Source organism: Mus caroli, chromosome 5 (genome assembly GCF_900094665.2).
Source record: "Mus caroli chromosome 5, CAROLI_EIJ_v1.1, whole genome shotgun sequence".
Taxonomy (NCBI): domain Eukaryota; kingdom Metazoa; phylum Chordata; class Mammalia; order Rodentia; family Muridae; genus Mus; species Mus caroli.
Genome location: NC_034574.1, coordinates 2414178 through 2483051, shown reverse-complemented (window position 1 = coordinate 2483051; position 68874 = coordinate 2414178). Strand labels below are relative to the sequence as shown.

At 39.4% G+C, this 68874-nt stretch overlaps 2 protein-coding genes and 1 pseudogene across 3 annotated transcripts in view; all 3 read left to right on the top strand.

The window, feature by feature from the left end:
* Cfap69 (cilia and flagella associated protein 69) overlaps positions 1-15823 on the top strand; it is a 71567-nt gene extending 55744 nt beyond the window's left edge. Inside the window, exons 16-23 of one of the 2 annotated variants that reach the window (XM_021163223.1) lie at positions 1757-1838; positions 6275-6467; positions 8352-8489; positions 9184-9260; positions 10789-10986; positions 12538-12624; positions 13058-13162; positions 13701-15823. In XM_021163223.1, the coding sequence (XP_021018882.1) occupies positions 1757-1838; positions 6275-6467; positions 8352-8489; positions 9184-9260; positions 10789-10986; positions 12538-12624; positions 13058-13162; positions 13701-13871 (1051 nt within the window). In that variant the 3' untranslated portion in view covers positions 13872-15823. The remainder of the gene's footprint in view (positions 1-1756; positions 1839-6274; positions 6468-8351; positions 8490-9183; positions 9261-10788; positions 10987-12537; positions 12625-13057; positions 13163-13700) is intronic. The other variant, XM_021163224.2, reaches the window with a different exon arrangement.
* Positions 15824-16442: 619 nt separating this feature from the next.
* On the top strand, positions 16443-16576 carry LOC115031251 (annotated as a pseudogene).
* A 21887-nt stretch (positions 16577-38463) lies between these two features.
* On the top strand, positions 38464-61422 carry Gtpbp10 (GTP binding protein 10). Its single transcript, XM_021162600.2, has 10 exons — positions 38464-38567; positions 40604-40797; positions 41813-41904; positions 42586-42730; positions 49588-49661; positions 51140-51192; positions 53802-53909; positions 54614-54691; positions 55572-55695; positions 58476-61422. Exons 1-10 carry the CDS (start codon positions 38535-38537, stop codon positions 58694-58696), a joined length of 1122 nt encoding a protein of 373 aa, XP_021018259.1. The 5' UTR covers positions 38464-38534; the 3' UTR covers positions 58697-61422.
* The last annotated feature ends 7452 nt before the right edge of the window (positions 61423-68874 follow it).

The window sequence follows — 68874 nt, the reverse complement described above, 5'->3', positions numbered from 1 at the left end:
TCCCGCGTGATTGGACTGGAGCAGAAGCTGTGTTCCACTCACCAGCAGTCTCAACATCCTGTGGCGGGGGTCGTGGGTAGCTGGCAGGTGTCAGCCGACCCTGCGCTCTAGCTACCCCGGTAATTTTGACTTAAATATATGAGGATATTTGGTAACATAATTATTTTTCCTTGTTCCTTTTTCTTCTTAGCTTTTATTGATGATTTAGATGCATTAAGTGTTGTCAGAATTCTCCAGAAAAACAAAATTAATATGTGCTATAGAGAGAGAAATATTTATTGTAGGAATTGACACTGTTTAAAGGTTAAAAAGTTGTAAGCTTGAAAAAAACAAAGCAAGCTAAGCCTCTATCTTGGCTCCTTTTCTAATTTTAATGACACAATGGCCTGACAAAAGTCACTTGGAGGAGACAGGGTTTATTGTCACTCATACTTCCTGGCTCCAGTCCACCAGTGGAGAGGTCGAGCTGTCGGAGTCTGAAGCAGCTGGTCACCTTACATCCACAGTTCAGAGCAGAGAGTGAGCAAATGCTTGTGCTCAGCTTGTTTTCTCCATTCCTGGATAAGGACAGGGTGACATAAATAGCCCAGGGAATGATGCCACCCACAGTGTAATCAGATAGTGTAATCATTATAATCACCCACAGAATTGCCCAAGCCAACTGGTCTCTTGCTTTGAAAAGGAAACCATTTTTAACCAAAGAACAGAGGGAGCTGAGCCTAGCAGGTTTTAAGGTTTGGAAAAGCAGTAATTGTTACTAGTGATTATCATCTTCATCCTTACTATTTATTGTCAATAGCTTTGTCCTCTTACTAAGGAAACTCCTGAGAAAAACAGTCAAAGTAGCCCTGGAAGCAGTCCCAGTCCCTCACTCCGTGCAGTCCACATGGACTTGAAGAGGAGGCACTGGAGCAAACGTCAAGTGCAAGCGAGAATGTAATCAAGAATCATCAGATAATTCGGCTGCACCAAACCATGAACGAGACAGTAAACAGATAAATACAGCAACTAGAACCAAACCATGAACGAGATAGTAAACAGATAAATACAGCAACTAGAACAAACCATGAACGAGACAGTAAACAGATAAATACAGCAGCTAGAACCAAACCATGAACGAGATAGTAAACAGATAAATACAGCAGCTAGAACCAAACCATGAACGAGACAGTAAACAGATAAATACAGCAACTAGAGAGCTTCAAGAATCATCAGTGAGAAGTCCCTGTAACTCCACTTGCAAGGCGCCTGCCACCAACCTCTAGTATTCTCAGGGGTTTGTGTGTGTGTGTATGTGTGTGTATGTGTGTGTGCGTGCACATACACATGCATGCACATACACATGCATGCACATGTGTGTGCATACACACACAGAGACACACACATAAACTCTTGAAAAAATTACAATTGAATCACATTTATAGAGCTTCTTCAGAGTTTCTATTTTTATTTTTTTTATTTTTTTTTTTTTATTTTTTTTTTTTTGTTTTTTCGAGACAGGGTTTCTCTTTGTAGACCAGGCTGGCCTCGAACTCAGAAATCCGCCTGCCTCTGCCTCCCAAGTGCTGGGATTAATGGCGTGCGCCACCACGCCCGGCCAGAGTTTCTATTTTTAAAGTAAAACAAATTAACTACTTGGTTTAGAGGAATAAAGTAAAAGAATTGCCTAACTGTGATGCTGTGGTAGGAAGGAGGATCTACAAGTTAATTCCAATAACAAATGTTTGTTGACTGACTGGCTTTCTTTTAATTGAAGGTGCTGCATTTTGGGATGTTATGATTCTGAAGATTATTTTCTTGAAAAGGAAGGGATTTTTCTCCTTTTGGATATACTGGCAGTAAGTAATATCCACTTACTCTAACACGAATTAGTACTCTAGCACAAAACATAAATGCATCCATGCTAACCTTTCCCAAACCAAGTACCAAAAAACAGGGTTTTTGAATAAACATGCCTCAAACTATGTTCAGATTTAGTGATGGGTTTTTGTTTGTTTATTTGTTTGGGGTTTGGGTTGTTTTGCTTTGTTTTGAGTCATGGTCTCTCTATGTGGTCCAGGCTATCCTGAAACTCACTATATAAATCAGCTGGCTTGGAACTCACAGAGATCTTCCTACCTCTAACTTCTGAGTGTTGGAATTCAAGGTGTGCACCATGCCCAGCCAGATATATTATTTTGAATAAAATTCCTCCCAGAGATTTCCAAAACACTGGCATATTAAGGGTTCTGATCATTCCTCCAGCTAATGAGTCAGTTTACATAGGTCAATGTTCCTACACACAGGTAAGCTGATATTTTTCCTTTTACTCTGTCTACCTGTGAAGAAATAGTTTATGACAAGCTACACTGTCATAAACTACTCCATCAAATCTCTATCATTCAATCAAAAATTTTCAGCTTTCCCCCAACATTAAATTTATGGATAACAGTAGAAAAAGATGACGGTTTAAGGAAGTGTCTGCAGTCCAGAAGTAATATGAGGACATAGAGTATGTCAGGCGTGAGCTAGGAGCCACCCACCTGGCAGCTGTGGAGAGCTGATGTCAGGTTCACTGACCTGAATTAGGGCTGTAATCAGTATTATAACAGAGGGAAGTCATAATTTATTTTCAATGAAATCTGGAAGTCTCATGCAGAGTCATAGCCACGTCAATATCACTTCCACACTTATTTTATTAACAGAGTAATTAACCCATTTTGATTTGATAAACGTAGCAAAATTATCAGTCTTATCATGTCCTTGCAAGAAAATTTGTACATTACTATATTCATAATGTTTTCATCTTTAAAACCAGATAACAATAGCATCTGTCTCATCCCGGTGTGAGGAGGCTAAATGAGTGATAATCCTGTGTCTGAGCACTCAGTGAATATGTACATGAACATGCTGTGCATGTGTTAATATGAACTCATTGACCTGTTATTCCTACATACATGCTTGTAATGTGCTTGCTATGATTAGGTCACTAAGTTGTACACAGTGTGGATTTAGTCAATAAATGTTAAAAATGTCGTTGCATCAATTTCAACCATTAACATTTGTTTCTTTCTCCTGGAAGTAAAGTAAAAAAACAACAAAAACCACTCATTTAAGGTTCTGTTTCAAAACAGCTCTGCTAAAAGGTTAAATATTATGGAGTATTTACTGTGTATCTCTCTCTCTCTCTCTCTCTCTCTCTCTCTCTCTCTCTCTCTCTTTCTCTCTCAGGGTTTCTCTGTGTAGCCCTAGCTGTTCTGGAACTCGCTTTGTAGAAGATCAGGCTGGCCTTAAACTCACAGAGATCCACCTGCCTCTGCATTCTGAGTACAAGGATTAAAAGCATGCACCACCTCACCTGGTTCTGTTCCTTATAAAGGACATTTGTATTAGTCATGTTTTGCTAGAGCAGTGATTCTCAACTTTCCTAATGCTGTGACTCTTTAATGTTCCTCATGTTATGATGACTACCAAACATAAAATTATTCTCATATAACTGTAATTTTGCTATTGTTATGAATCATAATGTAAATATCTGTGTTTTCTGGTGAACTTAGGCAGCCCATGTGAGTCATTCAACACCCCCACAAGGGATCATGACCCACAAGTTGAGAACCACTGCTCTATAGAAACAACTTTTAGAATGAATCTATATATTTGTATCCATATCCATATATATAGAGAGACATATATAGACATAAATATGTAAATACAGATATAAAGGATTTGTTAGAATAGCCTACAGGCTGGTCCACTAGTCTATCAATGTCTACCTACATGTGGAAGGTCCAAGAATCCAACATTTGTTCAGTCCATGAGCCTTGATGTATCAGCTGGTCTTCAGTATCCACCAGAATCCTGAAGATGTAGGCTTTAATGCTAGTGAATGGACTTGTTAGCAGGAGCAAGCAGGCAAAGAGAGAAAGCTTCCTTCTTCCATGTCGCTTATATAGGCTTCCAGCAGAAGATGTGGTCTTGTTGGAGTAGATAGGGCCTTGTAGAGAAAGTGTATTCCTGTGGAGTGGGCTTTGAGGTCAGATATGCTCAAGTCTGGCCAGTGTGAAACAGCTGCCTGTGGACCAAGATGTACAACTCTTAGCTCTTCTATCACTATGTCTGCCATCACACTGCCATGCTTTCCACAATGATGATAATGGACTGAATCTCTAAAACTGTAAGCCAGCCCCATTTAAATGTTGTCTTTGTAAGAGTTGTTGCCTTGGTCATGGTGTCTTTTCACAGCAATAAAACCCTAAGACACCTTCCCAGAATTCATAAGTAACCAATAGTTTATCATGGAAGGGTAGGGCCCCACAGGTATGTCTCTGGTCTATGATTGGTTGTTGACAAGCTCAGTTTTGTACAGATCCGGTGCAGGTAAACATAGCTACTGTGAGGTCAAGCAGTTTGCAATGGCTGTATCATGTTCTGAAGATAGTATTTTGAAGCCCTTCTTTCCTGTGTTCCACATCTTATAACTTCTTTGCTTTCTTTTCCTTAATGTTCCTGAGCCATAGGGGGAATGATATAAATATCTAGCGCAGAGATGAGCATATAACCATACTTAGCAGTTGGAACAGCTGTGAACATCTGCATTTAGCACTGTTGATTACCAACAGAAGAGTCTTGATTCAAGAGTGACGAGCATTCGCCTAGAGATAGAAAGACCAATGCTTAGGATTTACTTTGACACCGAGGCACTTTAACTAAACCATAATGATAACTAACTTCTAAGGCCTATGATTTCCTCAGCCATGGATCGTTAACCAGGTTCACATGTGGAGAGTGCCTCAAATCCAGTCTGACCGTGGTTGGTTAACCGTAAAAGTTGTACCACTGCTGCGCTGGTATTTAGATCTTGCCCGGCAGGTTAGCACTGTAGTCTGTAGGGTTTAGAGCTGGGTAAGACTACTGATGTTTTTCTCCCCAGCGTCCTGCGTAGCAGCTTCTGGCACTATAAAAGCAAGTCAGCAGTGTGGAAGGTTCTCACTCAGTTCTAGCATGATTTCTCTACATCTTGCAACCAAGGTATATTGTAGAATTTTGTCATCTGGTTCTGGTGAGCAACCAAAAAGAATTTCAGGAGTTTGTGTTGTTTTGAGGATCGCTGGGGCCTCACTAGCCAACAACTCATGAGGAGTTCGACACCTGGCACTTGGACTTTTAATAAACAGTGGCTTTTAGGGTCAGTGTTATCCAGCCATTCAGATATCTTCATCCTAACTTTTTAAAAAACATAGTTTTAATGTTTTGGTATATTTATTTTATGTGTATGTGTTTTGCCCAGATGTCTGTGTGTGCAATGTGTAGTCCTAGTACCCACAAAGCTCTGAAGCATCCACTCTATCCCTTAGAACTGGAGCTTTGGATGCTGTGAGGTACCACGTGGATACTGGAACTCAAACCTGGATCATATGCAAGAACAATTGTTCTCAACCACTGGTTGTTCTAGCCAGCCTCTTAACATGGTTTTGCTCGGCTTACAAAGCCACAGGATTTCATATGCCTATTTCATACATACTTCGTTTTGGTTAGCCATCCTCTCTGCCCCTTCATCATGCCTCTTTACTACCCACTATCCTTTGTACCTCCAGCATCCCCTGTCTCTTTCATATCACCTGTATTGTATAAGCCTTCCTCTCTTATATAAGGCACCCTATTCCTGACTGGAGCTTTTTTAGTTTACTGACTTCTACAGGTCCTAGTTAAATGTACAAATCTAAAGCTTCAAAGTTAGGATTAGATGGGATTTTCTACATCTAAATGTTCTATTTTGGTTTTAAAATGTATATGCTTGGTGATAAGAGAAATTTTCTTGAATTCTTAAAAGGTCCTAATAGCACAGTTACTGATAAAATCTAAATTTACACATAATTTTTTTCATATTTGACTGTTAACAGTTATATCAGTCATTCTCTTGATAACAAAGAACGTACCTAATAATCTTTTCAAACCTTAACAAAGGATGTAGATGAAGAAGATCCTGTACTCACAGGATCCTGATGACCATGCTCCGTTTTACATAAATGTGGATATTCTCTCATTTTTGAAAACTTCTCCTTCCATTTCTACCAAATGAATACATATTTATTTTGAAGTATGTTTATCACTACTTAAGAACGGTATCCAGTCTCTTTATTGTTTTAGTATTGATTCATGCTCATGAATGCTTGCGAATGACTTACTGGACATTGTTATAGTCAGACTGCTCAGAAGGCACTGGCTGATAATCCAAGGGTCTCTTTCATTTTCAGTATTCATTAACATTTTTGTCATTTTCTATTTCCTTGCAAAGTTGAACCAAAAAAAATTCTGTAATCTGATTCTTGGAATAATGGTTGAATTTTGTGATAATCCCAAAACTTCTGCTCATGTCAATGCTTGGCGTGGGAAGAAAGACCTGACTGCTGCCAGTCTTTTAATTAAACTGTGGAGAAAAGAGGAAAAAGAGCTAGGAGTAAAACGTGACAAGAATGGCAAGATTGTTGGTAAGTGTGGTCACAAGTTTGGGTAGAAACAGCTCAGAGATTTATCAAGAGCGTCAAAGCAGACAGGAATGTGGGGGTGATTACCCATTTTATGAGGTTCTTCCAACAAGATGCTAAAGACTTCTTATCATAAATTGTGAGTGCTTGGGGGTACAAGGAAGTAGTTCAGTTAGTAAAGTGCTTGCAGGACTGTAACTCTTCCCCAGAACAACAAGACAAGACACAACAAAACAAAACTAAACAAACTGAGTCTCCTCCATAGAGCTAGGACTGGGCTTGGCCTTACCTCCCCCTCCCCCACTCCCCACCCAGCCCCAGGGTAGAACCAAGTATCCCAGTGACAATTAAAATCCCGGTCTCAAAAAACAAAAGAAGCAAACAAGAAAAAAAAGTGGATAGTACCTGGGGAACAACGATACTGGTTGTCCTCTGGCCACTGCCCTCCTTCTCTAATAAAATAAGTTATGAATAATTAGAAGAAAATGTAATAAATTAGTGGTGGTTTCAGGTTTAATAGACTATTTTAAAATGTGCCATTTACCTTTATTCTTTAGCTCAGAAGTTGATACTTCCTAAATAAGTTTATTTGGACATCTTGCTTTTATAACTAGGTTCACTTATGATGCTTCACTTAGCAATAGAATTTGATAAATAGCATTTCTCAACAAACCTTACAGTACTGTGCACTGGTGGTTCTATAATTTTCGTCTTACACAAAAGGGGTTTCTTTTTAGTAAAAATAAGTCCAGTTTTCATCAGTCTTAGCTGCCATGTTCTATAGAGGTTGATGGTATCAGAATGAATAATGGAATTGTAGAGCCTGTGATACTGTGTTATGTCTTCTTTCACATTCAAATTGTGTTTTGGCAAAACTGTTAGTCATATCTATATTGAATAAAAATACTACACTTTGGATTATTTCTGTCTCTAATTTCATTTTTGCTATCTTGAGTTTTAAATTAAAACATCATGAGATAGTTTTTCTCTTTATGGCATAATTTATAGAAACCAATCAAGATTATCACTACTGATCTGACATTATCCCATCTCTAGATCTTTATATTTATCAAGGTTTCTGCATTAAATTTCACCTTTAGCCAAGGCTGAAAAGAAAACTCCGCAGTTAAGAACGCTTGCTACTTATTCAGAGGAGCTGAGTTTGAATCTCAGCACCCAGGTCAGATAGATCACACCTGCCTATACCTCAAGCTTCTGGAAGCCAGCACCCTCTTCTGGCCTCTGCTGGCATCTCCCCCCCCCCCCCGACATGATGCATACACACAGAGAGAAATACACACATAAATAAAATAAGCCTATAAAAAGAATTAAAATTATAGCTGTGGGGGGGGTTTGTTGTTGTTGTTATTGTTTTTTGTTTTTTTGTTTTTATAGATAGGATTCCTTATGTAGTCCCTGTTGTCCTGGAACTCTCTGTGTAGACCAGGCTGGCCTCAAACTCCCAGAATTTCTCTTATTTCTACATCCTGAGTGCTGGGATTAAAGGCATGTGCCGTTATGCCCTACATAGCTGTATTTTTTTTTTTAAAAATCTACTATAAATAAGAAAAATGAAAGCCATAGTTTTGCCACAGAATGGGAAACACTTTCAAAATAGTAGCCATGAGCTGGCTGTCAGTGTGGCAGAGTCCATGAGCTGGCTGGCAGTGTGGCAGGGAGCTCAGTGGCAGAGTGTCTGCTTATCAGGCCTGAGATGGGTCCCAGAACGCTATAAAAGAACAAATAGCAGTGCACTAAATGTTTGTTTTAATTTTTAAGCATATATTTGTATTTGATCCATTTTATATAGAGAATAAAATCTTAAATATTCACTGTGGTCTTTATCTTTTCTTCTCTTCCTTCTGTTTCATAATACCCAATGATCAGATACAAAGAGACCTCTATTTACTAGTTTTCAAGAAGAACAAAAGGCCATGCCCCTTCCTGCTAACTGCCCATCTATTGCAGTTATGGATGTTGCTGAAAATATCAGAGCAAAAATTTATGCTGTGTTGGATAAACTAGGTAAGAAAGCCCTGATATTCACAAGAGTTTGTATGTGACAAGCATTGCTGCACTTGCTTTTGCTACAGAGTCCCCTTGACACACATGAATAAAGTCTCTTTGTATGATAAATGCATGTCCCCTCATGATCTCAGTGCCCAGGTCATAACAGCAATCAAAGGTTAGAACTTTGAAATGTGGAGCCCCAAGAGAAGTTCGTTTAGCTTTTCAGGCAATTTCAGTGTCTAGCAGGATGGCATGCAGTTCATTAAGATGTTAGTGTTCTGGATTAGCTCACATTTTTGTTTATTTATTTACATCCCAAGTGCTGCCCCATTCCCTCCTCACTGAGATCCTCCCTTCATCCCCTGTCCCCTTCTCCTCTGAGAGCATAGAGGCCCTCTGGGTGTCCCATCATCCGGGCACATATAGTCTCTGCCAAATTAGGCACATCCTTTCCCATGGAGGCCAAAATATCTCCATTTTTAAACTCTTTGCTTCCTCTTAAGGGAGAGGTTCTCATCTGCTCTTTAGTTTCTGATAGTAAAATCTCTTGACCACAGTCCAAAGCAAATGAGTTGTCTACTGATGACCCTGTAAGGACAACCTGGCAGAAGGTTTTCTTGTAGGAGTCTGTGTTCGAATTTCTTTTTATGGTGATTCTTGAAATGATTTTCTTCTGTTAAACTAATTCTCTCTGTACAAACTTTGATAGATTTTGAAAACTTACCAGGCTTATCTGCTGAAGATTTTGTCACCCTCTGTATAATACATAGATACTTTGATTTTAAAGTAAGTACCATTTTAATAAATCAAAATCTATTCTTTTAAAAATAAGTTGGAAAATAAAAGATGTGCCCATAACCAGAACATACTCATACTCTAGTATTCCCTTTCAGTTTCATATTGATTACGTAGACATACGACTCCTTAGGTTTCTTTCATGAGAAAAGATTTTATGCAACTGCGATAGAGCCACAAGTCATACAGCAGCATGGTTGTACATATAAACTGACATTGGCTCTGACTGCAGAGGGGGGGGGGGGGGGGACCCGCACACGAGAAAACCAAAGTCCCACCAGGGACCAGGGAGGTGGGCAGGAAATCCCATCCTAGCTAAGGAGCTACTGGCAATTGACAGCTGCTAGGAGAGGGCTAGAGTGTTTTCTGTAGGGTTGTCCCCCTGATAGGTTATTTATACTCAGGTAGATGGTCCTACACCCATATGCATACTGACTGTACTAAGTGAGCTCTGTGGGTGGCTGCTTGTTCTAAAAGAGAGCACATGAAATTGAGATGGAATTGTGGGGTGGCAGGAGAGGAACTGGAGAAGAGGGACTGGGAGTGGACTGGATAAATTCAGTATATGCATTATGAACTTCTCAGTTGGTCTAATTGCTAGCTTATAGGAGAAGATGAATATTACAGACAGAGTCATTCTGAAGCCTAACGGTTTTAGAAACAGAATCTTTACCGTTTGGGAAGCACTAGAGCTAGAGTGAAGCAGGTTGTTGCTGAGTATAGTGTTAATGCTTTCCAAAGTAGTCTTTCTCACTTCCTTATGTCGTCAGGCGCACTTCACCTGTGACTAAGCTGCTCAGTGCTGCTAAGTGCACTTAGTAAAGAAAGTGAAGTCTCGGGAAAATCCTCTGAAGTAAACATTTTATTTACGTTAATATTTGGATATTGTGAATGAATAAGTCTTTTTTTTTTCAAAGAAAAAAATCAATCCTATCTTAAATCCCTATCTTAAACTGTTTCTCTAGTTCTCAGTGTACTCTAGTACCGTCCTTTCAGAATGTGAGATGGAGATTTCAGCATGATGAAACTGTGGAGTTAAAAACTTGAGATTCAAGGAGGGGGAACCGAGAGGAGGGCATGACTGGAATGTAAATAAATAAAATAATTACTATATATATAAAAAAAAAACCTTGAGATTCAGTTGTATGCCTTTGCTAATAGGTGAAGACCAGGATCCCGTTTCTAGGGGGTCCCATGTCCCAGACTCTCAGAATGGCCCTCTCTTTGTTCAGCATGGCCTAGTCTTCATTAGGGGGCTGTAGGTATGAAAAGCATGACTATTTCAGAAATATTGTGAATGTAGTAGTGACTACAGCTATGAAAGGGAAAGAACTATTAACCAGAGTCCTCACATGTAGCTGGTGCCCATATCCTTCTCAGAATGTCTAACGTACTCCCAAGGAGTCAGGAACTGCTTCAGCACTGACAGACGACCACCATACAGGGAGTTATGTAAGAAGCTTTCTTGCACTCACTGCGGCTTAGTCTAACTTCCTCAACTTAAACTTTGCCATTGCAGATTGGAGAAATATGGAATGAAGTATCTGAAGAAATAAAGCTGGAGAAGTTAAGACTAGTCACAGCAGATGAAAGATCTTTGCACTCCATTATAGCAGCAACAGAAAATATTGGAAAGATGGTTGCGTCCTTGCAAAGTGAGATGATTGAAAACCAAGCCCTTCAGGATGTGCAGAATGAACAAAGAGTGTATGCAAAGGTAAGCATACGCTGTCAATGTCAGTGTTTAAACTAGACTAGATAACATTATCCATAAAGCACATTTGTCCTATTTGTAAATAGATCAACATTGAATAGGTTTTTTTCCTCTGTCATTTTTAAAGCCTTTGTGCAATTTAAAAGAAACTGAAGCTTGGGGTTTAAAATTCAGTTATTATTACCAGTGTTGCTTTGGGCATTATAATTTAATTTTTGTGGTTTTTTTCTCTGTGTGTACATGTGGTCTATGCATGTTTATACATTTATGTGCATGGAGGTGTGAACATAATTTGGGACTGAGAAATCTGCACAGGTGAGAAACTATGGCATAATTTGTCCATGTTTTACTGGTCAAGAGGAATTTAAACAGTGTTATCCATAGACAGAGATGTCACCACTTTGTCCCAGTTCTCTGTAACTACAGCACTGTAGTTTCTTGACGTGATTTCCAATGTCTATTGTCCAATCTTTCCGCATAGAATATGGAATGTTTGACTCCACAGCTTAGGATCTGTGTCCATTCTCCTGTGAATGCCACCCCCAGCTAATTGATTTCAAATGCTTTCATGGATAAGTTTTTATGACATGGGTAGTGCTGTAAGCCAATTGATGCTCAGAACCAGGAAGAAATCATGGAGCTTTTGCTGCCTCATGGCCATTAGCTCTTTTGAACCCAAGAACCATTGTCATTTAATTATATATTTATTGTCATACCTCTGTCCCCACTTTTAAAACAGTTAATTACATATTTTTATGTGTCCCTAAGAATATTACATTTATAATAGCATTATATGTTTGTATTTATATGATACACACACGCACACACACACAAACAATGGTGTGTATCCTCTGATTCTACATTTGGTGAGAAGCCTGTTAAGAAATAGAGCTGTTGTATACTCACCTTTCTAGACCACAGTATCATGCCAAATTTAGTGGTCTCACAAAACTGCTACCTTCCTGCAGTCATAGATTAAGTTGTTTTACCAGTATAAGTTTGCCTAAACTTGTGATCAGTGGCCAGCAGAGTCTCTATTCTCACCTGGGATTTCTGTCTTTAAATCCTGCATTTAGTTTTCTCCAGACCATAAAGTCTTTACAAACAGGAACTATATAGAGCATTCCTTTTTGGTGAGAATGATTGGTATTAAACTGTTTTGAGTAGTTTGCCTTACATTATATGGAAAGTAGTCCAAACTTGAACTACAAAATGTATAACTCTTTAAATTTTATGATTTTTTTTGAAACAAGGTTTCTATGTGGCACTGGTTATTCCAAAACTCACTTTGTAGAGCAGGCTAGCCTAGAAGTGAAATATTTCTGCCTACCTGGGCTTCCAGAGTGCTCAGATTAAAGGCTTCTAGCAGCATGCCCAACGACATTTTATTTGTTTTGTTTGTTTTTAATTCTGTTATACATTCTAATTTCTTTTCAGCCAGACTCAAATTATCCTTTAGCAAAAGGGAGGCACTTCCTTTTAAAATACAGACTTCTGTGCCCTTTGCTGTGTTTCATGGGAACTGAAACTCTTAATTTTTCATATTTCTTTCAGATCCAAGCTACACATAAGCAGAGAGAGCAGGCTACCAAGTCATGGGAAAACTTCTTGGCTAGGACATCAAATGCTAAAACATTAAAGGTAAGATTTTCAAAGCGCTCCCAATACACAGCCAGCCAGTCCTAAGGACAGAGGCCTTTTGAAGAATGGATATTTATTTCTACTTTTCTGCTCATGTTCCGTAAGATATCACTACTGTCAGAGACTTTTGCCTCTGAGACTGTCAACTGAAAGCACATTTTACAAATGAAAAAGTGCTGCTTTGCATTCCATTTTACTTAACCCTAGGAAGCCAGGATTGTGTTCCCGAACAATTTGAAGATGAAGGCTAGGAGTAAGCCAGGGAGAACTGTGCCCTTCCCTCCATTCTGAACCATCTTATTGAAGGATTTCATTTCTCTAGGTGGCAGAGTGAGGAACGGGAGAACAGATGAGCCTACCTTCTCTGCAAGGACCATCGACTGTGCTTTACTGGCAACTAATATTATTTTCTTGCTAATTTAAATTTTTTCAGAAAGCAAAGAAGCTTCAAGAAAAGGCTATAGAATCCTCCAGATATACTGAACGACCACAGAATGCAACTTTCCACCAAACGGTTATTAAAGGTCTTAACACAACGGTAAGGTCATTTTTCTACATCTCTTTCTTAATAGATACAAAGTGCGGGTGGCCAAAATGTTATCTCTCTGGGAATTTTTGCCTCATATATTTTGCTTTGTGTTGTTCAAATTTCTCATCATAAGGCATATATCTCTCCAAGATATGTTTTCCCCTCCCTTATCCCCACCTCCGGTGCTAGATTAGAATAGACTCAGCCCCACAGGCTTCTTGAGTTGCCACCAGCTATGGTCAGTGCTTCATCTCTTGCATCTTCCTCATAGGATGAGTGCAGCTCTCCTTGCCTGGAAGCAGACCAGGGCCACATACCAGTTTTCTCAGTGATCTCCACTGGACAGAGTTTGTCCCTGGCTACAAAACTAATGAACAGTAGAAGAATTCAAGCCCACAATCCTGGTGCTGGAGTCCTTCTTTCTCTTTGTCACACTGTCTCTTTTGCTTTGTGTCTTTTACAAATCTAACCATAGGATATATGAGTTTTTCTGTTATCAAAAGGTTTTGTGTGAATACCTGTAGATATTTGTCTTTTCCTTTTCCAGGTGCCTTCGGGTCGGGTGGTGACAGTGCAAAGCACACCTACCCGGCTACTGGGAGGACCTCTGGCTGACACAGACATCGCTCTGAGAAAACTGCCTATTCGAGGAGGGGCCTTGCAGCGGGTGAAAGTGAAGCCACCACTGAATGATCCTAAAAAGAGCATCCCTACATGATGTGTTCCACGGCTCCTGAAATAAATTTTACCTGCAACGTCTTTACTAAATGTATATTTATATACAAATGTAAGGCAAAAATTTAGAATAAATATTTTAGTAAAATACTATAAAATTAAAGTTAGGATAATACATTTTATTTTTATTGAAAACACCACTGTCTTTGAAAAAAATTATTGATCCTTATCTGAAACAGTAAATTTCTTTAACAATTAGGAGTTTTGGCTGTACATCAGTTACTCCAAATAGTCTACCCTAAGGGACATTTCTGTGGGCTTTGTATCTCCTTATTCATGTGGGCATGAATAATTTAGACTGTGAGAACTGTTGAGTCAAAAGGCTGAAGCTGAGTTAGGAGGCATCTCCTTCCAGCAACCCTAGCTTATATTTATCCATTGGAAAAGTAGAGATGTATTTTTCTCAATAATTGTGTAGTTCCCTCTATGTGTTGGAACCCTTGATTGGCCATGGCCACATGTCCACTCTGGAGCACCTTACCTCAGAGTCATCCAGATCTGAGTACTCCTTGCTCTTGGAGCCACAAACAGCCCAACATCATCTAAAATAACTAAATGGAGCCAAGAATCAAGGTGCTATCATCAGAAGGATATACGAATACCAGAAGCAATAAATAAGTTGGTGAATATATACTATTATTAAGGGCAAGTGCCAGTCACAAGCTAAAAGTAAAAATCAGATACACATAGTTTTACTCTAAATATATAAATTTTCAAAGTGCAGCTGGAGAGATGGCTTAGTGTTTAAGAGCACTGGCTGCTCTTCCAGAGGTACCCAAGTTTAATTCCCAGCACCAACATGACAGTTCACAACCATCTATAACTCCAGTCCCAAAGGATGTGATCTCTCTTCTGGTCCCCACAGGCACCAGGCACTCACATGGTGCACAGACCTATGTGCAGGCAAAACTCCCATAGACATAGAACAGATAAATAAAAATTTAAATTAAGTAAATAAAAATTTGAAGCTAATTCTAATGCTATTTCTCCAATGACAAAGGGACAAGTAGTGTGTGGGGGAGCAGACAGAAGAATGCAACATGTTCATATAAACAGCACCAAATAATGTCACATTAAAATCTCATAACACCCAGAATCCTTTGCTGTGCCCATAGCTAAGAGCAATGAGTCTTTATAGCTCTTAGAGACTATGAACTTTGTCAGACTCTTGGTTCCCTGAAGGCAAGGGAGAGTACATGTCTAATTCATGATTATGACCAGCACCTCAGTAATGAAGTTAGTGATGAAGGATTTGTCTCTGGCAGCCTTTCCTTTGACATCTTCAAATACAGCAATGCAGTGACCTCAAAGGGAAGAATCAGTCCACAAGTGATGCTAAGCAAGGACAGCATGTTAAAGTGGTTCAAATGAATGTACTTCAAAGTAGTTATGGGCTTTTCTCAGGCTATAAGGCATAACCTGTACTATGGTATAAATATAAACGTTACAGAAAATCCATATGATTAGGTTGAGTATCAGTCTTACACATAGGCCCAGTGTCCTGTCTCCAGATTGATTTAGACTGACCCCCATCAGTGTCATCTGATGTCTACATATTATTCTATCCAGTAGGAAGAGAGAACACAAAATAAGACAGGTCATTTTCTCACAGATATTTACACCATGAAGAAGTATACGCTGCTTACTGCAGAAACTATACACATGGTAGACAGATCTCTAACACGTTTCTCAAGCACAGCTCCAGCCATCACACAGTGAGCCAGGAAGTTCACGACTGATAGCCTCACAAACTGCACTGCTTTTCTTTCTATTTCCTATAACTGCTTCTCTTGAATCCAAGTGGATATGATGTCAAGGTTGCCCTGCCTGAGCAACGGACAGTCTACTCTTCTGTGAGTTACCAGAGACAAATTTTTAAAGTTTTAAGACTGAAGTATGTACTAATCAAATAAAACTTGTATTTTGAAATCAGAACTAGCTGGTTTTATTACTCCATATCCTTAAGATTTCTAGAAACTCACCAGGTAAAAATTAAGTGAACTCAACACAAACTCACATCTATGAACCGGATTTTGAGTCTGCTGTAGTACAGTTACAGAAATGATGGCAATTATTGACAGTGTATGCCGAAAGCATTAGGTGCATCTTTCTACTTTTTTTCATTTATTTATTCACTTTATATCCCCAACACAGCCCCCTCCTCTTCTCCCCCAGTCCCACCGTCCCTCCCCATTGCCCCTTCCCTTCTCCTCAGAGAAGGGGAGCCCCTTCCAACTTTCCCCTGCATGATTCCAGCCTGAGATTGCTCCAGTGCAGACTGAGAGGTCCCAGCTGACCTCTCTTCCTTGTGCTGTGTAATAATAAATAATACATGATAATTAATAAATGAGTTTCCATCCATCCTAGGGAACACATCCCACACAACCCTAGCTTGTCTGTCTGACTGTCCTTCCCTCATTCCCACATCTCAGGTTTCCAGCCAAGCAATATATGGCATGGCAATTTACTGAGAGAAATTTTAACATATCTAAAGCATTAAAAAGATGCTTACAATGAACTATCCTAAAGCAATGCTCATTTTAGAAAATGTCCTATTGCTTCTCAGCCTTTTGGCTAAGATCAAGTGTAGAAAATGTCCTTAATTTTTAATAAAAAAATGTAATTGTGTGTGTGTGTGTGTGTGCGTGTGTGTGTGTGCGCGCGCGCGCGTATGTGTGTGTAAACAGGGGCAAGAGGATAATTTGTAGGATTCTCTTCTTCAACCACACAGGACCAGGAGCTAAAACCTTGGCTGCCAGGCTTGGTGGCAAGCACTTTTACCCACTGAATTAATTACTTCTCCTGCTCAAATGCTCTTAACTGTGTAGTAGAATATAATTTAGGAGAATGAAGAGCCCATTTGTAATCAGTTTAGGTCCAAGGCTAACCACTAATTTTAATTAAAGCTGAAATGTTTATCATTGACAAAACACAATCTTTACAGTTACTGTGGGTGATTAATGACAACCGTTCAGACAAATTTTAGGCCAAAATTATATAGTCTTGCTTTATGGCACTGAACTATTGAACTGTAATAATTTGTGACAGGTTATGAAAATCATTAAACTGTTTCCTAAGGAAAACCATGCTACCTCTTGAGCCTCTTGAAAAGAATGTTGGTCATCTCACTAATGCCAGCTGCCTTCCAGAGCTTAGGAGGCTCCTCCCTTAAAAGGCAAAATATTTTCAACCTAAAAGTCTATTAGACCTACAGTCTCATTCTGTTTGCCACTTATGCAAAATGTAGTTACACAAAATAACACTTGTCAATTAATATTTGTAAAAGTAAGAGGTTCATTTAACACTGAAGGTTTTTAGCCCACAGTTCATGTAACGCCATTAAATTTATGTATATAAAACCTTTACTAAAGCCCTAGTATTACTTTATGAGGATTTCAGAGTGGCCCAAACTCAGACCTTAATTCAAGGTTTATTCTTAGGTCAAGTCAAGCCATCAGACACATTTATTCAGTATTATTTTTTGCTGGGTTTAGGGGGGCTTGGGAGGTGAGACAGGCTTTCTTTGTGTAGGCCTGGCTGTTCTGGAATTATTTCTATAAACCAGGTTGGTCTCAAACTCACAGAGATACCCGGGCCTCTGCCTCTCAAGGGCTGGAATGAAAGGTGTGTGCCACCACCACATGGTTATTTTTGCTGTTTATAAGTTTGCTTGTATTTGTGTACAGAAAAGAATATATCATCATCATCAAAATACTTGAAAAAATTATGTGTCTCATGATAGCCATAGGGAAATCTATTGGGCAGATTTCTATTGGTTCTTTGTCTTGGAAAAGTATGGGGATTCAAAAATATAAAAACTGGTTTGGTTTTTCTTGTGAAGACAAGAATCTTCAAACTGCTCTTGAGTCCCTCTTCACCTTGAAAATTAGAGACTCATCAATTTTCAGGTCTCCATCAGAGGTGTAGACTGGGGTGGGAAGAGGCTGAGTGAGGTTGGGCATCTTCCTCTACCACTCTCCATTTTATTTTGTGAGACAAGGTGTCTGTCTTACCTTGAACTCACCAGTTCTGTCCGACTGGCGGTCCAGGAAGCCCCAGAGATCCTCCTGTCCTCCCCTGTCCCAGGAGGACAGGGCTTACAGACATGTGCTCCTCTGCATCAGTATCTGGCCTGAGGCTCTTGTGCTTGTACCCCAAGCAGTTTATAAATTTGAGCCATCTCCCAAGCCCTAGAAGACCTGCTGACTGCATACAATCAAAATTACTAATCTAAACCATAACTGTGTTTTAGTAGTTTCCTGGAATCACTTCCCACCATTCCATTTCCTCATGTGTCGTTCTTTTATTTGGTACAATTCTTTAAAGCTCCATACTGTTTGTGGAATATGGTGTGAGTTGTAACTCATATAAAAATGACTAAGTCTAAAATTGGACTGACAATACCTAGGCAAAAATTATATCACGCTGTACTTTGCTAAATTGTAGATTCTTTGTGTGTGTTGGTCATTTTTAATGTAGATAATAAAAAATATAACATAGGGGTTAGAGAGATGGCTCAGAGGTTAAGAGCACTGGCTGCTCTCCAAGAGAACTTAGGTTCAATCTTTGGCACCCACACAATAACTCTAAACCATCTGCAATCCCTGTGCTAAGGTGTTCAAACTGCCCCTTTAGCCACATACCCACATTAAACACACACACACATGAATGCGCACACAAACATACACACATAAACAGACACACAAGGACACACACATACACGAACATTACATCAAGATAAATATCACTTGTAGATAGTGGCATTACTTGGGGCACAGTTTTAAATATTATGGTACCAGATACTTAATAAAATTAATTACTTCACTGACTAGTAAATATTTGAAGTACTATTTTAAAAACAAAGATAACTTGGCAAAATGCTTTCTGAATAATAAACTAATAACATTGTCTAAATATTTTCAAATAATTCAATCACTACCAATAAGGTAATTATATATCGAAGAAAGAAAACCACCAGATTAAGAAACTGGAAATCATCATTTTATTTATAGCAGGAAATATTTGACTTGGCAAATACCAACAGGATTCTGCTCACAGTTGCCATCTTGCTTGAGGTATTTGTGTTTTTCTTCTTAAATGTTTTATAATCAATTTTTATAGTATTGGGAAAAATCAATACAAGATTCCATTCTTCTATGCAACCCATTGAAAATGCTTTGTTTAAAAAGCTACCACAAGCTTGATATTTAAGTCTTACAATATTAATAGATACAAAGGTGTATGGCTTTCTTATGAACTACACATGGGGTAACAGTAAGATGACTTTAATGATCTAGCAATGTATATTCTAAGGTTACCGATAATGAAGCACTCATGATTTCTACATGATGTAAAAATAAAAAAGTACATTTTAAAAAACTAAATATGATAATTTGGTAGTTTATTTGACAAACCTGAAATAATTGAACTAAGTGGGGAATTTTTAATAAAACAACATCACTACTTGCGTAGATACACCTTCAGATCACGTGCTGCCATTTTCTGTGGAAAATTATACTTGGAAGATAGCACCTGTCTTCTGCCCATCCCATGAGACCTTGAAAGCAAGCAGTCTATATACATGTCCCAGAAGTCCTGGGCTATGTTTAAGAAGACACTGTAATGCCCAGGCCGCTGAGATTTTTGCAAAAATAACATGAAATTCCAGAATGCATCCACATTGTGCTCTATCTTGATTTCCTTGAGGTCTATCAGCGTCAGAGAGCAAGTGTTCCAACACTGGGGATCTATGCCCTCTGTGATGCCAGGGCTGATGCTGGCAAGCACTCCCTTTTGAAATTCCAAGTCAGCATCAGTGAGACTGAACAGCAGAACGCAGCCCAGGGGAAGGTAGAACCACCTCCTTAGAGCAGAGCCCATCCTGTACAGAGAAAGGGAGATTTTAAAAAAAAGAAAAGTATTCAATTTAAAATTAAAGCCATGTTTTATGGTATAGTCGAATATGTGTTTGTTGGTTTGCCATTGAGCTGCTGGCTCTCGGACTATCCTTTAAAAGGATGTTATGTTTCCAATTTGCCAACCAGCTGTCTCTGGGATTCACTGGAATCTACTGTATGTAAAGATGTGACTTTCATTTCATCAGGCTTTTACAGCTGCAAGAAACCTCAAAAACGTGTACCTACTTTCTTTCTAAACAGGTTAGAACACTTCTCAGTGGTGTGACTCCTGTCTCTCTGTCCAAAAGGATTAAAGTGCACCCCATTCTGCATGGAGCTGATAGGTTCTGTCAATTTTTAATTTAATTAGTAGAAATCTATTTACCCTGATGGCACTGGCTGTCTCAGGTATTTTTTTTTTTTACACTGAAAAAAATTATTTGGTAAGCACTCATGTTTGGTGGATCTTGGCTTTTCTAAGGTTGTTTGGGATTAGTTTAGCAATGAAGATGTATCCATAAAAATGTAAGAAAACGGGGGGGGGTACAAACTAGTATGAGACGATTCGAGCTCAATTATGGTTAGCACATACTATCATGTTCTCATGCCTTCTCTGCAAAGTTTCTCTGACAGTTCGTTCCTCAGCGAATCGACCTAGAACATGGCTAAAAAACAAGGACTAAATAGCCAATAGATTGACATAGCTGTTCATCCAGACTGGTACCCTAAATGTTCTTGTACATACCACCTGCTTGCTAGCCAGCGCAAACAAAATGGGACGAAGAATCCGGTACCCAGAAAGCAAGATTCATCTCCTGTTTACTACTGCCTTTCTCCTCCTCATAAAAATAATTTCTTTTTAAGGAAAAAAAGAAATTTAATATTCACATCGTTTTATATGGTCAGGCTTCGTGCAGATTGCACGCAGAGTGAGCTGACAGTGGCAGGAGACAGGAGTTCTAAAAGGGTGTGAGGGGTTGGCGCCAAGACTTTCTTTCCCCTCAATTGGTTAGTTTCAGGACCAACGCCCTTTCCATCCACTGCTGCTGAGAAGCAGAAGAGTAACCCCTCCCGGAACCCCGGAACCGGGAACCTGGCTTGCGCCGCCTAGTACATACCCAAAAGCGCCTCTGGCTGGAAGACAGGAGGTGTCCGGCAAGGCTCGTGGCGTCCCACTTCAGGAAGCAGAAGGAAAGTGAAGAAGAAGAAGACCCGGGATGAAAGGGTTGGAAGCAGGGACCCTTTGTGCTACGCTGGTGATTCTGTTCCGGGCGCGGCTCTGGAGATAGCTGAGCAGGACCTCGCTCCTTTTCTAGGAACAGAGCAAGCCCGTAGAGTGGGTGGCCACGCCCCCTCGGGGGTTCCCCCGGACCGCTGCTCCTCCTGCCCCTGCCTACCCAGGCTTGACTTCATCATGATCACCACTGTCTTTCTTCCTGGCTCCCTCTTTCTGTTCTCTGAGATCCTCCGTGTTGGCAGTAGGCAGTCATCAGCCCCAAGCTATCTTCTCCCTCTGACTCGCGCCTGTGTCCACAGGAAAATTCTCTTAAGCCTGGAGACCTATTTAACGTCCATTTATCCCAGCACAGAGGTAGAGGCAGGCGGATTTCTGAGTTCGAGGCCAGCCTGGTCTACAAAGTGAGTTCCAGGACAGCCAGAGCTACACAGAGAAACCCTGTCTCGAAAAAAAAAAAAAAATTAACACTAACCATTGACAAACTCAAGTCTGACCTCGCCTCTACCTCAATGCACAATTTAATTCTGGGAACCGTTTTCTGTAACCTTCAGTAGAAGGAAGATTTCAGAAAGTACGTTATGGCCGTGATATTACTGCCTATGGTTCCAGCCTTGGAGCATCATTACAATAACCATGGGACTTATACCTGTTTCCTGTGCTCGAACTCCAGGGCAGTGGTCAGATGGACTGGATGGGAAGTTAATCCAAAGCCCCAATTTAGCTCTTCCTCGTTTTAGGAAGGTCTTCTTTCCTTACAGCTTCTTGATCTAGGATGGAGATTCATTCATTGTCGTTTCCACTAAACTAAAACCAGACTTCTCCAGCATGTAAATGCTACAAATAGTTCCTTCCTGTCCTTCATCATACGAGTGGAGTTTTATGGTTAGCTACAATATCTCATATCTTAACCTTAAATGCTTAAATGCTTCCAGCATCCCATCTGCCTCCAATACCAAGCTCCTACATAAACAGCTGAGAAAACAGGAAGACTTGTTACTCAGATCTGATACAGCACATGCAAACCGTGCTTCAGGTGTCCCAGTACACAGCTCATGGACTCTCATAGTAGACATGTTCAATGTTACCTACTAGGATACCTCATCTTAAACTTGAACTTTGTAGTCTTCTACAGAATTTTATTTACCAAAGCATGTGCCAATTTCCCTTGACGACACACATGCAAGCACACACACATGCACACACACATGCACACCCTCTATCTTAAGGAAGTATTTATTTGTACTTTTCAATTATTATTAGCCACTCAACAGTGTCATCGAAACTAAATATCTGTTAAATAGCTATATAAATCATATGTCTTTGTAAAAAATATTTTCCATAAAATAATTTACTGTACCTATACAAATACTCAAACTCTATTTTAAAAAGCTGTAAAATGTTCAGAGATGCTGTCAATAGTTGATACATTTCTTTCCAGGTTTTTTTTCCAAATGTTTCACTCCCCTTTATCACTATAAAATACTTTAAATATAAAGTATTACAAAATATCCATGAAAACAGTGGCCTTCTCAATAACTGAGACTGGGACTATTATAGAGAACAGAATTAAATTTTGATTACTTCCTCATAATATCACAAAACTCAATCCCAGAGATATTAAAAATTCTGAATGTAAAAAGTAAAGCATCACGAATTTAAGACTTAAGAATATCTTTATAATTTGAAGTTGAGAAAGATTTTTTTAAACACAATAATTGTAAAAAAATAAAAGAAAAAATATTTAATAGTTTGGTAATTGGTATACTACTCAAAGTTATAATAAATATAAAAATTAGGGCTTGCTATATACTTCAGAATGCTTGCATGCCTGAGGCCCTGGGTTCAATTCTCAGTATGAAAAAAGGAAAGCAAAAATGAAAAAAATAATAATAAAGAGTAAGGTGTTATCAGTGTTATAACCTATTACAAAAGGATGCTGATTAGAAGCAAAAGATTAAGGATGTTCTGTGGAATCAAGAAAAAGATTAATATCCCAATATAAATCTGAGGTTTTGAAGAGCCATTTCTCAGATAAGGACACATAATAATTAATACATGTGCATATTCATGATGTCATGGAAAGCAAGTAAACACAAATAAAAAGCACAATGAGATATGAATTCATACATATCAAATAAAATCAGTAATAAGTCTTAGAATAGCAAGTGCACAGCAAGTACATAAGTACATTATAGTTCTTCAAAGAACCAGAACCAAGAGTGTAATTATATTTATACATAAATGGTATTTCATAGAAAGGTGGTGTTTCTCTCTCTCTTTCTCTCTCTCTCTCTCTCTTTCTCTCTCTCTCTCTCTCTCTCTCACACACACACACACACACCGATAAAATGTAAATAATTAACTCATGCAATATGGACCTGTAGGTTCAGGACAGCTGGTGATATAGTTCCAGCCTGAGTCCAAAGACCTGTAGGCTGCAAAGAACTAAAGACTGGCCAGCAATGTCAGGAAGAGAGCAAACTCTCCCTCTCTCCGGCTTGTTGTTCTCTCGGGCCCTCGGTGGATTGGATGACACCCACCCAACGACTGGGAGAACAGTAAGGCGATCTGCTTTATTCTGCTTGCCATTTCCAACACAAATCTCATTCAAAATCAAACTCTCAGACTCGCACAAAAATGTTTACCAAATACCTGGACAACCCATGGTCAAGATCACACACGTAACCAACTTCTGAAGCAGCGGCACTTTTACACAATTACTAGAAATGCTGTAAATTGGTACAACTAGATCATGATTGGTACCTAGTCTTTCCTTTGAGAACTTCAAACATTCTGTAACGCATTTTGGTAAAATTTATCCCCATTTCTCTCCTACAATTTCACCTTTAACTCCCCAATCCTATTCCTCCCCCAATTCCCTGTCACTCTTTCTTAAAAGCCACTGAACTCCATTTGGTGTGCATGGGTGTCAGGCAATCTAGTAGAGCATGGGTAACCTCTCAGGGCGGGCTGTATCCCTGGAGGAAACTGACTACTCATCCCCTGGAAGCCAACCATTGTCAGCAGCTTCTCAGTGGAGGAACTTCAAGAACTGTTCCCCCAGCCAGGCTGGGATTTGGGCTGGCTTGATCTTGCACAGGTCTTGAGAATGCAGCTACATCTGTTGTGAGTTCATACGTGCAATGAGACTCACTGTCATGTCAGGCAAACACTGCTCCACCAAAGATGTCCACTGCCTCTGACTCTTCCTTACAATCTCTCCTCCAACCTCTCCATGATGGTCCCAAGCTCTGTGGGTAGCCATCCCATTTAGAGCTGAGCACGCTACATTTTCCTATTCTCCACAGATGGAGTAGTTGTGTTTTTCTGTATTAATCACCCTCTACTGTAAAAAGAAGCTTCTCATCCAGGCGTGGTGGCACACACCTTTAATCCCAGCACTTGGGAGGCAGAGGCAGGCAGATTTCTGAGTTCGAGGACAGCTTGGTCTACAGAGTGAGTTCCAGGACAGCCAGGGCTACACATAGAAACCCTGTCTCGAAAAACAAAAACAAAAAGAAACCTCTCTGATGAGGGTTAGGAAATGTACTAATCTGGGAGACTAAAAATGAAGACCAGTTTATCACTATGTCCACTTAGCAAATGAATAAAACTAGATTCTCCCTAAGGGCCTATGGCTTAGACAACCCCATATTTTGGGCACAGTTAACAGTATCTGCCTTCTGGCGTGGGTTTTAAAGCCAATCTGAAAGTGATTGGTTACTCCCATAGTGTTCGTGCTTCTATTGCATCGGTGAAGATATCTTCCCAGGCCAGTCCTTCTTATAACTCACAGGGGTCACAGATGGGTAAGACTGCTGGTAGCTTTCTTCCAAGTAGCAAGCTTATGTGGCACCTTCAGACACTATGGAAGCTAGCCAGTAAGGATGAAGTTTCAGGTTGGTACCAGCATGATTTCGCCATGTCCTGTGACTCAGGTATATAATATCTTTAGCAACAGGATCTCACTATCAAGGTCTGGAGGTTAACCAGGAGAAGTAGCTTGCAATGCTTGGAGGATCAATGGCATCTCACCGGTCAACTCTGAGTTCAAAGAGGCAGCCTGTATATGGTAATAGCTTTATCTGATAGCTTATAGTGTCTGAGGGAGGCATTGTCACTCTCTTACACAAGAACTCCATTGAAACACACACCCACATGCACACATTCACACATGCACTCATGCACCCATGTATATGTAAGCATGCTTCAGGAAGGTTCCGCAGTAGTAGGTTTCTGGATGGTGTTTTCAAAGGTCTTTAGATGCACATAACTTTTAATAAAGTCTTTACATTCTCAGGAACAGATCTTGAAGGAATTCTTGTAAATGTCCCCATTTACAGAATGTTCATAGTGGCACTGTACATAGCAACAAAGACATGAAAACAAGAAAAATGACAATATTAAAATTACGGTAAAATGTTTTTAAAATATGAAGTACTATTCATCAGTGAAATTAATAGGTAGCCATTGTGAGCATACATACACACAACACGTTACATTTTTCTTTGTACACAGTAGTTCAAAAATGTAAAATCGTAGAACACATCATTTTTACAAAGTTCAAGAACAAGCAAGATTAAACTAATTTTCTGTAAATACGTGTAAGAAGTAAAACAATTTAATGGTGATACATTTCAGGGATATGGTTGAGACTGGATATATGAGAGAAATGAGTTTGTCAAAGACACAGGGCACTTGTCTGGATGAGGGTTCAGAGATGCACTAACCTGTGGCTAGAGGATGAGAGCCCTTCCAGAGGACCTGGGTTCATATTCCAGCAACTACATCATAGTCCAGAACTCTCTGTAACTCCAGTCCCAGGGTATCCGATGCCTTTAAGTGACTCCAAAGACACCAGGCATGCATGTGGCAGGACGTCTAAATGGATAAAATAAATAAATCTAAAATGTTTCTATAAATGTACTGAACAGTTCATTATTATGTCCTCGTGGAAAACTAGTGGTACTAGATTCCCTCTGGCATCTTTATGCTTATGGCTCCTATATATTAATTACATTCTCCCCCTCCCACGCTCCTAAAATGTGTAAGACAGTATCAGGAATGACGTATTTCAAAGATAGGGAGAGAACACTTGGGGTCCTGCTACACATGTTGGAGATAGGGAGAAAAGAACCTCTTTTGGCATACATGCTCTGAGGGTGATGCTGACAAACATGGAGGAAGGTAAAGAAGATGGTTGGGGAGAAAGATGGACTGGCACGCTGCATGAGAACTGATCCTTAGTCTTCTACAGTTTCTGAAAATTACCTAGAAATGCAATTAGATTTGAGATGATTTTGTTTTAGTGGGATCTTAATTGCTGCCAGAATATGTGCATTGGCAACCGAAAGTCAATATGAGGAGGGGCTCGAACATAGGGCCCATAAACTGTCACCAAGATCAATGAAGGACAAAGATTAGGACCAAATAGCTTGGACAATCTCCAGGGTAGGACGATGGGATGTAATTGGCACATTAAATTGCTTTCAACATTTTAGAGATCTCTACCAATTGGGGAATTGATATGATTGATCTGGCAAAAAAAGGAGTGAAGTGGCAAAACTGAAAAGCACACACTACATCCTGAAGTGTCTGTGGAGGCAGGTGTGGTGATGTGCATCTGTAAGCCCAAGCCTAGGGAAACTAAGGCAAAAGAATCAGTACTTAGATGACATCATGAGCTACATTGTGAGATCCTCTCTCTCAAAAAGGAGGAATAATAAATTCCTACATACCCAGCACTTGTGAGGCAGAGACAGGCTGATTTCTGAGTTTGAGGCCAGCCTAGCCTACAGAGTGAATTCCAGGAGAGCCAGGGCTATACAGAGAAACCCTGTCTCAAAAAACAAAAACAAAACAAAAATAAATTCCTACACAAGTTTGTACTTCACACTTGACTACTTCTACAGTCGAATGTGCTGCCTAACATCTCATTGATCATTTTATCAAGAATTAACCCTCTAGGGTCTGGAGTTCTCTCCAGTTCTTTCCAATTGGAAGGCTCAGCAATTAAGAACATTGCTGCTCTTCTAAAAGCCCAGAGTTCTGCTTCCAGCTCACATATTAGGCAATTCACAATGGCATGTGATCTCAACTCTAGGGAACCCATTGTTGCCACCTTCTGAATGCCATGAGTGTATACACACACACACACACAAATATAAAAAGTAAAACCTGTTTTTTTTTTTTTTTTTTGGTTTTTCAAGACAGGGTTTCTTTGTGTAGCCCTGGCTGTCCTGGGACTCACTTTGTAGACCAGGCTGTCCTCGAACTCAGAAATCCGCCTGCCTCTGCCTCCCAAGTGCTGGGATTAAAGGCGTGCGCCACCACGCCCGGCTAAAGTAAAACCTTTTTAAAGTACTTAAAATTTTTATCAGCAAGTGTTTTCCATTTTTATCAAAACGATTTTCATCAGAAGTAAAGTATTGCTCATGGTCCTATTATAATCATTCTGTGCCCATTTTCTGGGACATTTTCCCAGAAGTGTCCCCACACTTCATCCCCAAGTTAGATCGAGGATTATCTCTGCCTTCCTCTTTGTCACCTTAGGTCCTCACCCCAAGGTCCTCTTCACGCAGCTCAGTTTTATGGCTATAATTAGGTGTCCATTTTCATTAGATCATTTGGCATTTGTTTGTACAGTCCTATATGTCATTTCCCCTCGAGATCACTTATAATAAAATACACTCATTACAGAGTTTCTAGTGATTGTCATAAGGTACAAAGAACACTCAAGTATTTTTAGCTGATTACTATTTCTGTGCTAGAAATTTACAGCTTCTTGGGAATGTTTCAGTGTCTCAGCAGCCATAGTCCTTGAGTACTTCAGAGCCCTTGTGCTGTCTGTAAAGCTTTCCTGATTTAATCAAGACAATAGCCAACTCACTTGTCCCTCTGCTTCCTCTCTTCCAATCACTCAGTGGCAGCTTTGTCATGCTTCTGTTCATCTTGATTCTGCTTTACCTAGCACACTTCCCCAGGAAATACTGCCATCATCACCCCGCACAGCATCTAGAAGAGCCCTCCACGCACAGCGGGCACACGCTGACTGCGTAATCATGCTGAATACCTACAAAAAGAGTAATTTTTCGAGTCATTGACTTTCTGACTCACTAAAATCAAAGACATTAATTTTAAATATCCACACCCCAATCCCCTCTGGTAATCCTTAATTACGATGTATTTATCAAAGTGTAATTCAGTGACCTTGCTGGTAAAGAGAGCAGGAAATGAGGCGGAAACAAGTAAGAACCCTGCAGAGATAAAAAAGAAAATGTTCTCTGTCTTATAATTGAGGGAAGAAGCAGTGCTATTTGTCCAGGAACATGGGGAAGGATGGTGAGTGGAATGGTGACTCTGAGATAAGAGAAAAGATTCAGCAATCTTCTCTTCTCTTCTTCTCTCCTCTCCTCTTCTGTATTTCTCCTTTTATTAGTTTTTAGAAATGTTTTAATTTTTTAAAATCTTATGTACATGGGTACATGCATTTGTAGATGTACATACATGTGTTAGTGGTGCTCATGGACACAAGAGGAAAGAGTTGGGTTCACTGGAACTGAAGTTGCAAATGATTGTGAGTCACCATGTTGGTGCTGGGAATCAAACTCAGGCCCTACGGAGAGCAGCAGTGCTCTTAAACACTGGGCTATCTCTTCAGACTCCCACTGTTTTATATGAAAGTGAACATAAAAATAAGATTTGGATTTTTATTAAATAACAACATATACATTGTAATTAATTGATATGTACTCTGCCAACCAATTATTCCATTAGAATAATTCATTTTTCTATGTTTTCAGTATCCTCAGCATCCCTGGCCTTCCTAACTTCTAGTGACTTTAGTTCTTTACTATACTTCTATGCAATAAGATTTTAAGTTGCACATTCCAGTGAGGAACGCGGTGCTTGTCTTCCTGTGCCTTGCTTGGTCCAGTTACTATGATGTCATCTGGTTCCATTCATGTCTCAGCTATCATTTTAATAAAGTGAATCAATAAAGCTGGATGGATCATAGCTTTGATTCAGTAGTAATTCCTTGTAACTGTAAAAAAATAAATAAGTCAGGATTACTCAATTTTATGTCCTCTGTAATTCTTCTTCTGCCAGAGCCTTTTATATCGAGACTGACTACGCTTTCTGTGTAATCCCTGCTTTCTTACTGTAACATTTCAGTATCTTAGAAGAGAGCAATGGGAAACAGATGTGGATATTGGTTTGTTTCCTCTGTGAGCTTTCAGTAGTCATCATGTATTATGTAGCTCATCTTCTTTTAAGAAGATAGGCTACTTCCACTAATAACCCAGCACTGCTTCTTTGATAAATAAGCAACCATCTTTCATCTGTGAAAGGATTTTCGATCCGTAGTTTGGCATAGCAGGATTGACATTAACGACATTTTAAGATGATATTTCTGTGAGACTTGATTTCATCAAGGAGCAGGGATGGCCATTCTTGACATTGAGGCAATTTATACAGCTGGAAAGGAGAGGTCCGGCGTTAATAACAGCAAGGAAAGGGTTAGCTCTAACAGTGAGAGAGCAACCCTTGGTGGTTAATTTGTAGGGTTATGGTTTAATTTCCATTTTAGAAGAAAAAAAAGAGCTAGAAATACAATTTCCAAACACATATTATTATAATAAAAATAATCTAATACCTTTCTATCCTTTCTCCACATTTATTAAGAAAAGATAAATAATACATGTTTGATATCTCAGAGAAGAAAAATGTATTTTAAAAAAATTTAAGAAAATGACTTTGCAGTTCTGGTCCTTTATTTCTTTTTGTACAGTAGGCCATGAATTCCTGTGGAATGGGTTCCAGCCGCTCAGGTTCTCTACGTTAGTCCTCACAAAGGGTGCTTCTCCGGATGGCGCAGGACAGCGCTCCAGCTGAACCCAGGGGCCCTTCTCTTTGGCTTCCTTTTTCTTCTGATGGTTCCCCTTGACCCGCTTCAGGAAGTGCCTCTGCTCTTCGGGTGCTTGATGTGCTCAGTCAGCACATTGATTCTCTTGGCCAGAATTTTTTCCTTAACTTGCTTGTTTACATTGATGGCCACGGCATGCTGGGTGACGTTGTAGACTCTTCCGGTTTTGCCGTGGTAGCACTTATGGGACATTCCTTTGATGTCTACAATATCACCCTTCTTGTAGATTCTCATGTATGTGGCCAAAGGAACAACTCCATGTTTCCTAAAAGGCCTAGAGAACATAAAGCGAGCGCCCCTTCTCTTTCCCTTTGTGTTGGTCATTTTAGTGAGTTACTGAAAGATGGCTGCCTGCCTCAGCTTAAAGAAAAAAAAATAATAATAATACTCAATTCTAGCTAGGAAATTTGTATGTTACTGAGTGACAAATTCCAGATGACACATCAAGTGGAGCACCTGAGTAAATGCTTCAAAATGATATGTGAAACAGAAGAAACTCAGATTTTGTAAATGATTACAAAATTCGTAGACCTCTGAAGTTGTCCACTCCTAGAGCGGTGGAGGTTGAGTGCACTTGGTCCCTCATGCCCTTTTGGATGGATAGTCATCCACAACAAACCTATTGAGAGACTTTAGTTTCTTTCCCCTGCCGCGATAAGTCCAGCGAAAACAAGAAATGATGGTCTTGGCTCCCCAGTTAGATTGCTTACAATTTAGCTGTTACAGAAAGGGGTTTTAATACCCTGAGTTTGCCCTGGTCTTCTAACTTTGTGCGGTGACATGCAATGAATGTTTCATGGCCTAGAGGTTGGGGATGAGGTAGAGTGTGCTTTGGATTGAATCTATCCAGGCCACCAAAAGAAAAGAAGTGACTGGGCTTAGGTTTCAGAGATCTCTTCAGTTGGAAAAGCAGAGGCAGTCTAAATCCATTCAAGTGCCTAGGTTAGCCTAGTTAGCTCCAGTATCCATACATCCCAAATATTCAAACCCAATCTGCTAGTGATATACTCAAATATACGTTTTCTTATGTTTCTTGTCTGTCTTCTCTTGGTTCAAATCTGCATTATTCTGAACCTAATATTAATATGCTTGTACCTTAAATCAGGGCTCACAAAGGTCATGATGTAACTTTAAATAATAACAATAATAATAATAATAATAATAATAATAATATATAAGAACCAACACTTTTAATGATTTATGGTAAATAAGAGTGAAATTTAAATCCATCAGGGAAAAATCATAGTTACATTCTATAGAAGGAAGTACAGCCTTAAGTATTAAAAGCTTATCATAAGCCACTTGCACAAAAGTTCAACATTTAGACCACTTGGAAATAGTAATTCTAATAGAAATAGAAAAAAAAATGAGAAGGGACGAGGCAAGACAATGAAACATGAGCAGGAGCTCTCAGAGGCATTTTTATAGAGAACTCATAGGAAGAAACAGATACAAATCTGAACAGGAATAAGATCCTGGATGAAACAGAAACCAACTCAGAATGGGGATGACGATGGTGATGGTGATGATGGTGATGGTGGTGCTGATGATGATAACAACAATAACAAACAAAATTACACCCCAGACCCCAGGTGTTAAATGGTTTTATCCAGATGCTACTCCCCAACCCCAGATTAAGAACGAAATTTGAGTCACACAGCTATGAGGTGTGGCCTTTCAGACTGTCCACCCTGGAAAGCCAATGTCAGAAAAATATTATTTTGTTCATATAATATACCTGTTGACATGAAAAAGTGATGTGTCAAGGGAGGATTTATGCAAGGTGCACATTCAGATAACCGCAGACTCTCCAACTTTCTTAGTGAAAGGATCTTGAACTTATTAACTTCACAGCCGCATGGACTGAACTGGATCAGTTCTACCTAGTGGCTTTCAGGCTGCCATGCCCTGTTCCTGTCAACAAAACTAATGGAAGAACCAACACTTTTGAAAGGACATGGTGTTCTGAATGTGTACAGTGTCTGAGGGCTTTAACAGTCTTAGGAGTACTCATCACCTAGAAGTGAGCAGAAAATCTTGGAGCTCGAATTCAGTCATTAAGAAAACCCTAAAAAGACTTAAAGAAATAGTAAGAGTAAGAGAGGGAGTTTTCCATTAGATCTGGGTTGTGGCTTAGTTAATGAAAAAGATTGGCTAGTTAATCACAAAGATTGGCTACAAATCACCCTTCTCTGTTCACAGCATTCTACAGCCCACTTATTCCTTACTAAATAGAGACACATACTTTCCTGTGTTGGTTCCTGGTCCCCACTATTGAGTCTGACACTTAGGCTTCACTCCAAAATCATGGGGAGTTTCCTCCATGTTTTGTTACACACTCAGTCTTGTGCCTATTTTTTTTTAATGAATTGTATAAAATAATTAAATGCTGGGTGGTGACGGTGGTGCGTGTCTTTTCTGCCAGTGTGGGGCAGAGGGGTGGAGGTGGAGAGGGGCAGGGAGAGAGGCAGAGGCATCTCAAGGCCAGCCTGGTCTATACAAAGTTTCAGGACAGCCAGGACTACATTAAAAACACCCTATTCTTTAAAAAAAGTATATATATATATATACAAAATAAAAATTTTAAACATTGTACTGTTGATATCATGTCTTCATTTTTCTCTTCTCTATCAACATTCAGTTTGTTCAACAAGACAGAACAAATCTTATAACTCTCATTGTTTCTCGTGGCCATTTCCTGTCAAATAAAATGTAGACCAAGGAAGGGACTTGGTACTTACAATGTTTGGTAAAAGTTAGGGACATGGCTAAAGTTCTCGTGGAAAGGGCAAGTGACAAGCAAGGCAACAGATATGTGAAATAAAAACCAAGACTTCCCTCAAGTAAGGTAAATGAGAGGTGTCATGCCATGCAAAAACTTGGTTAGTAGTAGTAAAAGCCAGATTTAATTTTTAAAAATTATCTCACTTGTTTATTGTCATAGGTTCAGTTCTGTTGCTGAAATACACAGGTAAAAGGGAGCTTAAGGGGAATGTATTTATTTTACCTCTCAGCTCCATTATTTTGGGACAGTTAAGATAGGAACTTAAAGCAGCTATCACATACATAGGCAAGAACAGAGGGTGTGTGTATGTGTGTGTGTCTTCTTTCACAACCATGTTCTGCAATAATCTGCCATATCCTTTATGCAGAGAAGTCTCTATACACAGGGTGCAATATGCATAAATGACATTCCATTCCAAGGTAGTAACTTACCACATGTGGGAGTAGTTTATTATTTATACATAGAGCAATAGCTAGTATATTCATACGATAGCGTCTTGATGAGAGGAATATTCAGTGGATTATGATGTGCTAATAATAAAGGTTTAAAACAATATTTACATAAACCGTAATACCTTTCCTTGTTTAAGCTATCAAAATTGTCCTACTATTAGAAACAACATTATGAATTCTCTGTACAATCGATAAAGAAAATGAGGTAAGAGAGAAACCAAAATTTACTTCTGGCTTTTCTGAGCATCTGTTTTGAACAAACAAAAAGCTTACTTTGAGAGACCCATCTAATGACTGAACTGATGTTTTTATGCCTTTTGATAGAGGGTGTAACTGATGGTTAGTAATACAATAGAGAAAACCTAATGCATTTTCAATTCTATGGAGCCAGTGGTTGACAATAGGAATACTAAAATTATAACTCAATTAATTCTTCTATAAGTATTCCTCAAAATGAACCTTTAAAAGACATTCTTCAGCCGGGCGTGGTGGCGCACGCCTTTAATCCCAGCACTCGGGAGGCAGAGGCAGGCGGATTTCTGAGTTCGAGGCCAGCCTGGTCTACAAANAGAAACCCTGTCTCGAAAAACCAAAAAAAAAAAAAAAAAAGACATTCTTCAGATTTAAAACAAGGTACATTAATAACAAAGCAGATGTTATTCAATAGGAGCTTTCCACAGCCTTTTAGAAAAATAAGTATCAGAAAGGATAAAAATGTGCTTTTATGCCATTAATACAAACCATTCTGCTTAATTTTAGTTCAGTTATTCCAATAGCTATGGCAGTGTCCCTGCTCATAGCTGAGTGTGTGCGGCAAATTCAGAGTCCAGAAATTGCTGTGTAAATGAAAGAATGAAACACTGCAAATTTCTAGAAAAAAAAAGGAAATACTAAAAATCCACTCTTTCATGGAGATCTGTTTGGGGACAAAGATTCTATATCTAGAGGATGCTACCGTGACCAAGCTTCATCCTTGTTTACAGAAATAATGACCTTAGCTTATGACCCATCATTTGCTTAATCTACCATCACGTTTATCATTTGGAAGAACTCATACTCAAGATTTCATACTAAATTTTCAGACAGTAAATTATAGTATTTCTCAGAGTCACTACATCTGAATAGCATAATCAGCAGCTGTTTACTATGTTACCTTGGCAGATCTTAAAGATAAAATAATTTGCCATAAGAGTGAGCACTCTAGTGGTTGTCTTTCTTTTAAATAAATTAACAACCAATAGAAAATAATCAGTTTCTACTGAGCCCAAGGCCCGAGTCACATAAACCTTGTTAACTTGTACAAGTACAACCCAAAGCATTATAGACAAATAATCGGAATCAAATTAGGAGTGGTTAGGAAAACATCAGAAGAATAATGGAAGTGACCTACAAAGCAGAGCCAAGTCAAACAACTTAATTTCAATTGGCTAATACAATTAAACTGTGCATACTAGATTTCTTAAACATATCTGTCCACTCTGTGTTTTAAATTGTATCCACACTAAAGTGTTAGGTTAAATGCAACCTGTACAGTAATTGAACCTGAAACAGATAAAGGTCAGAGGAAATCAACTTTATACTTACAGCTAGGATGTAGCTGAGTATTCATGTGTTTGTCTAGCAGGCTTGGTTCTCAACCAACAAACAAACAAAAGTTGGAAGTTCATTGAATGACATTGTACCCAGACTAATTTTTTAAAGATTCGTTTATTTTTATTTTATGTGCGTGGGTATTTTGCCTTCTCTCTGTGCACCACATGTACTCCGTGCCTGAACAGGTCAGGAGAGGGAGTTGGGTCCCTTAGAGTTACATATGCTTGTGATTATAAGCTGCCATGTAAGTACCGAAGAACAGCAAATGCTCCTAACTGCTCAGTCACTTCTCCAACACCCTGGGATTTTTCCCATTATATATAGGAAAGCCTTGAATTTACTGTGCAGCCCAATCCTCCAGTTAAGCTTCTCACGTGCTGGGATAACATGCATGCACTATGATACTAGTAGGACTTGCTAGGCAAATTTGTACTATCTTTTCAATTTTCTTGGAAATGGTAAAGTGCTACAAAATGATAGTGTAAAGTTGGTCAAAATCCACAGATACAGAGGTCTTAGAGGCAACCTTGCTCCTGTTCTTTATCTGAACTGTTATGTGGTCTAGCTGCCTTCTAAATATTTATATTTATACCCACTGATAAATGCTACTCCAAGGCTTAATCAGAGAAACTTCTCACTGAAGTGAACTGCAGTCAGTGAAGAGGTTCATGACCACTCAAGGTGCTGAGAATCAGTAGTTGGTGAATGTTGAGCTAGAAACAGAACATTTATACCACCAAGGCTCAGGGATCATACAGAAGAGGGGGCGGGGCAGAGAGAATGTAAGAGCAGGAAGATATCGAAAGCACTATGAGATGCTGTATTCTGGACGTGGCAGAACTGTTGCAAACATGACCTCAAGCTGTCGTGAGTGTTTGCAATGGCCTGTACAAGATGGGACCTATGAGCAGGGAACTAGTAGCAGGCTATCATGGATCAGAAAGGGGGACTTTCATGGCTCTACGTCTCCTTGAACTACTGTGGCTACTGATGATGAATCCAGCTATTGTCTTCTGTTGTGTGTTCACTGAGGAGTCTGTCAGGCTCAATAGATGGTTTCAAAGCCATTGTTACAGGCAATTCTGATTAAACTCAATGGTTCTTAGGAGGAGGAGGAGGAGACATGACTGGAAAAGAGATTTGTGGGGAAGAGGGGTAACTGGGGTGGGAAGTAGATAAGAGAAAATGACGGGTTACAATAATCAAAATGAGCTTTATACATGTATAAATTTTCCAAAACAAAAACTAAAAAAAAAAAAAAAATCAAGGAAAAAAGTCAAAAGGAAATGCTTAAAATTCTGATCAAAACAAGTGTTCTGAAATATTTTAAAATCAAATCATGAGTTATGTAGTGAGTCATGTGTGAATTTGATGAGAGACATGAAGAATTCTCCAGTGCTGCTGAGATAAGTGGTTTGCCTACTTTCGTCTTTAGATAAGCCACATTCCTGGGAAAGTATGTTTTTCTCTTAACAGAAATGCCAGAATGTTCATGCAATACTGACCCCTGCATAAGATCTGGGTGATCCCCTGGCTCACCTAATTCCAGTTTTTAAATATTTAAATTAGATGTGTGTATGTTTGGGTCTGGGGGGCAGTGTGCATATGCTCACAAACACACACACACACACAGACACACACACAGAGTCATATCTGTGTGATATGTGCATATGAGTGCAGGTGCTTTCAGCAGCCAAAAGGGGGCATCAGATGCCCTGGAGCTGTTACTTGAGCCTTCGAGACAATTAACCTAGGTGCTAGGTCGTGGCTTCTGGTCTTCTAGATGAGTAGGAAATGCTCTTAACCAATGAGTCACCTCTCCAGCCTCATCTCAGGTCAATTTTAACAACATATTTTTAGGAGAGCGAGTTTAGAGATTTAAAAGGTTTATTCTACTATCTTATTATCAGAATTATAACGAAATAGCTTGCTGTGATAATGTTTTGCTTGAGGTATATGTGTTTTTCCCTTGTTTACATCATCAATGATCCTTAGCATTTTAGATATCAATTTCTTATTTATATTTTATTTATTGTTATTATATTCTGTGTATGTTACGGGAAAGAGAATGGGCCTGTATTCAATAATCAGAAATAAACATTAGAAGGTGTGTGCATGAGGCTAATTATTCAGGCATAATTTAAATGGCAGCACATTTTCTAGATTTAAGAGGAAAAGTATGATAACAGCAACTTAATATTCTGGCTTTTAAAATAGTAAGTATATTTATTGAGGCTAACATCTGACATTTGGGTCAATATTTAATGTTAATCTACAGAGGCTAGAACCAACCAACCAAACATCTAACTGTTACAGGCTAAATGAAAACGACAGCTTCAAAGTCCAGGAACAGTAAACTAATCTAGACTGAGCACTAGTTTCCACACTGTGTACTTCCAAATAGGTTTCTTTAATGAGAGTAGAAGAAGCTGTCCCAATAGGTATGGAAATGTGGGGAACAAGATAACAGAGTTAAGAAACTAGGTTGTTTTTTTTTTTTAATGATGTTGTTTTAATATACCATTCTGCATAAAGGGACATCATAGAAAAGGAGTAAAAACTGGCTGACTTAAGTGATTTGGCACAAGAAGAGGGTTTTGTTTGTTTGTTTGTTTTAAATTCCTTAGTCTGGTGAAATTTTTTCCCTCTCTTCCCATATGCTAGGACTCTCTCCTTTCCCAAATTCCCTATCCTATTTTTCAGGATGCAGAACCTTATCTAAATGAATTGGAGTCCTGTGTTCTAGTCTAGGACTCAGGCATGTAGCAGAATGCCCGTAACTGCAATTTTCAGAGTTTCAAGACTAGCCTTTGCCAGGTTCCAGCTAGGAAAGCGTCCTTAGAGGAGCATGAGCTATCTGTAACTAACTTTAAATCAACCTCATACTGAAAAACGGAACATAACAATTCCTTAAGGTTACTCTCAGCTGCACTGCCCTGGCCAGTGACCATGCCTGAGTCACATTTCGCCAAGGATTCTAAACCTAATAATTCTAATGATAGAAAATAATAAATGAGCAGAGAAGGGAGACCCCTCTAGTACGCTCGTGTGCCTTTTTCACTGAAAGACTTGGCAGAAAGGTGGCGAAATGGGCCTGCCATTCAATGATCTTTTTCTGAAGCTTCCTCTCCAAGCTGGAATGTAATCTCTCGTGTTCTCATAAGGACAGCCGTCAAATGAAAGGTGAAAACTCTTGGCTGAGTCCAGGTTGGGGTTTCTGTTTGCCTCCACTGCACACATCATCCTTTGTAGAAATCTAGATCGACACACTTCTTTCAATACTTCTGTGCTACAAGTTTTAAGTGACTGGTTCCTGAAGTTTAAGCCTTGGCTAGAAAAATTACTCAAGCCATCATCCAGCAGTCTTTTAGGGCTCTCCGTGTTTTGTACAAGTGTGTCTGTTGGAGGGGTCTTTCAACGTGAGAAAATCCTGGCACCTCAGGTTCTTCAACTGCCATAAAAATGTTTGTGAGGCAGGCCAGTCTCCAGCGCATAGCGTTTAAAACGTCAACTCCAGAGACTCCTGCCCGGAGCCCTGTTTCCCCTTGCACACAACTTAGACGAATCTGGGCTCTGCACTCTCCTTCCTGCACCCAGAGGCGTCCAAAGCACACGCCCACCTTCCTCGAGCGCGATGCAGCACGCACGCGCGGATCCGCTGAGACGTCACCTCGGCGACCAGTAGTGACGTCAGAAAGCGCGCCCGACCGAAGTTCGTCCGGATTTTGCAGGCGTGAGTCCTGCCTCTTGGAGCTCATGGTGCGCTGCGGTTGCGCTTTGTTGAGAAAGGTTCGTGTCGGGGGTCGTCCCCAGCTTAGGTGTCTTCGCCGCTCTCCTCCTGGGTTGTCGTTCCTCGGTTCCCGCTGTCCTGGGAGAAGATTGTGTCTCTGTGACACGCTTATGGCCGTTTGGGGTCCAGCTTTAGGGAATTCCTGTAATGTTCCCAAAGCACGTGAGAAGATAATTGGGGACCTGCCTGCGGTTTAGACCGGGCATTGCGGTGCACGTGCCGGCTTTGTTTGTTTGTTTTGGTTCTCAAGGTTTAAAAGAGAGTCCATACCTGCTTTTATACATTTCTCCTCCTTTACACTGCTTTTGATATCTTTCTGAAGACTTTTCTGGAAGCCAGAATGTGTGTTTGCTGTGCCTTGTACAGAGATTTTACGTCAATTTTTATGTAGTGCCTGTCTTAAAATCTACTTTTATAACAATCTGCAACCAACCGCTTCGATTAAAAAAAAAAATCACAGTGAGCTTAACTGGCAACGGTGTGTGAAAGCTAGAAGTCATGTACATAAGCTGTTGTTACTAACAGCCATTATAAATGAGAGTCCTTAATAAATATGACAAATCTAGAAAATAAAGAAAAAGTCACATATTGAACACAGCTTTAAAAGCCCTTACCAGGAATATCTCAGGGTGGTCAACCTTTAGGGTTTTTTTGTTTTTTGTTTTTATACTCAGATATTTTTGATACCCAAAAGTACTGCAGATTACCAAAAACGTGAATATTAATTTAAACGATTGCTCTGTAATTTGAAAGCCTGGGATTAAGACACAAGAGCTTTATAAGAAGTTACCTATCTGTGAGGGAAACTAAATGTAAAATACCAGAAGATATAATACAGTATTCGAGGAAGCCTGAAAAGCCAGTCAGTGAGAGTGATAGGCCACGGGTGCTGCAGAGCATACAACCATAAGCCATAGTTTAGTTGTATTTGAGGATACATTGAAACTGACACCAGAAAATGGGTTTATGACAGAAAGAACAAATGATAATCTAAACAGAGGAGAAAGCATGCATAGAGTGGCAGGGAGAGTGGGCAGCTCAGAAAAGAACAGGAAAGCTCCAACAAATGACAGCTGTCCTGGTGAGATCCGGTGAGGGCTTTGAATCCAGTGCTGTAAATTTTATTATTTCAGAAGCAGCAAAAACCCAAAGTCACGACTGTTTCTGAGTAAAGAGAGACATAGACATCAGGTTCACTTAAGGGGGAAAGAGATGCTCTTGGCTCGTGGTGGTGGATGCATTAAGAAGGAATGATGAGACCCTGAAAGACCATTTGGAGTTCACAGTCAAGATTCTAAGAGGACAGTGGTCCTGGAAAGGAGTTAGGCTTCTTGGAATGCAGAAATTGTGGGAAAAAGCCATCTGTTTGTTCAGTCTTGGTGAGCAGATAAGCTTTGATAATTAACTGAGGGGACAGCTTCTTGCTGTTGCTGCTGCTGATCATTTAAAAATATTTGGGGGACTTGGCAGTTAAGAGCACTGACTGCTCTTGAGTTCAAGGTCTTGAGTTCAAATTCCAGCAACCACATGGTGGCTCACAACCATCTGTGATGAGATCTGACGCCCTCTTCTGGTGTGTTTGAAGACAGCTACAGTGTACTTATATATAAAAACATTTTGTTTTGGAGGGAACCCAAAACAAAATTTCAGTGGGTACCCACCAGGTTACTTATTTAAAGGGTTTCAAATGTAAGTGAAAGGCACTTCTGCTTTCAGTTGTTTTAAACTGTTAATAGCTTAGCTTTTCCCGGGGATTGGAGGTGGGGGCGGGGAGAGTTACAAGTATCTACTGAGGTCAGGTTTGGAATGAGAACAGGAGAAAGGGCAGAAACCTTGGGACTAGGTGAAACTATCGATCGTTGAGGAAGAGAGTGGGAAAGGAGGTAATGTGAGAAAGGGGTATACAGCGCTATGCACACAGCTTTGATTCTTTCCTGAACGAAGCCTCAGTAGAATGGAATTAGAAACTTTTAAGTTAAAAGAATATTTGATGTAAATATATCCTCTCTCTCTCTCTCTCTCTCATTTTCTTAAGTATGGAAATTTCATTGATAACCTAAGAATCTTCGCCAAGGGAGGAAGCGGTGGAATGGGTTACCCTCGTTTAGGTGGAGAAGGTGGAAGAGGTGGTGATGTCTGGGTTGTGGCCCATAAAAATATGACCTTAAAACAACTTAAAAACAAATATCCTCAGAAACGGTTTGTGGCTGGAGGAGGAGCAAACAGTCGGTAAGTGCCTATGGGATGGGTGCTCTGAGCTTCGTGGAAGTCAGACGCTTCTGGGGAAACCAGAATATAGAACTTTACTGATAACCAAGTTACTTTCTGTATTCTCATCAAGCAAAAGTCTAACATGAATGACTATTTTGGTGGTTTTGACCTTTGTCCATTTATTCTCCCTGTGTCCCTTTTGTATTTCTTCCTGGAAATAGATATTAATTGAATCCCTACTTTGTTCCAAACTTACCTTGGGCAAAATTTTAGTAATGCCCCAGCAGTCCCCGCCATGGAAAGCCTTTCATTTATAGTTCTTCCACCCAGGTATAACCACTATACAGTGTGGCTTTACAAATGTCATTATATGTTTGTGTATAAGATCCAGCATAAAGAAATAAGAGAACAGAGCAACAGTGTCTTACAATGCTCTTTCCATGCCTAAAACTACTCAGAAAGCCGTGTATCACAGTATCAGAGTTAATATTTTATCACTTGGCAGAGCAGTTTAGACTAGTGTTGGTACTGTCCTTTTTTCTTGCCATAGCCACAATGTTTTAATGATATCTTATGTAGATGCTCTTTACATATTTAAGTTTTTGATAAATTCCTACAAGTGGAGTTACTGTTAGAAGATTATAACAACTTATTTTAATGTAATGTAACTTTAAAGTAGCCAATTAGCCTCTTCCAACTTAAGTTATGGTCAGGTTTTTAGAAAATTGATACTCATTAGACTTGCTGGGTCTCTGTACTTTGTATTGTAGAAATCATCTTTGGATTTCAGATATATAATATATCAGTTCATTTCAGGTTGAAATGACTTAGTGATTAACTTAGTAACAAGTTATTAACATCTTTATAGGACATGTTAGTATAAAATGTGAAAAAATAGGAATAATCTTTTGTTTTTAGTGTTTAACCTTTTAATATCTATTTTAGTGAGAAGGACTGACTGTTATTTAGCCCTTACTTAGCCCTATTTACTGTTATTGTAAATAATTTGATTTAGTGGTGTTTTGTTTTGTAGAATTAGCGCACTGCAGGGCTCCAAGGGAAAGGACTGTGAAGTGCCTGTTCCTGTGGGTATCTCAGTAACTGATGAAAACGGCCAAGTGCTAGGTGAGGCTCTGGCTTCTATGTCTGTGAAAGACGAGCATATTTTCCAAAGTTAATGCAGGAAATAGCAAAAGAGCTCCCTAACTTGTGAGGAAAATGTTCTTCAATATTAAAATTACATCATTTATTTTGTGCATTGGGAGACCACACACGTGGAGGTGGGAGGACAATTCACAGGAATCAGTTCTCTCCTCCCATCCTGTGGGTTCTGCGGATAAAACTCAGGTCATCAAGGCTGGTGCAGGTGCCTTCATACACAGCCATTTCTCAGAAGAAAGGTTTTTAACATTTATAACTTTAGCTACTCGCTTATTAAAGTGTTTTTTTTTTAATGTATATAAAATGTATTCAGCTTACTGCTAGATTTAAGATGGCTTTAAAGAGGTAAGGATACTTACTTGGTTTTAAAACATATAATCAGCTTCCTTTTAACTATGTACAAAAGTATTTTTTCTGGGGTATTTATTTGCCTTGTGTCCATGATAGACAAACACTTTACCTCCAAGGCAGCCCTAGAGAGTTGCTTTTAAAAGTGTGTGTGTGTGTTTTTTTTTTTTAAAGAAATTTAATGTTACAGTTTAGCCCTTTAGAGTTTTAAATTGGAATTTGTTGATATATTTATGCAACAAAACAAAACATATTATTGGTTTTATTTATTAATGTTTGTTGTCTTTCCTCTTAAAGGAGAACTCAATAAAGAAGAAGACAGAATTCTTGTTGCTAAAGGTGGCCTTGGTGGTAAATTACATACAAATTTCTTACCTTTGAAAGGTCAGAAGCGCATAATTCACCTTGACCTAAAAGTCATAGCTGATGTAGGCCTAGTAGGGTAAGTATCATTTATATTCTTATAATATGTCCATCAGTTCAAAACTACAAAATAAATGTCAATAATAATTTTGGGCAGTTAACATTCCTAGTTTACGCAATTTGTGTATTAGTACTTTGTGCTAAAAATACAGTTGACCCTTAAAAATTTAAGAGTTAAGGCACAAATTTTATCACTATATTCCTGCAATAAAAATCTTAAAATTGCTTTTCTTTTTTTCTTTCTTCCTTCCCTTCCTCCTTTCCTCCGCCTCTCCCCTTGCTTGCTTGCTTGCTTGCTTGCTTGCTTGCTTGCTTGCTTGCTTGCTTCTTGTTCTTCCTATGTTGCTCCTGTTGGTTTGGAAATTCCATACAGTTCTGGCCAGCCTCAAGCTCATGGACCTGCTGCTTCAGCCTCTCAGGTGCTGGTTTGGTGGTTTTAAAAAGAACAGTCCTCATAGGTGCATATATTTGAATGCTTGGTCCTCAGTTGGTGGAACTGTTCAAGAAGGATTAGGAGATAAGGCTTTGTTGGAGGAGGTGTGTCATTGGGCGGCCAGCTTTTAAGGTTTCAAAAGGCCACACCATTCCTAGTAAGTTCTCTTTGCTTCATGTAAACTCTCAGATACTCCTACAGGCTGTCTGCTGCCATGCTGTCTGCCATGATGGCCATAGACGGCCAGTCCCAAGGAATGGTGCCACCCACTTTCAGCATAGGTCTTTCCATATCAGCCAGCACAATCAAGACAGTCCCTAACAGACCTCCCCACAGGCCAACCTAATGTAGATAACCCCTCACTGAGACTCTTCTCAGCTGACTCTAGATTGTGTCAGGCTGACAATTAAAGGTACACATCACAGTCACCATGCCTGCATCTGTATATAACTGGATTCCCGGAAAACGTAACTACTAATAGCCTCTTACTGACCGTTGAACTCTTAGTTTGTGTTATTGGCATGTCACATGCTATGTGAACTAGATGTGGTAAAAATTGCATACATTCATTATCTGTTTTATAACTGTAGTTTGTGTGTGTGTGTGTGTGTATCAGTCTGTACTGGAGAGCTGAGTTGGTTATTAAAAGCATTTGATGTTCTTACAGAGGACCTGGGTTAGTTAGTAGTTCCCAGCACCCTCATGGTTGCTCAATTCATGTTCATTTATTTGTAGGAAATTATTTTTCCCTATTTTTTTGGCCCATTCATCATTTGGTGATGAGTTGTTTAATCTTTGCTATGCATTTAAAATTAATTAATTAATTCATTCATTTATTCATTCATTTGTTCTTTGGTTTTTCAAGACAGGGTCTCTCTGTGTAACAGCCTTGGCTATCCTGGACTTGCTTTATAGACCAGGCTAGCCTCAATCTTACAGTAATCTGCCTGCCTCTGTTTCCCTAGTGCTGGGATCAAAGGCATACGCTACTAAGCCTGTCCAAATTTTAAATGTTATTGCTTTATGATCACCTAGAATACAAAGAATTATTTCAGTCTCTTCGGATTAGTAAAGATTTGTTTTGTGTCAAGGGATATGGGATGTTTTAGAAAAGCTGTGTGCTGCTGAGTAGAATGAACATTCCTTGGTGTTTGAATGAAACACTCAGTGAATATCTGTTAAGTCCATTTGATGTGTGATGTGAATTAATTCTCATGTTTCTGTTTAATGTTTGTCCAGATGACCTGTCTAGTAGAGAGAATGGGATATTGAGAACATCTAGTATTAATGGATTGGTATTAATCTGTGTCTTCAAACCCAGTAGTACATACTTTATGAAATTGGGTTCCCCAGCATCTCGTACATACATATTGAGGATAAGAGATGCGTCTTGGTTAGTTCTTCCCCTCATCAGAATGAAGTGCCCCTTTTATCTCTTCTGACTCCATTTTAGGTTGAAGTCTATTTTGTCAGGCAGTAGGCTCGTGACTCCTGCTTGCCTCCTGGTCCTGTTTGACTGGGGTACTTTTGTCCGTCCTTTCAGTCTGTGAAGTCCTTGTCTTTAAAGGTAAGGCGTGTCTCCTGTAAGCTATAGAGAGATGGCTATCATCTCTTCATCCGCTCACCTGTGTGTGCTGGTGAAGAACTGAGGGCAGTGATATCTAAAGCCATTACTGAAATGTGTGTGTCCGGTGGTCTCTGTGTGGTTGTTTGGGGCTTGTTTGTGTCCTCAGGGGTGTTTCATGGTTTCATATTTCCTTCACAGTCTCTCTACTGTGCTTATTCCTCCCATCAGCCTCTAGTATTACTTCCTGTATTCTCTTTAGGCTCAGTTTGTTGGGTGTAATTTTAAAGGCTGTTTGTATCATAGAAAGTGTCTCTTTATACTTCAATTATGACGCACAGTTTTGCTGGGACTGTTAGTCTAGCCTGGCCGGTATAGTCTTTTAGGACTTGGAATGCATAGCTCCAGGCTCTTCTGGCCTTCAGTTTCCACTGAGACACCAACTATTATTCTGACGAGTTTTTCTTTACGTGTGGCTTGTGTTTTTTCTCTTCCAGCTTTCAATATGCTTTCTTTGTTCTGTACACTTAGTGTTTTATTGTTGTAACCATGATATGCCATGGAGATTTCCTTTTCTGGCCTTGTTTATTTGTGTTCTGTTTCTTGTATTTCTATGGTCGTATCTTTTCTTAGTTTGGCAAAGTTTTCCTCTATTATCTTATTGAAGCTCTAGCCTATGCCATTGATTTGGAATTCTCCTCCATTATCAATATCCTTATCAATATCTACAATTTTTTATGATGTCCCACATTTCCTGTGTTCCTTTCCTCTGTGTGTGTGTTTTAATTTTTCATATCTCTTGCCTATTTTGTTTAATTCCTTAATGTTATCTTCCACTCCTGAGTCTTCCCTCTGTTTGATTCATTCTACTTTAAAGGCTTTCCTTTCAGCTTACAAGACAGAGTTCGATTTTCTTCCAAGTGAGTCCTGGATTGGCATGTCGGTTCCCTCAGCTTGATGTTTGTGTTGCCTCAGGCATCACTCAGCTGTTTATTCCCCTTAAGTTCTTTCTTCTTAATTTCACTGAGCTGTTTTTATTTTCCTTAAACTCAGTTGGATTCTTTGATAAAGTTTATGGTTGTTCTTTTAAATTCTGTGTCCTGGAGTTCATCTACATAATTCTCATTGGTAAACATTTCTAAAGGACTAGTAGGTTTCAGAGAGAAAATACTGGCTTGATCATTTTGTATCGCTGATATGTTTGCAATGAAATCTATGTATATGGACTTTGTTGGTTTGGGCATGTGGGCTTTGCTGGCGCTAAGTCTGACATAGACAGAGCCGGTTGGGGTAAAAAAGAGGACTGGGCCTGAAGACTGGAAATGGCTCGAGTGGAATAGAGTCAGTCAAATGAGGAGAGTGGACTGGGGCAGTATACAAGATGTGCCTTTTGATGCCTGGATTAGGGGGCGGGGGAGCAGGAGTAGATAGGCCTAGATGGGAAAGTTGGAGCCAGCATGGGAAGTTGTTGGTTGGGAGTGGGGGAGCATGTCAGATGACTGCAGAGGAGCACAGACTAGCCTGGGCCACTGAATATGTGACCCAGACTCCTGTGGCTGGCTGGGGAGAAGTCAGTGAAACTCACCAGGCTTAGACCCTGGAGAAGGAAGGTCTGGCTGTGTAGAGAAGTTAGATAAATCACAGAAGGAACCTGGGGGGGGGGGGGAACATGTAGGACAGATCATTAGAATACACTTTTTAAGTAATCCTTATTTTTAATTCCTATACTTAATGTTTATATTTAATACTTAATACAAAATGGTCCCTTAAGGAAATATATCAATAAAGTCAAAAGTCTTTAAAGTGATCATATATTTTAAACCCATGTTTACCCATATCGATATTTATTAAAATAAAGAGATTAAAGATACAAAGATTTAAGATAATTACCATACTTACTACCTTTTGTTTTTCAATTTTTACTTTATGTGTGGGTGTTTTTCCTTCAGGTATATCTGTACCACTTGTACGCTTGATACCCTCAGAAGCCAGAAGAAGGCATCAGACCCCCTGGGATTGGGATCATACATAATTTATATTTATTATTACAGTTTTTGCAGAAAGAAAAAAAAAACAATTTAACTATTCTACCACTCCAAATATCAGTGAAAAGTATCTATCTCTCTAGTTATGTACATATTTTTTATCACATTTACTTGTGTTTGTGTATATGTCTGTGGGTATGCAGTTGCCACAGCACATGTATAGAATCAGAATATTTTTCAGGAGTTGGCTTTCTTCCTTCCCCATGTATATCTGAGGGATCAAACACAAGTGTAAGACTTTACTCACTAAGCCATCTCAGTGGCCTCTCCATGGCTTTTATATACATATTTTTCCAAAGTTATTTATAATTGCAACAAATTAGAAGCAATATGAATGTCATTAGAAAGCTGGCTGGATAAATTGTGTATTAACCATTGAAAAGTTGTTCTTAATATCATGCAGTTTAAAAAAGATCAGTAAATTATGAAATATTCTTCAAAAGAAATCAAGGCATATTTTATTAGTCAAGCTTCTCTAGCGGAACAAAACTTATAAAATCCAGGGCAAAGGACTATGTTAAATGATGCTATCTATGTACATGGCAGCAGAAAACTCTAAACTGTACAAAAGAAGCTCTGTGGGACAAATGACCCAGTTTCTTTAAAAATAAATTGCAAAAGAGAAGCAAAATGGAAGGTAAGCATATATGAAAAAGAGATTTCAGAGACTTTCCAACTAATTATAGTTCCAATGCTTTATTTCAATTTGTATCCAAACAACCAGATTTTTTTAAATTGGAGACCCCTGAACTAAAACTGACCAGAATGCTTCCTCCCTGAGGGCTAGTTTTCATGGAAACAGAAAGCACAATGTACGCTCCCAAAGGAGGAAGGCAACCCAGTCTTATCCAGCTGTGAGACTCATGAACCTATCAATAACCGGCATGACATCATGACCCTAAGGGTGCAATAATGGCACATACACATTGGCAGCAACCAACAGGTTTCTAACTGGACTTAAGACAAACTCAGCATGTTGACACTTGGGAGGCAGAGGTGGGTGGATCTCTATGAGTTCCAAGACAGCCAGAGCTACACAGTGAGACCCTGTCTCAGAGTTGGGGGCAGTGGGAGGAAATACCATGTATGGTACTAGAACCTAGCTAACTACTATCTGTATGAAAACATAAATACAGAAAATATTCTATGGATTGATGTGTGAGCACACACACATGCATGCAGTAACAATGAAATAAGAGGCTATGAATTTGAAAGAGAATTGGGAGGGAGCAAAGGCAAGGAAGAAAGGTCTTAGTTGTATTATAATCTCAAAAGAAAAAGGAAAAATTAAATAAAAATGGTATTGATAGTATATGAATAGTAATTGAAGCTAGGTGATTAGCACAGTAATTATTTCTCTATTTTTGTCTGTGTTTGTAATGTTCAGTTAAATAATGTTTTGTCAGTGTTTGGCTAAAGATAGTGAATTGCAGGGCTAAAAGAGCTGGCTCATCAGTGAGGAGCACTGGCTGTTCTTCCAGAGGATCTGAGTTCAATTATCAGCATCCAGATGGTTACCCATCACTGTCTGCAGTTCCCAGGGTCTCCAGTTTCCTCTTCTGCCCTCAGCAGGCACCAGGCACACATGTGGTGCATAGGCATACAAGCAAAACACCCATACACAGAAAGACAAATTAAGATAAAAGAGAGAGTGAATTGCAAGGTCTTGAGCTTTAAGAATTATTTTTAATTATGTGTATACACATGTGTCTGTATGGGGGTGAATCCAGTGGGTGTGGAGGTTTGACCTGTCAGATCCCTCCGAAGCTGGAATTACTACAGGCACTAGTGGGTTGAGAATGGACTCTGCCTCTGCAGAAGCAGTGTAGTCTCTTCTTAACCTTTCAGCCATTCTCTCCAGCCCTGAATTTTTATTTGTTTACCTAAATTTTAAAAAAGAGGTACTTTACTCTCTTAAATCTTAAATCCATACATTTACTTTATTCATAAGTATATTTTTTTCTCAAGTATTCCAAAATTATTTTAGTCTTACAATCTTGTGGAGAGAGACTGAAGAATTGACTCCTATGCTTCTTGAATATAGAGTGCATTTTCTAGTATTGCAGTGTAATCCCTGTATTCTAATCATAGTTCCAGAAATACTCAAGAAATCAGCATTTGGGAGGGGAAGGGTTTGAAGGCAGAGGCAAGCAAATCTCTGAGTTTGAAGTCAGTCTAGTCTACAGAGTTCCAGGAAAGCCAGGGCTACACCGAAAACCCTGTCTTGGAAACAAACAAAGCAAGAGCAGTGTTCTCTAGGTAGCTTGGTGGTCCTGGAACTCTGTAGACTGGCTGGTCTTGAACCTCCCTCTGCCGCCCAAGTGCTGGGATTAAAGGTGTGTGCCATCACCATCTGGCAAGAAATCCACTTCTTGTCAGAACGAAGTCCAAGAATGGAGTTGATTGAGAATTCTGAGTGCTTGTGAGAAAACTTGAAGAAAACATGAGTCTTGTGACCCCAGTTTCTTTGAAACAAAGAATTGTTCTTGGAATGTGTTTTCATGCTTCTTCCAGGTGTAGCGGATAGGAGTGAGTTTTCTTCAGCTATTGTTACCCACATGCCTCTCTGGAAAAACATGTGTTTGAAACATGTGACTTAGTCTTGTGATTGAACACCCTGCTCATGTGATTCTTTTTACCCCCCAAGTATAAATTTCCTGATGCTTTGAATAAAATTGGCTATTGATTGAGACTTTAGTCCACCTTATTTTTAGCCCCTGATCTCCCAGGTTCACATCACCAACTAGAGTAGTAAACACTTGAAATGTTGAGTATTCAGAAACATACAACTAATTCTGTTAGTTGTTATAATGCACATATATAATGTATTTCAGATTCCCAAATGCTGGAAAATCCTCCTTACTAAGTCGGGTTTCCCATGCAACACCCATGATTGCAGATTATGCGTGTAAGTATAAATGGTGTATTTTAATGTGTAAAGTAAGTTTTCTTTGCATAAGACTAATACAAGTCTGAGTTTAGCTTTAATTTGAAAGCTTTCAGCAGTTAGAATCCATGCATTTCTTTTTAACCTTTCAGACCACTACAGTCCTCACAAAAGTTTCTTGTCCTTGTCAGGAACATCACTGCATTTATTTCTCTGTTGCACATCACTTCCTTGGTTACTATAGGATTTTAACGCAACTTAGCATGTGTTATATACATTATGATAAAAACTGGGAAGACAGAGATAAACATTTTTACTAATTTTATAAGGAATTTTTTCTAGGAACCATATTAGGCTATGCCACTAGTAAAACTGGTAAGCAATGTTGTGACATCACTTAGACTCAGACTAGGGAGAAGGGAATGTGTATGTTTGTGTGTGTGTGTGTGTGTGCATATCACTGATAAATACAGGGGAAGGAAAGTGTTAAAGAGCAAAAGTAACTGCTATAGGTTGACCTTCCTGAGGGACTGTGCTTGGGCAGAGATACGCACAATAATTATGATTAATCAGATAACGGATCTTTAAGTCATGAAAAGAGCCTATGCACAGCTCAGTAGTTAGAGGAAATGTGTTTGTCTAGAGAACAAGAAGTAAGAGTCGGAAGGAGGAAGTGAGATTAAAATCTGATCAAATTCCATAGACTACATGGGTGGTGTTTCATCTTTGGATAAAACAGGCTCCCCAAGTGGCCAGCCTATACTATAGAGACTGGTTGGTATAAAGCATTAGGGATCTGGAAAGAGTAGTTAGTGCTAGTGCAGTGGCTAGACGAGATGCAGTGAGAGATTACGCTAAAGGGATTGGGTGACAGGATTTGCTATTATTAAACAAAACCCCACAGAATGGCAGTCAAATTGACAGGCCAGATTAGCCTTGATAGAAGGAAAGACAAAAAGTCCTAGGAGAGGGCTAATACAGACATGGAAGGCATAAGAACAGCTCAGATGAGAACTTTACCAGGTCCTGTGTGATGGCTTAGTGGGTAAAGGTACTTGCTGCTAAGCTGGACCATTCAGTTTTACATGTGGTAGAAGGAGAGAACTGAATCCTGTAGGTATTCTCTGACCTCCACATGCATACCACTCCATGCACAAGTCCTTCCCCCAAATAATAAATACATAAAGGTAATGAATTCTTCAAAAGAAAAGTTTTACTGCAGAATCAGTGATTGTGATCAGAACCTAAATCCTGAGCCCCTAAACATGCTCAAGCTGCCCTGGCCATGCAATAGGACTTCGGGCCAAACACACAAGTCTCTGTCTTTTTAAAAGTACAATGTGAATGACGGAGGTAAGTGTAGTACCATTTCAACAAATTAAAATGGGATTAAATATTCAGCAAATACATATTATTTAACCTATATATAACATTGACATTTTTTCTAGAAAATGTGGTCTTTTATTCCTTCCTTAATTTACTGCCACTTCTCCTTTCAGTTACAACACTAAGGCCTGAACTTGGAAAGATTATGTACAATGATTTCAAACAGGTTGGTAGTTTTACATTGAAATACAGATGGTTTTGTTTTGGATTTCCCCTCCTTTTTTTTGTTTTTTTGATAGAACTTTTAAAGGTATTTCTTATTTATGAATATGTACACGTGTATGTCTTTGTATGAAGTCAGTTGGGTGTCAGTCACTGGAGCTGGAGTTACGTGCAGGGCTAAGCTATCTGATGGTGTGCTAGGTATTGAACTTCGATTCCTTCAAGAAAACATATGCTCTTATCCACTGTGCTATCTCTCACCTGGTAGTAGGACTTTAATATTTACGTGGGACTATGGCCTTGAAGGAACAACAGAGGGGTGGTTGTTGTTGCTGCTGCTGCTGTTGTTGTTGTTTGATACGTAAAACTACGAACAAAGTAATTCTGCTCAACATTGTATAGTAAAACAAGAATTTAATTTCTTCTCCTTCCTAGTGTTATGCTCACCCCATCTCTACAGGATTATATCTTCATTATATATTCCCTAGTCTGTATCTTCTCTCTCAGTGTATGTCCTTTTTTACCACCCCACTGAATGGTTAATCTCCAGTTCTCAAGATGACTTTCTATAGAAACTGTGAGAACTGTTTAATTCCAAGTTCCTAATTCTGAAAAGGAGGAAGGCAGGCGGTCCGTTGTTGTTTTCTCTATATTCTTCTTAGAAAAGATCTATAGTTGCTTATATACACAGAGAAGCCTGCACGTCAGTGTTTCTAGCAACCTTATTCAAAGTTACTAGAACTTGGAAATAATCAAGATTCTTAGTATGCGAATGGATTAACTGTGCTATATCTAGAGGACAGAATAGTCAGTTTTAAAAATTAATGGATTGTGAAGCCATAAAAAGATAAGATCTTGAATACATGTTGCTCATGGAAGAAGCCAAAAGGCTATCTTCTTCCAGTGTCAACTGTTAGTACTTTAGTAAAGGCAAACTATGGCAAAAAAAAAAACAAAAAAAAACAAAAAAAAACAAAAAAAAAAAACCAAAAAACCCTGTCTTAGTCAGGGTTTCTATTCCTGGACAAAACATCATGACCAAGAAGCAAGTTGGGGAGGAAAGGGTTTATTCGGCTTACACTTCCATACTGCTGTTCATCACCAAAGGAAGTCAGGACTGGAATTCAGACAGGTCAGGGAGCAGGAGCTGATACAGAGGCCATGGAGGGATGTTCTTTACTGGCTTGCTTCCCCTGGCTTGCTCAGCCTGCTCTCTTATAGAACCAAGACTACCAGCCCAGAGATGGCACCCCCCACAAGAGGCCTTTCCCCCTTGATCACTAATTGAGAAAATGCCTTACAGTTGGATCTCATGGAGGCATTTCCTCAACTGAAGGTCCTTTCTCTGTGATAACTCCAGCTGTGTCAAGTTGACACAAAACTAACCAGTACAAACCCAAAAGGTCAATTTTGTCAAGATAAAGAGAAATGGGGCATGCGTAGAGGAGGCCCAGGTGATTCTTAGGATAGAGGCACTGTTCCAGGTGATACCATTACTACTGATGCACCATCCATTGGTCAAAACTTTCAAAATATACAAGATCAGGGATGAACTCTGTGTAAAGTCTGGCCTTAAATGGTAATGGATATTATAGAGTACTAAATGTTAGATATACTTACAGTATATACTGTATGTTGAACACAAAGACCAGTATTTAGAAGAAAAGGACATTATTTATCCCTAATGTCTAAGGGAGCTCAATAGAGCTTTCTGAAGGAGATTTTAGGATGTGCACACACCTCTGTCATAGCGACGGCCTCCTTTCAGACTCAGCATTCCCTTTCAACGGGGAACAGCTTCTCCTTCCTTACTGGATCTCAAGTCTTCCCGACGGGCTAGGGACTACAGTGGCAAATGATACCTGGTCTTCAGAGACTTCAAACTAATGTCTTATGGATTGCCTGGCTATTTGTTTGTAATAGATTTCCCCTTGGTGATCCCGATGATACAGCAGGTGTCTGGTGCACAGCAAGGCTTGAAAAGTGTAAAGTGATTGTTAATAATTATCACCCATAGGAGGCCTATGGGACACTGCGTTGTCTCACTGTGTAAGAACAGACAATCATCCTGCTGGCATATCATGAACATTTATGAGCAATGGTGCCATTTACAATTGGAATGTAAAACAGACAATATATCTGAGTGTATTTGCTCTGTGTGAATGTTAATGAATTGTGCTTATAAAAGTTACAGTTTTATAAAAGAATTCATGAGCATACTACAGGGTTAGAATTAAAGACTAACAGGGCTCGGTAGCTAGAGGAGCTTACAGGCCTGACCGAGTTTAATCCCTGGGTCCCACAGGTGGCAAGAGAAAACTGACTGACAACTGAGAGTTGTCCTCTGCCCATATGCAAGTTCTAATTCATGTGCACACATTCACACATATATACATGCTAGTTAATTATTTACACTTACATTAGTAACTGTTAACTAAGTACTAAACTAACCCCCAATAACTATAACTTGGTATACTAATGAGTTAAAATAGGATACACATATCTGATAACAAAAGATTTTAGCAAAGATGTCATAGAGTGATTAGAAACTATATGAAGTTTGAAAATTTGGGAAAAAATTGACCTTGGTTTCAGTGTTTTCTTTTTTATTAGATTTCAGTAGCTGATCTCCCAGGTTTGATAGAAGGAGCACATATGAACAAAGGCATGGGCCACAAGTTCCTCAAGCATTTAGAGAGAACCAGACAACTCCTTTTTGTTGTAAGTTATATGCCTATCAGTGATATTCAAATGGATTAATTTGGTTTTCCAAAAAAAAAAAACTTTGTAAGATTAAAGATAATGTGTCACAAAATCATGTTTTCATCATTGTTGAATGCTGTTCCATATCTTATGGTGGTACCAAAGATCTTACAACCTGGTGACACCATAGTCATCTTCGACATGTGGTCATACTCTGTGAGTTGACACAGTGATAGAATCATTGGCTGTGTTTTCAGAATGGAGTCCTGGTACTAAGCACTACATGACAGTACTAGTACTATTACTCCTGTACCTCTGTTGCAGTGGGGCAAGTACAGTAGAGGATGCTTGTTTATAGTACAGGGATGCGAGTACTGTTGCTATTGTTTTGTATGCACACTTGGCCAGACTTAACCAAAACTTTAATTCCTTGAGATTTTGGCATAGTCTTCTATAGAATCTCTTTCAGTCTAGTTGGTATGCTTGAGCCAAGCATGAGATTATCAATATTGGTATCAGTTATCTATACCAGTTTTTCATCAATGACTGACTTTCTAGTAATGCTTGTAGTTATCATGACAACGCAGTTTGTTATTTCATTGAATGACTGAATTCCCAATTAAATACAGATTGAGAAATTATTCCTTGTTGAAATTATTGAGAGAAAACATTTCTAAGCACAAAACTGAATAACTGATTTATGTTCTATGTTTTCTATTTAGGTTGATATTTCTGGATTTCAGCTATCTTCTGTAACTCCATATAGGACTGCCTTTGAAACTATAATACTTCTCACAAAAGTAAGTTTTCTGGTTCACTGTGTTCTGGATGTAGTCCACCAAATAGGCGTGTCACATAGTAATGAGAGTAACCACCTTTGTAAAGATTTTCTGTCAGTTGAAAAATTAAGGTTGCTGTTCCCGGTCTTCAGTATTCACCCTTCCCTCCAACTGTGACGCTGGCAACGCCCTCCTCTGCTCCACATCCCCTCACTCTTGTATGCCTCTGCCCTGGCCTCTTTCCTGAAACATTGTCCACTTGGGAACTTTGCTCTGTTGGAGGGTACTGATGACCAAACCGTGAGTGCTACACCAGCATTTTGCCACTGAGCTGTACTCCCAGCACTTTCCTTACCATGTAACAACTTCGCCGACAGTGACTAATGAGCTTACCGTACTGCCATTGTTTCTCATTGCTTACAGTTAATGTGCCCTGGACTGCTCAGTCTGTAACTCATCACCGTCTCTGGCTTGTGCTTTAGACTGGATACTACTAGGCATCTTTGACGGAATGTCAGGTTAAACACTAAAGGAAGGAGGAGGAGAAACTGGAGCCTTTTCTGTTTTAATTCTGTAGCGAATCCCCACTTTTAAGTCCATATGCCTTTTCCAAGAACGCCACAGGTATTAAGTTGTTATAACTAGCGTATGAGTCTCATCCCTGTTGACTCTGGATAGCACTTGGCTCTAGGCACAAAGTCAGCTGTTTCTGGGAAGTCTGAGCTAACATCCTATTCACTGGTTTAGCAGAAAGCATTGTTAGTTTTATAGTTACTGTGATTTATTGTGTTGTAGTGATATGAGTGGGCTGTGCAGTTGCCAGGTTATTAAAGAAAGATCACCGTTACCTTCATACTGTTACTTGGTTTGTTTTTTTTTTTTTTTTTTTTGTTATTTAAAGGAGTTGGAGTTGTACAAAGAAGAACTGCAGACAAAACCTGCACTCTTAGCAGTTAATAAGATGGACTTGCCGGATGCCCAAGTTAAACTTCAGGAACTGATGAAGCAGCTCCTGAGCCCTGAAGGTAAAGCGGCTGCTCGCTTCCATCTGTTGTGCAGTACTGGCTGCGAGCAGAGCAGGTCAGGGAGCTTTCGTTGGTTTTGGTGAGGATAAGTTCTTGAGTCAGGGTTTCCTGTAGCCTAGGATGGCTTCAAGTTTGTTGTTTATCTAAGGATCATCTTGAATTTCTGCCTCTACCTCCCAGGTGCTAGAATTATAGGCATATACTTCTATGACCAATGGTAGTAAAAATCAATGGGAAAGAAAACTACTGTTTTCTACTCTAGAAACTGTATATTTAAAGAAAGAATACATAATGTTTGATGCACTAGAATAGCATTGACCAGTCATTATCAGGTCTCAAAACAAATAAGTTAGAGAAAGAAAAGAAAGACTACTTATGTCCAAAAAGGTCAAGTTCCAAAAAAACACCTAAAATGTCTGTGGGCCTGTAAAGGGTGTGAGGGGGCCCAGAGAGATGCTCAGGCATTGAGAGCACACGCTGATCTAGTAGAGGACCAGGGCTACTCTCCAGCACTCACATCAGGTGCCTCTCAGGAAATCCCATGCCTTCTATGTTCACACACAGCTCTGCACCCAGACACCCATTCATACATTTAACTAAAGATAAACTATTTTATTTTTTATTTTTTGATAGTCTCATAACGTAGCTCTGGCTATCTGAAGATCATTCTGTAGCCCAGGATGGTTTTGAAGTCATAGAGCTCCACCTGCTCTGCTCCTGGGCGCTGGTATTAAAACTGTGCACCGTCGTGACCAGCTAAAGATAAAGGAACCTTTACAAAGGAAACCCAACCAAACCACCCAGGACGTGTGTCAGAGGAGACAAGTCAGTCACAGAGCCTTCACCAGCCCTAGATCTTTGTTTCACTGGTGCACACTGTATTTTAACAAACCTAGTAAGGCTTTACTTTTTTTTTCTTGTTTCATTTTTTGAGAGTTTATATATGTATGGGTTTTTGTTTGTGTGTATGTCTGTATACCGTGTGCATGCCCGGTAGAAGGCATCAGATTTTCAGGGTCTGGAGTTACAGACAGCTATTAGCTGCCATGCTGGAACAGAACCTGTTCTCTGGAAGAGCAGCCAGTGTTCTTAACTGCTGAGTCAGCTCTCCAGCCCCCAAAGCTAGTAGTTTTAAAGAGGGATTTATTTTTATTGACGTTGTTATTGTTGTTTTACTACTGTTTACTTGGTAACTCTGAAGAATAATAGTCCTTGGAAAAGAACATTTAGTTCTGTGTTTATGTGACACAGAAAGTAATGTGTGTGGCTAATGTCTGTGACTAAAAGGATGTGTCTGAAATTTCTTAAATGGAATTATTTCCACTGTATAAAGAAACCTAGAGGGACTGACTTAGTCACTATTCTATTGCTGTAAAGAGACACCCTGACAAAGGCAACTCTTGTAAAGGCAAGCATTTGACTGGGGGGCTTGCTTACAGTTTCAGAGTCTTACATTATCATCATGATGGGGACATAGTCTCATGTATGGCTCTGGGGCAGTAGCTGAGAGCTGCATCCTGACTTGCAGACAGAGAGACAGACAGACACTGGGCACAATATGGGCTTCTCAAAGTATTGAAGCCCAGTTCCAGTGACACACTTCCTCCACCAACACCTCCTAATCCTCTAATCCTATCCAGTAGTGCACTTCCTGATGACTGAGGGTTCAGATATGTGTGCCTACGGGGCCATTGTTATTCAAACCACCACAGGGACTCTTCACAGTGTGGCAAACTGAGTGCTATAGAACACTTTTATCCTGTGCTGAGGATGTGTTCTTCTCGCCTCATGGCATGTGGCCATGTGCTTTTGAAGAATACTGATTTCATTCTGTTATTGGGAAGATAATTGGGGAAAACAGACTTTAATATACTTAGATTAGCAGACAGCACCAACATTTTTCTTTTCTTGAAAATCATTCTCCTACATAATGTACATGTTAGGACTGTCTCTGATTTAGTAAGTTAGTTTGGGGTCATAAATATTCCCCAAAAGTCTTCATTCATTAATATCATTTGCCTTATCAGGTCAGTAGTTCACTTTGCTTATTGATCTTGCAGCTGGTGTGCTAGGAGTGAGGGTTAACTCAAAAGTGTTTATGTATTCTGGACCACCACAATTCTTGAGTTTATCTCTCTGGGTTTTCTTGGAGATTTATAGCTGAGAAGTCAGGATGATTTCAGTCTACCTATTTTATTGTTTGGTAGTTGGCCCATCCATTCAGTTTGCTGTCCTCCTCCCCAGCTGCCTTAGTGTGAGGGAGAAGATAAGGCTAGGCAGCATTGTTATCCCCTACATGATTGGCTAGACAATGGTAAAATGATCTGGCTGGGAGCAACTTGGCCTCATGCTGCAATTTTTATTGTGGATGCTGGCCTCCATTTAAATAGTGATAACACTGTGCCTGAAAGAAATTAAAACTTACATGTGTATTAAGGTAAGCTAAAATGTTCCACGTGATGTCATTGTTTTTATAGAAACATTGCCTCATTTTATTTGGCCTCCTCAAGTAATTTTTATTTTTCCTTTAAGTATTGTCATGATTTACTAGTATTTATTCTTTTTTTTTTTAAATAAATTTGCCCAACAGTTATTTACTAAGTACTTACCATGTGCTACGAGCCATCATTGTCAGTAATGAAACACAGATCCCAGGAGCATGTGAGGCAGTGCAGACAGGGAAACAGTTCCAGATGCTAAGTTGTCAGCTTCATAGTGTTGAATTAATTTTTTTTATTAATTTTTCAAAAGGCAATGAAAATCACCTGTTCTTGTTTCAGATTTTCTGCATTTATTTGACACAAAGATGATTCCAGAGAAGGCTCTAGAGTTCCAGCACATCATTCCCATCTCAACAGTCACTGGGGAAGGCATTGCAGAGTTGAAGAGCTGTATAAGGAAAGCACTGGATGAACAGGATGGCAAAGAAAGCGATGCGCATCGCAAAGTCACATCAAAGTGTGCTGCTACTGTCTCCAGAAAAGGCAGCATTCAAGCCTAGTACAGCGTATTGACGGAATACTGTTTCCTTCTAAGGATCAGAAAATCATGTTTAAAACGTGGATGAGCCTGAAATGCATGATGTTCAAAGAAGCCAGGCAGGCATAGCAAGACAAATATCAATGATCTCACATGCGGAATCTTAGAAAGACAAATCTGAACTGATAGAAATCCTGAAAAATGATAATTGTGTGTAGTATAAATAGGAGCTAGAAGATTAAGAGATATTGGTCAGAAGGTACAAAGTTTCAGTTAAGCTTTTCAGATCTGCTATGTACCTTGTTTGTAGAATAATGTATCATATTTAAAAATTTGTCAGAAAGTAGTTTTAAGTGTTCTGACCACAATTTTTGAGAAAAATATATTTTAAAATAGATTTGACTCTGTTTTAAAACATGCTGTTTATGATATAGACACGTGTATAATTTTGTATCAGTTAAAAATAGTATTGAAATTACATTAATTTGAAAGCTTTTCCACATTTTAAAGATAGTATTTATCGGTATATGTGTCATCATTCAGGAAAATAAATTTTCATCTTCCTTTCCTTCTTCTGGCTTTAGCTCAGCAAGATGGTTCACTTTTTTGCATAAAGTGTACAGAAGACCCAGGCTAGCAAGCACACAGTCTAGTGGGGCTCTTGTATTTCATTCCTGATGTGGGTGCTGATTGGGTCCTATCCCTTTGGTGGGAGCTTAACCTCACAGCCTGGCTAATGGATAACTGGGTCAAAGAGTCCTCACTGGCTAACCTACTTTGATTTTCAAGTTTCTTACAATTACCCCCTTTATTACATTATTTTTCAAATTTAGTCAGTTTATGTTGGCCATTTGAAGTCTCTAGGAAGAGTAAATTATATAATCAGTGGGAAAGCCCACCTTCCAAGAAGATAGGTTTTATTAATTCCTGCCTAAAGTATTTAAAAAATATTTACAAACAGAGAATTTTTTTTCCTTTAGGTGAAATGTGAAATGTGCATGCTTACTTCTAAAAAATACATCCAAGCAGTACACAGGAGCATGAGGCAGCAACAGACCTTGGCTAGAGAAAGTTACAGTCAGTGGCTTAAGGTTTTATGAAAATTTTACAGTTTCCCACAAATGAGTTCACTGTAATTTTCTTTTCTTTTTTTTCTTTTTGCAAAGTAGCAGCAAGTTAATGAACTTTAAAAAATTCCTTAGCTAAGCATGGTGGTGTGGGCCTCTTCCCACACCACTTGGGAAGGAGAAGCAAGGGATTTTGAGTAAAAAACAGCCCCTCCTGGGTGACAAAGCAGATTGTAGGTTGCTCTGGATTTCATAATGGAACGAGGTTTAAAAATACTGGTTTTTAACAGTATGGTTTTTTTTTAATTATTGTATGTGGTTTGTTGTTTTGTCCTCAAGTAAGTCTATGTACCATCTGACTGTGTGAATGAAGTGTCCATGACAGCCAGAAGAGGGGGTCAGATATCCTGGACCTGAAATTCTCTACAGTGGAAAGCCACCATGCAAGTGTGGGAAATCAGAACCAGGTCCTCAGCAAGAGCAGCCAGGCTTCTTAACTTCTGAGCCGCCTTCTCCAGCCCCTTTCTTTAATACTTTTTTAATTTGTTAAAAATTATTTAATAATTTATTGTTTAGTAAAAGTTATGGTCATTGACCCCTTTTTAAAAATCCTTTTTTTAATTGTATGTTGATTGTACTTAAATTTCTTCTGACTTAATAATGTGTATAGTTTGATAAAATATTATTTGAATTGTAATCTAGTTTCTGTTCCTAATGTTTCCTTCTCGTTCTAGTGCATGGACTAGTTTTTCTCGGATCTCTTTTTTCTTCATTACAGGGGAATTTATTGAGCACTGTGCAGGGCGCTGCACATGCAGTGCTACAAAGAACAGGTAGAACTCTTATCCTGCTTGCACTACACAGCAGAAGCTGTGGGGAGCTGGCATGGCCTACTTCATAACAAAGAAGTGAAGCTGAGGAAAAGCATGACGAACTTATACTGGTCAGCCTACATGATTGAAGCTGGCCTTGTTAGACACTTTATCCCATCGGTTCCCTTTTCAAATGTTTTCTACCCACCAACGAGTAGCAGTGAGGACAGCTTTGTGAGGTGAATTCAAGAGTCCGCACTTTGGCCTGATTTTGTCTTAGTGCTGGTCTTAGTTAGGTTGTCTTAGGAGGGTATCTTAGTTAGGGTTTCATTGTTGTGAAGAGGCCATGACCAAGGCAACGCTTGTAAAGGACAACGTTTACTTGGAGCTGGCTTAAAAATTCAGAGGACCAGTCCATTATTGCCAATGGTGGGAAGGAAAGCAGTATGCAGACAGATATGGTGCTGGAAGAGCAGAGAGTTCAACATCTTAATCGGAAGGCAGCCAGATGGAGACTCCTCTGAGGGCAGCCAGGAGGGGGTGTGGGGGTAGTCTCTGCACTGGGTGGAGCTTGAGCATTGGAGATTCAAAGCCCACCACCATGGTGACACACTCCGACAAGGCCACAACTCCTAATAGTGCCATTCCCTGGGTCAAACATATCCAAACCACCACATTCCACTCTCTGGCTCCCATAGGCTTGTTCAAATACATGAGTCAAACTATGGGGGCCATACCTAGCCATAGCGTAATGCAAAATATATTTAGTCCAACTTCCAAAGTCCAGTAGTTTATCAATAGTAGTAATCTTAGCAATGTTTAATAAAAGTGCAAAGTCTCTTCTGAGATTCATGCAATTTTTTAACTAATCCCCTGTTTAAAAAAAAAAAAAAGATCACATACTTCCAACAAAACACGATATATGCATTACCTTTCCAAATGTCATGTGAGGAAATACTGGACCAAAGCAACACCAAAAAGCAGCTGGGCAAACTCCAAACTCTTTAAGTTTGATCTCCAACCTCTTTCAGCTTTGATGACTGCAGCACAATTCTTTCTCCTGTTCTGGTTCTACTCCCTGTTAGCAGCTTTCTTCTGCAGGTATTCCACAGCTCTTGTATCTCTAACATCTTAGAATCTCCAAGGCAACCCAACTTTATAGCTACTTGTTCCAATATCTGGGATCTGCACATCTGAGCTCATCCAAATGACTTTGGTTACTTCTCCAGCTCTGCCTTATGTATCACTCTAGTCTCTGATTAAGTCTACCTGTTCCTGGTGGTCATTCCATGGTAGTGGCATCTCCAATACCCTGGAGTTTTATGCTGCAACTAGGCTTCACCAATGGCCTCTCCTAGGCTTTCATCATGGTGCCAAATCTCAATTTATGACCTTTTCAGTCCTGGGCCATCCACTGAAACTGAGGCTGTACCTTCACCAATGGCCTTTCCTGGGCTCTCAGAGTGCCAAGCCTCAGCTGCTCTCCCTGCCCCTTTATGCCTTCAAAGCCAGTACCACCTGGGTGACTCTTACACATTACCAGGCCTTGGCCACCTCTGTAACACAGCGTCTTTGTGCTCTCAGAAAACACTTCCCAGATTTCACCACAGTGATGTCTTCTTAATCATCACTAATTTTTTACCTGCAGCTAACCAGCATCAGCTGTTCCAGTAACCCCTTTTATTGACTCTAAAGCCAGAGCCACATGGCCAAAGCTGCAAGTTCTGTGGTTTGTTGGGGCTGGAACATGTTCACCTTGTTCTATTACACCTTTCACTGCCTGAGTTTGGCTATCCTAGTACCTGCTCTGTAAATTGATCTTGAACTCAGATATCTGTATGCCTCTGTCTCCTAAATACTGGGATTAAAGGTGTGTACCACCACACCTGAACCTGAGCCTTTCTTTACCTTTTCACAAGATCTTTATAAGTTCTAGATTGTAGTTCATTCCAGATGTAGTCAAGTTGACAACCCAGAATAGCCATCATAATTCCCTTGTCATTTTGACACATAATCAAATCTCCTTATGTTGAAATGAAAACAATAACCAGGCCATCATAACGCCTAACATAACTATCCCTTGTTCAACTGTAAATGCATAAACAATAAGCTTAACTGGGTGTAATCTTGCCCTGAGGTCACCACTCCCGTAATTCCATTTAATATTCCTGAACACAGGATTTAGCTCCATTGCATTTCCTGGTGCCCCTTTAATACTTGGACCATGTATTTTGTATTTATCCTTTCTAAGCTTGACCACAATGTTCCTCATAAGAGTTAACTACAGGATAGAGTCTAAATTTAGTTGATTAGAGATTTCCTTTGTCAATGCAATTTATCTGAATTTATTTTTTTTTATTTATTTATTTTTGGTTTTTCAAGACAGGGTTTCTCTGTGTAGCTCTGGCTGTTCTGGAACTCACTCTGTAGACCAGGCTGGCCTCGAACTCAGAAATCTGCCTGCCTCTGCCTCCCAAGTGCTGGGATTAAAGGCGTGCACCATCACGCCCGGCTGAATCTGAATCTCTTTACCTGAGCCTCAGGCAAACTCCCAGAAAAGAGCAAAAGGCAGCCATATTCTTCACCAAAACATCCTAATAATGATCTCCGTGTAACATACTAAAATTCCTTTCTCCTGAAACCTCTTAAGCTAAGCCCCCACAATTGAAATCATACTCAGCATCAATGTCTTTCATAATTCCTACTGGGCTAGCCCATTAAGCCACACTTAGAGCATTCCATTGCTTTCTAAATCCAGAGTCCCAAAATCCACATTCCTCCAAACAACATCATGCACCATCCTATCACAACAATGCCCCAGTCCTTGGGACCAAATTCTGTCTTAGGCTTTCATTGCTATGAAGGGACAACACAACTAAGTTGACCAAGGCAACTGAGGAAAACATTTAATTGGGGCTGGTTTACAGTTTCAGAGGTTCAGTCCATTATCACCATGGAGCTGAGACTTCCACATCTTGACCTGAAGGCAGCCAGATGGACTCTCTTCTGCAAGCAGCCAAGAGGTGGGTCGAACTTGAACAGTGGAGCCTAAAGGCCAACTCCACAATGAAACTTCCTCCAAGGCCACACCCACTCTAACAAGGCCACACCTCCTAATAGTGCCATTCCCTGGGCCAAGTAAATTCAACCTATCACAGGGTTTGAATCTGGGTAGGAATGTGTTTGTGAGTGATTCCTAGGTTACTGCTAAAGAAATTCATGATTTACTGTGTAATTATTAAAATGTTACTGAAGACGTAGTCTATTTACATCTTTTAAGAGCTGTTAATTTTTTTCATAAACAAAAGGAGAAAGCCAAGATTTGCAAAGACAATTTAGAGTGTTATGTGCACTTGTGTACATATGCAACAATGAGGCCTTAGGTTGGATCCCCCTGAGCTGCAGTTTGCAGACATTGCAAGATACCAGTCTTGTTTACATGAGTGCTGGAATCTGCACTTTGATCTTCATGATGGAGTAGCAACTCTTTTTGGTTCTGAGCCTAACATTTAATGGCTGAGCTATCTGCACACTCCCAGGTTAATGTTCTACTTTATTAAAAATAATTAGAAAGAAGGATTGTTCAAGCTACCCCATGCTGGGTTTGACCTGCAGCATTGTTGTTAATTTACATTGAAATACATATTTTACGATTTCCTGAAATGTTTTTCCCAAGGGTATTCATTCTACCTTTCAAAATATATTTTCAAAATAGCTGCATTTAAAATATACTTACTAATGCAATAATAAATCAGGGAAGGCAGGTTAAAAGAAAGAAGAAAATAGATAAGGTAGCTCAGAGCCCTATGAGACCGTTCAACAATGAGAGTTGTATGCCATTCTACTGGTATTATTTGCTTTTCCAGAGTCTCTTAATATAGTTACTGACTCAATATGCAGAAAGCTGCTTTGCATAGAGAAGCCACTGAACTTATTCAGGATGATGCCAAATTGATTTCACCGTTTATTCAATTACAACAAGTGATGAGCAATAGAAATCATGTATTGTATATGACACATAACAGATCCTGTATGGATCTTCTAGGCCCTCTAACACAGGGAATGATGAAATTGATCAGTTACTGATAGGAATTGTGCTAGAGGCTCCAGAATTTCATTTTTAAAAACCAACCATGTTAACGCAAATGTTTAAAGAAAGAATTATCTATCACTTAGCAACAGACTAAGGAAGTTCTAAAGAAATACCCTAGTTCTTTATATAACCAAACTCCATCACCTGCAGGAAGTAACCCTTAAGGTACCCAAAGAAATTAAATTTGACAAATGGGTGTGTTTCGTTTCAGAGTTTGGTAAACTATAATATGTTTATTATATTTACCGCACTAGAGACATATTCAGGATCTCAATGGGCACCAACTTTATCTTCTGAAGAGGTTGACTATGTAATTACGCATTTATTAGAGTTATGGCCATTATGGGATACCTGTACAAATGAAGACTAACAATACTCCAGCATTGTCTCTAGGAAAATGATGCAGCTTTTATGCACATATACACACATATATAAACATACATATAAATATATATACATTTATATATTTATACATATATATTATTATTAAATTATTTTATTTACATTCCAGATGGTGCTCCTCTTCCCAGTTCCCCCTCCTCAAGTTCTTCACTCCATACCCCCTCCTTTGCTTCTGAAAGGGGACTCCCCACCCCCCACACACACTCATCTACACCTCACTCCCCCCCCGACAGTATCATTCTTCCCTGGGGCATCAAATTTCTACAGGATTAGGCACATCCTCTCTCACTGAGGCCAGACAAGACAGTCCTCTGCTACATATGTGCTGGGAGCACGGACCAGCCCATGTATTCTCTTTGGTTGATGGCTCAGTCTCTGGGACCTCTGGGGGGTCTGGTTAGTTGATACTATTATTCCTCCTATGGGATTACAATCCCCTTCTGCTCGTTCAGTCCTTCCCTGAACTCTTCTGTAGGGCTCATCAACCTCAGTCCAATGGTTGGCTGTAATTATCTGCAACTGTTTCAGTAAGCTGCTAGTAGATCTCCTCAGAGGACAACCATACTAGGCTCCTGTCTACAAGCACAGCATGGCATCAGTAATTCTGTCAAGGTTTGGTGCCTGCACAAAAGATGGATCCCAAATTGGCCCAGTCACTGGATGGCCTTTCCTTCAGTCTCTGCTCCATTTTGCCCCTGCATTTCCTTTAGAGAGGAACAATTCTGGGTCAAAAATTTTGAAGATTGGTGGGTGACTTCATGCCTCAACTGGTGCCATGTCTATCTATTGCAGGTGACCTCTATAAGTTCCATCTCCCCACTATTGGGCATTTCAGCTAAGGTCATCCCAGTTGACTTTCTATAAGTTCCCTCTGCCCCCTACCCACTACTACTGCATATTTCCATTCATTCTACTGGCCCTCTGGTCTTCATTCCTGTCTTTCCCCATTCCTGATTCTGCTCCCTATTTCCCCTCCCTCTCCTCCTGCTCTTCCCAGCCAGGTCCCTCCCTCTCTCTGCCTCCCGTGATTATTTTGTTCCCTATTCTAAGTGGGATTGAAGTATCCACACTTAGGCCTTCCTTCTTGTTAAGCTTCATATGGTCTGTGAATTGTATTGGGTATTCCAAGCTTTTGGGCTAATTTCCACTTATCAGTGAGTCATTGTGGTATGGTGAAACATCTTTTAGATACATGCCCAGGAGTGGTAGAAAATATAAATATGAATTACTTATGTATATACATATAAGATATATATAAATTATATATAAATATATGAATATGCTTTTACATATAAAATATATACCCACAATCCTATAGGACAAGCAATTGTGGGGTGATCCAATCATACTTTAAAACAGATGCTTAAACAAAAGAGGTAACAAAGACCCGCCCCACCTCCCTGAGATAGATTACACAGTGCTTTATTAACTTTGAATGTTTTAAGTACTAGCCAACAGAACACTACAGCTACTGAGAGACATTGGGCTAAGGAAACTGCTGAACTGGGCTATCCAGTTCATTGTAAAGATGTCCTAAACTTGGAATAGAAAACAGAAAATGTGTTATGCTGAAGGAGAGGTTACATCTATGTTTCCATAGGAAAGAAAACTATGGATTCCTTTCAAATTGATAAAAATCAGATATAATGGGAGAGATATCCTGAAGATCTCAGCTACTGACAAGAAAACCAAGAAGACCAAAACAAGTAATGAATATGCTGATCCCTCTTTATGGGAACAGCTCTCAGACTGATTGGGACTTAAATATCCACATGTAGTCAATAAATCTTGGCTACAAAGTCCCCAAGACTTATTGACGCATTCTTTTAATGGTATAGATAAAAATTCATATAATGCCATCTCCTCCCAGAACTAATGCTGTGCCACAGCTCTCCATACCCAAATTCCACCCAGAGAGAACTGGTCTCCCAGAAGTGCTGGAAGTTCACAGGTGAGACCACCATTTTTGCTCCCATAACTGGCCAAAGAAGAACTAACCAGGAGCCCACAGGGCACAGGAACCATGAAGCAGCCAGGGACAGGACACTTCTAGTCTCCATCAATGCCTGGAGCTAACCTTGTGACACAGCTCTCCACACCCAAATCACAACTGGAGAGAACTGGTCTCCCAGAAGTACTGACTTACCTAAGATCACAGGCTCACAGGCTCACAGCACGTCAGAGACAGCAAGAATAACTAACATGAGAGATAACCAAATGGAGAGAGAACCTAATCAACAGAAACCAAGGCGACTTGGCATTATCAGAATCCAGTTCTCCCACCACAGCAAGTTCTGGATACCCCAACACACCTATAAAGCAAGATTCAGATCTAAATTGTCTTTTCATAAAGATGATAGAGGACTTTAAGAAGGACATAAATAACTCCATTAAAGAAATACAGGAGAACACAGGTAAACAAGTAAAAGCCCTTAAAGAGAAAACAACAACAACAAAAAATCCCTTAAAGAATTTCAGGACAACACAACCAAACAGGTGAAAGAATTGAATAAAACCATCCAGAATCTAAAAATGGAAATAGAAACAATAAAGAAATCACAAAGGGAGACAACCCTGGAGATTAAAAAAAAAAAAAAAAAAAACAACAACAAAAAAAAAAAACCTAGGAAAGAGATCAGGAGTCATAGATGCAAGAATCGCCAACAGAATAACAAAAAAAGAGAAGAGAGAATCTTAGATGCAGAAGATACCATAGAAAACATTGACACAACAGTCAAAGAAAATGCAAAATACAAAAAAGCTCCTAACCCAAAGCATCCAGAAAATCCAAGACACAATGAGAAGACCAAACCTAAAGATAATAGGTATAGAGGAAAGTGAAGATTCCCAACTTAAAGGGCCAGTAAATATCTTCAACAAAATTATAGAAGAAAACTTCCCTAGCCCAAAGAAAGAGATACCCATGAATATACAAGAAGCCTACAGAACTCCAAATAGATTGGACGAGAAAAGAAATTCCTCCCATCACATAATAATCAAAACACCGAATGCACTAGACAAAGAAAGAATATTAAAAACAGTAAAGAAAAAAGGTCAAGTAACACATAAAGGCAGACCTATCAGAATTACACCATGTTTCTCAACAGAGACTCTAAAAGCCAGAAAATACAGATCCCAAGGGAACATAAATGCCAGCCCAGTCTACTATACCCAGCAAAACTCTCAATTACCATAGATGCAGAAACCAAGACATTCCATGAAAAAACCAAATTTGCACAATATCTTTCCACAAATCCAGTCCTACAAAGAATAATAAATGGAAAACTCCAACACAAGGAGGAAAACTATACCCTAGAAAAAAAAAGCAAGAAAGTAATCTGTCAACAAACCCAAAAGAAGATAGCCACATAAACATGATTCAACACCTGGTTCAACTGGAGGTCAACATGTAAAAGAATGCACATCAATCCATTCTTATCTCCTTGTACAAAGCTCAAGTTCAAGTGTATTAAGGACCTGTACATAAAACCAGGTATAATGAAGCTAATGGAAGAGAAAGTAGGGAAGAGACTCGAACACATGGGCACCCAGGAAAGTTTCCTGAAAAGAACACCAATGGCTTATGCTCTAAGATTAATAATAGACAAATGGGACTTCATAAAATTGAAAAGCTTCTGTAAGAGACACTGTCAAGAGGAAAAACCAGCAACCAAGAGATTGGAAAAAGATCTTTACTAATCCTACATCTAATAGAGGGCTAATATCCAATATATACAGCGAATTCAAAAAGTTACACTCCAGAGAATCAATAACCCTACTAAAAATGGGGTACAGAGTTAAACAAAGAATTCTCACCTGAGGAATA

Bases quoted from the DNA above. Each gene is read 5' to 3' on its own strand.
- Gtpbp10 (XM_021162600.2), top strand. From the start codon at position 38,535: ATGGTGCGCTGCGGTTGCGCTTTGTTGAGAAAG. The intron at 38,568-40,603 runs GTTCGTGTCGGG...CATTTTCTTAAG, and splicing joins GTTGCGCTTTGTTGAGAAAG to TATGGAAATTTCATTGATAA. The intron at 40,798-41,812 runs GTAAGTGCCTAT...TTTGTTTTGTAG, and splicing joins GGAGGAGGAGCAAACAGTCG to AATTAGCGCACTGCAGGGCT.